We start from the raw sequence: 72,089 nt of genomic DNA on the forward strand, positions 1-72,089 counted from the left end.
AGGATGCCCTCGAGGAGAGGGTGCTCGAGCTGAAGGGATCAGTCTCTGCCCTGACCGAGGGCCGTGAGGCCGCCCTTGCTGATGCTAGGAACCTGGGAGCCAGGAATTTTATGAAAGTCTTTATGAAGAAGGTTCCTGACTTCGATTGGGCGGCTCTGGGTGCGAGCACAGCGAGGCATGCTAAAAAGCTAAAGCTAGAGATGGAGAGGGATGCCCAAATTGCTGAGGAGGCTCGGCTCGCGGCCGAGCAGGCCCGGGTCGCTGGTGATGAAAATCGTGGGGGAGCAGAGGCTGATAACCCTTGATGTAATTTTAATTAGAACTAGACTTTTGACTGGGTAAGCGGGCACCCCTCTCACCTCGCGCTTGTATTTGAAATATTCTGCCTCAGGGCCTAACTTATTTAACTTTTGTTTGTATAAAATGTCAAGTCTTTTGTGCCCGCGTATGTCTTTATGGTGCTAGCTGGCTTTCTTTATTTTTGTGTTTTCTTATCACGCCTCTACTGACCAAAAGTTATCATAACTCTGGCCGCGTATGGCGAGTGTTACATTTTCACAGCGAGCCCAGCTAAACAGCTTGCACCTTTTATTCAACCGATCAAAATTTGTCAAAAAATGCTAACTGGAACAGGCTCGCACTAATTCATAAGTTTTGCACACGTTGTCGTATGGGCTCGCATGATGCGACCTTGACCATGTTTGGTGGAGGGCTGGGCCTCCTAGGTCGCATTTTGGGAGCCTGTGAGCCAGGGTATGGGCTCGCATCGCGTGCCCACCCCTCTTTTAAGCTTCATCTTTTATTTGCTTTATGCTCATATCTTTCAAGGCGGGTCGTGGCCCAGCTCGTTTCATGTTCTTGGCGTCAAGCGGGCCGGGGCCCAGCCTGATTTATGATTTTAACTTGTTAATAAAATAACTGTTCTGTCCTCGCATGGGTTTCCAAGGATGGGCTCCCCTGCTGGGTATTTAATCTATTAACAGAAGTTAAAATATCAAGTGCACAAATAGAGATCAATCGTTTATTTATAGATAATGGGAAGTGAAAGGAGTACATGCTTGTGGTCTCAGGGAGGCACCTATATGGCACTACCCCCCGAGACTTAGGAATATTTTAAGATAATACTAAGTCTGAAAAGAATAATATTACTGATAATACTTGCGAAGGTGTTCCGCGTTTCAGGCTCTTGGGATCAACTTGTCTTGCATATCATTGAGGTGGTAGGTTCCCTCCCAGAGCACCGACTTATCTTATAAGGGCCTTCCCAATTCGCTCCAAAGACTCCGTGACTCACCACCTTGGTGTTTGGCATGACCCGGCGCAGAACCAAATCTCCCATCTTGAAAGTTCGGGCTCGAACCTTACTGTTGTAATGCCTAGCTGTCCTCTGCTGATATGCCGCTATCCTGATCTGAGCATCTTCTCGAGTTACTTCGATCATATCCCAGTAGAGCCGATGATTGACCTCGTTTACCTCTGAGTCATAGTTGTCCCTTCGAAAAGATCCTGCTCCCACTTCAACGGGCACCATAGCTTCACACCCATACACCAGAGATAAAGGAGTCTCTCCACTTATGGTTCGGGGTGTATTGTTGTAAGACCATAGGACCTGGGCGAGCTCCTCTGGCCATGCTCCTTTCTTCTCTTCAAGCTTTGCCTTTAAGGTATGCTTAATGATTTTATTAACAGCCTCTGTCTGACCGTTACACTGGGGGTGGCAGACTGCGCTAAAGCTCTTCTGAATCCCCAGCTGCTCACAAAACTCTCGCATTTCCTTGCTATCAAATTGTTTCCCATTGTCAGATATCAGCTTATAAGGGATGCCATAACTAACATACAATAGCCCTGTATACAAACTCCCTGAGCTTTTTCGCTGTGATGGTGGCTAGGGGCTCGGCCTCTGCCCACTTAGTGAAATAGTCTACCACAACCACCGCATACTTGACGCCTCCCCTGGCCTTTGGGAGTTCCCCAATCAGATCAATTCCCCAGATGGAGAAGGGCCAGGGGCTCATGAGGGATGTGAGAGAGGCCACGGGGCTGTTGTAATAATTGGCATATCGCTGACACTTATCACAAGCTCGGGAGAATTCAAAGGCATCTTTTTTCAGCGTTGGCCAGTAGTAGCCTTGACGGAGGATTTTCTGAGCTAGAGAGCTACCCCCCCGAGTGATTACCACAAATGCCCTCGTGTACTTCCCTTAGGATGTAGTTGCATTCATCTCCATCTATGCATTTGAGGAGAGGCACACTGAACCCTCTTCTGTATAGAATCCCGTCGTATATCACATAGCGGCCTGCTTTGTATTTTATCCTCCTTGCCTCATTCTTTTCGTCCGGAAGTGAACCTTCTTTTATGTATGCTAGAATAGGTGTCATCCACGTGGGGCCGAGCTCATTACTGAGGCTGCCCACCTCGTGCTCGGGCACACTAGGTTGCCTCTGTATATCAAGGGGCACGGTCCCTAGCGAAGTGCTCTCGCGGCGTGAGCCGAGCTTAGCCAGCTCGTCTGCGCCTTCATTCTGCCCACGCGGGATTAGTTCCAGCCTCACCTCGTTGAACCTCGTGATTATCCTCTGTGCGCACTTTAGGTAAAGCTCTGTTCTCGGCCCTTTAGCTTGATACCCCTCGTTTATCTGATAGACCACAATCATGGAGTCACTAAACACATTCAAATTCTCGACCTTCATTTCCAAAGCTAGCTTGAGACCATTGATCAGGGCCTAATACTTGGCATCATTGTTGGTTGCATGAAAGGCCAGATGGGTCGCACGTCTGATCTTGTGCGCCTCTGGGCTGATTAGCTCAATTCCAGCTCCTGCTCCATCACCGTTAGAGGCTCCATCCACAAATAGGCTCCACCATGGGGCACTATTTTGTCTCTCTAGTCCAACTTTTTATGTGCTAGGTATAACAACAAGGGCTCCCGACTCCACTTCTTGATGTGGAGGAAATTCTAGCACAAAATCGGCCAGGGCTTGGCCTTTGATCGCAGTCCTTGGCTTATAATCCACCTCGAATTGGCCGAGCTCAACCGTCCACTTCAACATTCGACCAGAAGACTCTGGTTTATACATCACTTATCTGAGGGGGTAGGAGGTTCGCACTTCTATCTTGTGTGCCTGAAAATAGGGCCTGAGTTTTCGGGAGGCCGGGATCAGAGCATATGCTAGCTTTTCGAGGCTTGTGTATCGAGTCTCGGCATCGGCTAGCCTTTTACTCACATAATATACCGGGAGCTGGACACCATCCTCCTCTCGGGCTAATACCGCACTTATTTCAAAGTCGGAGACAGCCAAGTATAGGATCAAAGTTTCTCCTGCCTTTGGGTTGGACAACATTGGAGGGCTACTGAGATGCTTCTTTATGTTCTGAAAGGCTTCCTCACATTCTTCGGTCCACTTAAAATTCCTCCCCGCTCCTTTAATTGCTTTGAAGAACTCTTGGCATTTATCGGAGGATTTTGAGACGAAGCGGTTCAAGGCAGCCACTCATCCCGTTAAGCTTTGAACATCCTTCACCCGTCGAGGGGATCTCATCTCGAGTAGGGCTTGTATCTTGGCTGGGTTGGCCTCAATGCCTCTATGGTTGACAATAAATCCCAAAAACTTCCCCGATTCAGCCCCAAACACACATTTCTAGGGGTTGAGCTTCATTCTGTACTCCCTTAGGATCTGGAACATTTCTGTCAGGTGGCGGACATGATCCCTCGCTTCTTTCGACTTCACCAGCATGTCATCTATATAGGCCTCCATAGTCTTCCCCAATTGATGTTTGAACATCTTATTCACCAGCCTCTGATAGGTTGCCCCTGCATTAAGGAGCCCGAAGGGCATCCCGATGTAACAGTAAAGGCCCCGATCAGTAATAAAGGAGGTGTGCTCCTGATCTGGCTCATACATGGGGATTTGGTTATATCCTGAATAAGCATCCATAAAGTTAAGCAATGCGTGCCCAGCCGTGGAATCAACCAGCTGGTCGATTCGGGGTAGAGGAAAGCTGTCCTTCGGGCAAGCTTTATTCAGGTCGGTGAAGTCTACACATGTCCTCCACTTGCCATTGGGCTTCTTGACAAGCACGGGGTTGGCCAGCCACATGGGGTAGAAGGCTTCTCTCATAAGTCATGCCTCCATTAATCTATCCACTTCTTCTCTGAGGGCCTCTGCCCTCTCTCCACTAATCAGCCATCTCTTCTGCCTAACCCCCTTCTTTTTCGGGTCCAAGTTGAGTCGGTGGCACATGACATTTGGGTCAATCCCTATCATATCAAAGTGTGACCATGCAAAGACATCCAAATTCTCCCTTAGGAAGCGGGCTAGATCCTCTCTCAAATCGGGACTTAGGTTAGAGCATATTCTGAGTACCTTGGAGGGATCATTTGGGTCTACCAAGATCGGGATTGTGTCCTCTGCGGCCCCAGCCCTCTCGACCATTGGGGGCATTCTCGGGTCTAAATCTGCTCGAGCCTCGCTAGGTTTTCCCATTTCCGTGATTGTTAAACCTTCCGTATCCTTGAGCTCGGGCTGGTGACCTCGGGCCGGATTTATCAAGCATCAGAGGTTGCAGTTACAGTGCGAGTGATTCCGTTGGGCAGGTCCATAGTGATTGTTGTTTCTTCGCGTGCCCACTTCCCTCTCCTAAGTCTTGCAGCAATTTGTTCTGGGCTCTCTTCTTCATCACTTGCTTCCTCCACAATCCCCTCTTGTATCAACATGATGGGCTGAGAGGCTTCCATTAGCAAGGCCCCTGGGCGTGGTTCCACCTGAATTCCCATGTGCTCGAAGTAGTTATCGGGCAACTCCTCAATTGAAATCAAATTACAAGTCTCGTGGCCCTCGAGACGTATCCTTTTCCTGCCTTCTGCCTCTTCCATGGGGACGTCACACTCACCTGCTTCAGTTATCTCCCTTGAGACATTTCTTGACTCGGCCGCCTTGAGTGCCTGGTTGTAGCAGACCCTGGATTCGTATTGACAGCTCTTCAAGATGCCTACCCCCATGGGGGTTGGGAACTTTATTGTCATATGATGGATCGAGGTCACCATCCTCATCGCCCTCATAAGGGGTCTGCCCACTATAACATTGTAGGCACAAGGCTGGTCTACAACTGTAAACATAGCGATCTGGGTGGCCACATGAGGCTCATCTCCTATGGTCACCGGGAGCCGAATTGTCCCTTTCACTCCGATCGAGTTTCCCGTGAACCCGTACAGGTGCCCACCTGTTGAGGTCAATTCTCTATCCAATAATCCCAGTTTTTTGTAGGCATCATAAGTCAGAACATCAGCCGAGCTTCCGGTGTTCACCATTGCTCGGTGAACATTCACCGTCCCAATCTTCATTTTTATAACTAGGGCATCGGTATGAGGGTAATGAACCCATTTTGCATCGTTCTCCTTAAACACGATATCATCGGCCTCCCTTTCAAAGAGCTCTGGGGGCCTTTGGCTTAGATGGTTGACATTGGTGAGGGGCTTATCCTTTGCTTCCCGGGCATATATGTCCATTGCTTTCCGGCTGTCTCCACCAATGTGAGACTTGCCTAGAATAATATGAATACTACCAGCCCAAGGGACCCTTTCTTTGTCTCTGGGGGTGGAGGAGGGACAGTATGATAATCAGTCCTGTGCTTTCGAACCTCCTTGACAACCCACTCCGTAAGCTTCCCTTGTCTAATCAAAGTCTCGATCTCATCCTTTAGTTGTCTACAATCAGCTGTATCGTGTCCGGTGGCCTCATGGTATGCACAATACTTCGAAGTGTCTCTTTTATTGTAGTCTGTGAAAGGGGTTGCCTTCTTGAATACCCTAGTCTACCATAGGAGTGTGTGTCTACCATTTGCTTGTATAAGGCCTTCCCGAATCTTTGGCGGTCTCTTTGCCCCGGGTAAACTTTTTTGGGCTCGAACTGCGCCGATATGTCTTCCTCCTCTCGTCAGGGCTTGAGGATTGGTCCCTCTTGTCTCGATAGCTCTCGCTGATTTTCAGCTCTCTCATCGATTTCTCTACCCTCTTGAAGGGTTCAACTTGCTCATAGAACTCGACCAAGGGTCTCGGCTCACTCGCTTGGAGGCTCTTCCAAAATTTCGATCCTTCTTTCAACCCTGCTATCAAGAAATTTTTGATGGTTTCCTCACTGGCTCCTCTCACCTTGGGGACTTCGGCGTTGAACCGACGACAGTATTCTACCAGGGGGTCGCTGCCCGTTCTCTTCGAGCCTCTCTGATCCACGGGCTCTTTCTCTTCTCTCTCCTTCTTACAATTCTCCAATTTGAGCCTGAGGTCATGCTCGCTTAGTTTTTTACCCACTCGGTCTAGCACGCTAGTCGACCTTGCCTCAGATGAAGCTGGCTCCTGCCCCAATCTCATAGAGATCTGGCTGCCCCGCTCATCATGGCCTCGGGGTATATCTTTCTTTTCGTGCGATGTTTCTTTCTTCTGCTTGGTCTCGGTTGCCACGTCATCAAAATCGTGGATCAGCTTCTTCTGAGGGCCTTTGCCCTTCCAGCTACGCTGAGAGACCTTGAAGCGGCGCGCCTTACGCTTGGCGTTCCGGATCGAGCTTCTTTCTACCCTTGACATTCGGGCGTTGATCTGATTCATCTGATCGGCCAGCCCTTCGAGATACGTCATTACAGCTTGCCCGTCCACAGTTGCAGTTGGTGGAGGTGGCGCCTGATTCTCTGGGGGCGTGTGTTCGACCTCATTAGGGTTCTTCTTCTTGCCTCCGCTCCCTGGTGTCGCTGCTTACTTGCTTTCGTTGGTTATCTTTCTCCCTAAGATGAATCGCCCTCCTTCTAGCGCCAATTGTTATAGGGAGAATCTCGTATAACAGTGTTGTGGAGGTAAATGGGTGGAACAAAGATCAAGGACGGTGTTTAAGGGCGGAGGAAGGTTGTTTGGTGGTGGCTGAGCTTGTATGTTGACTCCTCAAGAAAGAATAGGGTTTGTTATTCTCTATCAAGTGTCGACTCATGTCTCATACAAGTGCCTACGTACCCTATTTATAGGGATCAAGCCTAACGTAGTTCTTGGGGAACAAGTCACGTAGGCTAGGGTTAGGACTCTTTAGCCCGTGCAGCCCAAGCCCACGATAAAGTCAGGCCTTCAGCCAATTAGTCACGTAAATCTCGACCGGCTCCACACGCTTCCTATAATCTCACGGCATCTCCGTATCTCTTCCCATGATTATAGGAATAACCCGTGTCGGCCCCGAAATTTACGAGCAACTCAGTCATCTATGAGTCACTTTCCATGTCGAACACAGAGTCCTCTAATGCGAGCCAGCCTGGTCACCTCGGTCGGCACTGCCTTCCTTTTCACTTAATAAATACAATGTTACCTTTGATTTCATATTGATATGGGCTCATGAGCCCGGCCCGCGTGTGGGCATCTGAGCCCGGCCCGCATGTGGGCACCTGAGCCCAGCTCGCTTGAAGGTACTTGAGCCCACCTCGCGTGGGCATCACCGAGCCCAGCTCGCATATAAGAGCATAGATGACAAATGGGAGCCCACCTTATATATGTGAGCCCAGCTCGCGTATGTGGTCACATGAGTCCAGCTCATACACCATGAGCCCAACTTACCTGTCACGAGCCCGGCTCGCATGTCATGAGCCCAAGTCACATTGGTCCACAATTCTAGCCCACATATGATAGTCCAACCATTCAATGCACCTAAGGGGACCTGTTTAGGGCCCATGACCGAAAGCGGGCATAACAGATAGAGATGATGCTTTTTATGTTAGGGATGAAGTGCTAAAAATTAATGAATCTCTAAAAACTGAGTTAGAAAAGGAAAGAGAGATTATCAGGACTTGGACTAACTCTGGCAGAATAACTCAAAATTTGCTAAGTAGTGAAAATTGGAAAGAGGGCTTAGGTTATGGAGAGGATAAGAATGATAAAGGAACTGTAGAAATTAAGCCTGTTGTTAAGCAAAAGCCAAAGTTAAAACCTGTTAAGTTTGTAACTGTAAAGTCTGATAATGAGAAATCAGAAGTTAAAGAGGGATTAACTACTGACAAACTTAAACAGGAAAAGACAGCAGAAGTAAACATAGGTTTAATGACTAAGAAGCAGCTTAAGCATAAGCTGAAAGGTGTTAAGAATGCAAATAAACTAAAATCACCTACGAAAAATAGGAATGAAAAGGAAGGTGTTAATAAAAGCAATGATTATAAGCCTGTTCCTAAAGCTCCTAAGAAAACGTGTCATAACTATGGAAGTTCTAACCATCTGACCTCTTTTTGCAGGAAGAATAAGAACATAAACTCCTTACCTTCAAAGTCAGGAGTTAAGAGTCGGTCTGTTAGATATAAGCCACAGAATCCTTGTTTTCATTGTGGTAGTTTATGGCATTCCATTTATACTTGTAAGGAATATCATAGTTTGTACTATGATTATTATCAAATAAAACCTTCTTTAAAGAAAGTTTATATTGTTCTTTCTAGTGTAAATTCTGATTCAAAGTCTGATAGTGTAAGTTCTGATAAGAAAAATGTTAACATAAACTCTGATGCTAAATCCGCTGCAAATGTTAACAAACTTGATAAGGCCAAAGGATCCAAGCAAGTTTGAGTCCTTAAAACTAATCATTAGTGGTCTTTGTGATTGCAGGGCAACAAGAAAAATATCCTAGTTTTGGACAGTGGATGTTCAGGACATATGATTGGAAATAAAGCCCTGCTATCAGACTTTGTAGAGAAAGCTGGCCCAAGTGTTTTTTATGGAGATGGCAACATTGGAAAAATATTGGGATATGACAATATCAATCTTGGGAATGTCATCATTAAAGAAGTAGCTCTGGTCTCAGGACTTAAACACAATCTGCTAAGTATAAGTCAAATCTGTGACAGAGGTTATCATGTTGATTTCTTTGAAGAACACTGTGAAGTTGTGAGTAAATCTAAAGGCAAAGTTGTTCTGAAAGGATACAGGCGTGGTAACATTTATGAAGCTAAGCTTTCAACAAGTACTGATGGTTCTGCAATCTGTCTGTTGAGTAGAGCATCAATTGAAGAAAGCTGGAATTGGCACAAGAAACTCTCTCATTTAAATTTCTACAATATAAATGAGTTGGTCAAGAAAGATCTTGTGAGAGGACTGCCAAAGTCAGTATTTGCTCCTGATGGCCTCTGTGATTCCTATCAGAAGGCCAAACAAAGAAAATCCTCATTCAAAAGCAAGACTGAATCATCAATTCTTGAGCCTTATCACCTTCTACATGTTGATCTATTTGGTCCAGTAAATGTCATGTCTATTGCAAAGAAGAAATATGCTATGGTCATAGTGGATGAGTTCACCAGATACACATGGGTATATTTCTTGCACACAAAAAGTGAAACTGCATCTATCTTGATTGATCATGTCAAACAACTGGATAAATTGGTCAAAGATTCTGTGAAAACCATAAGGAGTGATAATGGCACTGAGTTCAAGAATTTGATAAAAGAGTTCTGCAAAAACCATGAAATTAAACAGGAATTCTCTGCTCCTGGAACTCCACAGCAAAATGGAGTTGTTGAAAGGAAGAACTTGGAATCAGATCAGCAATTAGAGGATGCTGCTGAAGCCTCCATTGCTACTCATACTGTTGTTTTATCAGAAGATACTGATTCTGTAAGTTCTGATGCTGCAAATGCTGGAGATACTGGTGATGCTGCTCCAAATGCAGATGCTAATGAAGAGGTCCTTTAGGACATGCCCCTCAACAAACTGTTCTTAAATCTGAACTTGTTAAGAAGTTTGTTACAAGAGAAGCACCAGTGCCTTGGAGTGAAACTCCTGCAGGACAGGAGTGGACTAAGGAATGGAACTCAGTTACCTGTGCTCCTACTGCACAGCATCTGGCTGAGCACTTGACTAAAGCTGATGAAATGTTAAATACTGATGATTTCAAAACACAGCTTAGAGTCACTGCATTGAGTACTAAACATTTACAAGGTCTTCATTCAACTACTCATGCAGAGTTACATCACTTAAGGGAAGAACTAATGAAGCAAGAACAAGTTCAAAAGATTGATAAGAAAAAATTCTTCCAACCTACCTGTGACAGAGTTGCTTATATTGAGAAGACTCAAGAGAATCAACAAGCTCAAATTGATGATATTCTGAAAAATTAAGCTTCTCAGCAATCTCAACTTAATGAAATCCAAGCCTCAGTGGAATTGCTTGTCTCTCTTCTATTACCTGCTGATGCCAAAAAGGGGGAGAAAGTAATTAAGTCCAAATGCAAAACTGATAAGACACTGAAGGGGAAGGATGATGATAAGGATGACCAAGGAAACTCTGGAATGGGTAGAGGTTATAGTCAAGGTAGAGGTTTCTCATCAAGAAAAGCTGAAATCACAAGTCACAGGACAAGTTCTGATACTGGAAAAAGAATTAGTTCTGCTACTGGTAAAAGGATAAGTTCTGATGAACTTTTAGATCTTGATGAAGAAATGTCAAGACGGTTATTTCTTCAGGAAAATCCAGGAATGGACTTGGAGAGTTTAATGGAAGAAGAAGCCATACTTAAATCAGAAAAAGTCACATCTAAATCTGAAGCTTCTGGTAAAAAGACACTTCCAAAACTCAAAGGCATTGTGATAAAAGAAAGGACAAATACTGAAGCAACATTGGCTAAATCACAACCGCAGATAGATCCAAGATCCAAGGGTAAAGAAAAAGTTGGTGAACCTATCAAGGTTTATGTGCCTCCTGAGAATGAAGAAATTACTGATAAAGATGATGATCTTGCTCTGACTTCAAGAAAAGTTTTTAAGACAACCTCTGACATGGCTCAAGTTGTTCAGAGTCAAGAGACAGTAAGTTCTGATATTTCGAAGAAGCAAGTAACCTCTGACATAGCTCAAGTTAACTTGATATCAGAAGATAAATCAAAGACACACCTACCAGGATTCGCTAAAGCAAAACAGACTCAACCTTTGAAGACTGCTGCAAGTGGTTTTGAAGCAAGAGTAGTTACTGGAAAGGAAGCAAGAGATAAAACTGGATTGGGAAGTGCTGATGAAAGAAGAATACAGAACACTACCAATGATCCAACTTCCTTGAGTGAACCAGGTATTGGAGCAACTCCTAAGAGATTGAATCAAATGAAATCTGTACAAATGGTTTACCATACCTACTTGAAAGAACACATCTTGTTGTACTTCATGACATATGGTAGGGTTTATCATATAAGGCAAAATGCCATTCCATTGAAGTATTTTGAAGAATTGGAGCATGTACTATTCTTACTTCAAGTGAATGACAGATTGACAGGAAGTGCTGCAAACTATTTGAAGGATCAGATTCAGAGACAGAAAAGGCTTTATTCTATTAAGTCTGACAGCACATATGTTCCAAAGTACAGAGATCACAAGGGTGATATAGTTGAAATGAAGCCCAACACTGCTAAGATTATAACTACCTTTTTGGGTTACAGGGCTGTGGAATTCAATCTTGAGTCTGATAAGGCATATTTGATTAGACTGGATCAGGATATAAGAAAAGCAAAGATTAATGATCTCAGAGCTGCAATCTTTCAAATTGGTGAAGATACTGCAGAGCTTAAAGATATTAAAAGGAGGATGATTGATGAACTCAGATATGTCGAGAGATGTTTATTGAAGAACTATCTCAGAACAACTCCTGACATCAGAGAGATCAGAAGATGAAGCCAAGTCAAGATCTACAACTGATTAAATTCTGATATTTGTACAGACTTAAGCTATTATCAGAAGTTAAAGATTGGTAAAGCTTTAAGGACTGTAAGTTGTAGTTATCTAGTCTAATTCTCATGCATTTGTACTTAATATTTTTGACATTATCAAATTTCTGTTAAACTTGTATATTATGCTAATTTACAAGTTAGGGGAGATTGTTAGATATATTTGATTGTTAGATATATTTGATAATGTCATGGATAATATGATTTATGTTTAGTTTACAGATCTTACTTAAACAGGATAAATCAGTACTTACTGGAAGTCAGGACTTAAGGATATCAGTACTTATATTATCAGGAGATAATCATCAGAAGATGGATATCAGAACTTAAGTACTGAAGGACGATTAGATAAGGTCAGCAGCTGGTTAAAGGAAAGAAGATCGAGATAAACATAAGAAGAGATATGCATAAGAAGGAATTCTATGAAGAATAGAATACTTGGAAGAAAAGATATCTGATTGATATATTTTAGGAAGCAGAATTATATTCCATATCAATTAGCAATTATCTTGTAACTGTGTAGTATATAAACATAGACATAGGGTTTACACTAAAAGTGTTATCATATTCGAGAAGATTATTCATTGTAACCCTAGCAGCTCTCATGATATTTGTTCATCACTGAGAGGTAACAGTTCCATACTGTAACAGAGTTTATTGTTTTAATAAAGTTTGTTTTCTGTTACTTGAGATATTAAAGTTCGATTTGATTGTACTTTACACTGTATTCACCCCCTCTACAGTGTGTGTGTGACCTAACACAAAGGGAACCGAAAGAAGAGAGTAGTATTCATAAACTTTAAATTCTCTCCCTTCTCTTCATCAAAATGTTTGTTGATATGTTTTAAATCGAAGATTTCAGTGTCAGACCTCATTTGCCATTGTTAACTTTAACAATACTAACTTAAAACTCATGTGATGCACAGATCACACATGTTTTTTAATATCATATAGGTTTTTTAAGTCCAGATGTATAAGATAATTTTGTTTTAATTCGCATAATTATTATATATTATTTCTTTAGTTAGTCAAATTGTATTTTAATTTTAATTTTGTGTGTGCTTTGATCAATTGTATAATATATTTTTTCTGGAAGAATAATATATATTATTTTGTTTATCCTAGTTCGATAGCATAATTTCATAGCCGTATCAGTAGTATTTATTATTACGTTTTAGCCCGAGGCCCATTATATCAACCAAAGCCACTTAATTATATTTAGTTTGCTTAAATTGATTTTAACCAGAATTATCAATTAGAATAATATAAAACTCGATATAATAAATTTAAAATTGGTAGAAAAAATTAATCTCTTCTATATATAATAGGAGAACAAGGGTATAATTTCATGAGATTAAAAAGTCTCATTGAAAAGACTAAATTACCCCTGTTTTTAATATTTATATAAAAGATGTGGTTTATGGAAATCGAACTCAAGTTATTTCATCAACTATACAACCTATTACCACTACACTATATCGTCATATGTGCCTTTTATCATACACATAATATATAAGTGTTATTCCCGGTGAATTAACAATGAGATTTACAGAAGGGGGGGTTGAATGTAAATCTCAAAACTTTTTCAAGTTTTGAGCAATTTGTAAGACTAAGTGTTTGAGTGATCAAATGTGTGTGAATTGCTTGGAGCTGATGCAGACAAATATATATTCAAACACAAATGTAATGAACACAAAGAACTTAAAAACTTTTCTGGTGGATTTGTTGTTCCACCAGAGATGTGTTATTTCAGAAAATCTGTGATTCAAAATTAAATCACAGCTGCTTCCTAGTACAAACTAGATGATTTTCTCTCTTGATATTTCTAAACAACTCAGGGAAAATTCACATCTAATTACTAGCTACTACTTGGTTTATATAACACCAAGTTTACAAGTGAAGACAAAGATAAAGTACAATAAGACAATAGTTCTCCACTTGTTTCTGTTCCATTTTTATCTAGTGTAATATGGAATTATCTGTTGACTTTCCATTATGAACCAGACTAAAAACGGCTGCTTTTTCTGCTGTCCTGAAATAGGCTACCACATCTCTGTCAATCCATGTGCCTCTGTCAGCTTTGTTAACTGTCACTATCAACTGCTATGAGACTGAGCATCCGTTGAAGCTTTTATCCGTTGATGGCTTTATCCGTTGATGCTCTAGCAGTGCATCCGTTGAAGCTTTCATCCGTTGATGGCTTTATCCGTTGATGCTCTAGCAGTTGAAGCTTTATCCGTTGAAGCACTTATCCGTTGAAGCGTTAGAGACATCCGTTGAAGCTTAGTATCTTATCCGTTGAGGGTCTTTAATATCCGTTGACACTTCTTCACTTATACAAAATTACAAGGCATGAAATATTTACAATTAGCCCTCTTACTTGTACATCCATTAGTAGTCAACATGACTGATTATCTCCTAACAACATCTAAGAATTACAGCTTGAAACCAGAGAGTGAGATGTGCTACAATACCAAACTTATTGCTAAGTAAGGCTACTCCTTCAACGGATAGCCAAGATGGTCTTATCCGTTGAGGCTACAAACACTAGATTTCTACTAAAGTGTTTTGCTGAACTTATCATCAAACTAATACACATATTCCTAACAATCTCCCCCTATTTATGTCTACTAGAACTGTAGGCATAAATTTGGGTTTAGCTTGATGATAACAAAATACTTAACAAATATATAAACTGTAACAAAGCAGAAATTCAAAAGTGTTGCAAAAGTGTATATGCTGAGATGAAATTGAAGAAATACATTGTTTCCAATGGTGCTCCTTTAGCCTGAGCAAATTACTTTCTTTTCCTTTGATCCCTGGTTTTCTTTCCTAGCCTCCTGTCATTCTCCTCTATTTGAAGTTGAAGTTGTCTGTAGAATTCAGCTTCATCTTCTTCATTGATATCTAACTTAGATTGCATATCCTTGAGAGTTTCATTACTGGCAATCTTTAGCTGATCTTCAATTCTGAAAAATCTTCTGACTCCTTTGTTGTCTCTGAACTCCATCAACCAATGAGGTGATTTGTGAATTGTAATACCTCTCTCTGGAATGAGTAAAGTTCTAGGCAAAGCATTGGGCTCCCTCCAAGTTTTCCTTATGTTGGCAATCTTGTTGAGAATCTCAGTCCTGGCAGTTCTGGTAAAGCCAGAATCCTTATGTATGGCTGAGTAGACTGTAATTAAGGTAGTGTAGCCTTCATTCAGAATTCTGTGAAGAGGCCATGTTCTTTCCCCAGCTCCTTTGTATTTGAACACTAGTCTTTCTGGTAGCTGTCTGTAGGCAGCTATTCCCCTTACATCCTCCAGCTCATCCAGATAGAGTTCAATGTCTGAAAATTCTTTTATGTCACAGATGTGAACATAATCATCTTTAGAGTTTTGAGGTTTGGACTTAGGCTTCTGTGTGAATTTGATTGAGGCTTTAGAGGGTGTTGATTTGATTCTTCTTTTCTGCTTCTTTGATGGTGGAGAAGAGGTTAGGAAGGTGGGCAATTTGATGGTGTCCCAATCAATTGGTTCCTCCTTGGGAATGATTGTTTCACCATGAATGTTCATGAAGGGGTCAGGTACAATGGGTTCAGGAATAGAGGGTAGTGGTTTGGATATTGATTGGGTTTCTTCAGTCTTATCTACCTTCTTTCTCTTTGCATTGACCTTCTTTCTTTTCCCTTTCTGTCATTCTTCCTTACTTCTTTCCTCCATCTCAGTACCAACCATGTCCCCCATAGCTTCATCTTCACCTTTGTCTTCAATTTCTTTCTGATCTTCAGCCTGACTTGACTCTAGCTGTTTTTCAAGCTTTGCTTGTGCTCTTTTGTCAGCCTTTAGCTGTTTGGCTTCTTCCTTCAACCTTTTGGTTTCTTCCTTCTTGGCTATTGAGAATTTGGGATGTCCTTGCATCACACATATGCTCTTTCCCTCTCTGAAAATAATAGCCATGTTTCTCCTTACAGCCTCATCCATGGTCTCTTTGAGATATGCAATACTTCTTCCTAAAAGCTTGTCCTCATCTGCTTTTGGAAGAGGAAAATCCACCTCTTTTAGAGGATTCTTTGTAGAGTCCTTATTGGATCTGTTGTTGGGCTTGAGAACCATAGGTTGCAGATCTTTGGAAGAAGTTTCTCCATCCTTATGCCTCCCTACTGGCTTGAGTTCCATAATAATTGATTCCACTTTTGTGCTATGCTTCACAGATTGTGATTGAGAAGTTGTAGAACCAAATATTAGTTGCATCTTTTCATCAATCTTCTTCCTTTGCTCTTTGACTTGTAATTCAGCTGCTGCTATCTGGATTAGATCAATTCCATCTAGCTTTCCTTTGACTTGAATTGGTGGAGAAGTTGTGATGACAGGAACTAGCACTTGAGAAATCTGAACTGTTGTAGATGGCTCTCCTTCCCCTTCCCCTTTATTCTCCCCCTTTTTGTTATAATCAAGGGTAGGGGTCAAGCCTTGTGCTTGTGCCAGCTGCATGAGTAGATTTGTTTGAGTTTGTTGATTCTGAAGAATGGTGAGCATAGAGTCTTCAATGATTTGAACCCTATCTTCCAATCTAGCCAGCCTCTTGTCAGCATCAGAGGCCTTCCTTAGTCTCCCCAACAAATCTTGCATAGTACCATAGGGTATAACTGAATCCAATTTCTCAGCATTGTAGGATTTCAGATCAGCAATGTCCAGCTTGAGCTCATCCACACTTAGATTTTGCTGGTAATGCTGCAACTGCAAGAGATGCAGAGATTCCAGATGAGCTTGAAGATTTGCCTTGGTACCAGCATCCTGAGTCTCCTGAATGGCCTGCTGAATTGTCATGACTTGTTTGACCAAAGTGACACCAAACTCTCCTGGTGTTGATGGTTTTACCCATGCCCATGCAGGAAGATTAGGAACAGAACTTGGGCCTGCTACTCCCCCTAAGTTCATGCTCTCATTCAAAGAATTAGAGTCATCATCATTAGAATTTACTCCAAATTCTTCAGATGGCTCACCAGCTTGAGAAGGCAGCCTGTTGACAGCAGCTTTGTCTCTGAGAAGAGATTCTGAAGTGTGTACAATGTGTAGTGTTTGTTCTGCCTCCACATTGCCCTGTGCAGCCAATAATTGATAGGCTGTAACAGGGTGAGTAAAAGTGTCAGCATCCAAGGAAATGTTATCAATGACAGCTTTGTAGTGTTGCTGAAATTGTCTTCCCTTATCTGCATCATCCACTTTCATTAACTCACTAGCAATGACTGGATCCACCCTTATAGCTTCTGTACCTGCCTTTCTCTCAATTTCTCTCTTTTCTTGCATCAGAGGCTCCCCCTGGCTCACACACACCCTCACCTTCACCTTCTAAGGTGGCACTCCTCTCACTTACTTTTGCCATGCTGGAAGAAATAGCATGCATTTGGTGACTCTCAACCTCTCCTTTTGCCTGGGAGCAACCCAGCCTCTCACTCAAAAAATCACTCCCTTCCCTCAAGCCTAAAAGTGATTGTACAGTTGCCATGTCCTCTACAGTTGGAGTTGTTTCTGTTAAGTGTGTAGAGGCCATCAACGGATAGGGAGTATCCGTTGAAGTGGAAACTGATGGTATCAACGGATAACTGCTGTTAAGCTTATCCGTTGAAGAACAACCACTTGTCAACGGATGAGAGATATCCGTTGAAGAAGGAAATGATGTAGAGATAGAAAGTGATATAATTGTTGAATCTGTGTGGATTGATTTTAAGTGAGATGACACAGATTCTGCAACTACATCTGAAAGAATTGGCTGATGATCCAACAAATCATCTAAAAGATGATGATCACCAGGTTTTGAGTGGGGCTCCTCCCTGAGTTTTAATGAGGGAGAATCAGGAATTGATGTGAATATCATATCCACATCCAGAGAGGGTGTAGGAGAGTTTGAGGAATGGTGTGTGTCTATATTGAGAGAATGGGGCTGTGATTCCACATTTGCTGGAATCACATCAAGCTGAATTTGAGAAGGCACAGATACTGGTGGGTGTATCAGTGCTGTGTGTGTCCCTTGTGTGGAAACTAGGGTTTTGGCCTTCTTCTTCCTTGAAAAGGCTTGAATTAGTGAATGTTTAGCTTCAGTGTCCCTCCCTCTTTTGTTCTGTGTCCCTGGATGGGGACTATTTTCAATAGTTACATCCTTTTGGGAGGATGCAACTAGGGATGTGCTGGACTCCTTTTGAACCACTACAGTCTTTTGAGAGACTGTGGCTTGGCTGGTTTGGGTACCACTCACCTCTCCCACCTTATCCTGGGGGGCTTTTTGATGTTCACCCCTCCCCTCACCACTCACACCCTGTTCACTCCCTTCAGGGTTTATGATAGTTGTTATAACTGTTGTCTTTTGAGAAACAACAGAGGTAGGTTTCTTTGACTTGACTTTGGAGATTTTAGATTTGGTGGCTTTGGTAGGAGCCTGTTTGGACAATGACACAGGTTCCATAGCCACACTAGAAGGCAAGGAAACATTGGGGTTGGAAATAGTAGGAGTTATAGAAACATTTACCTCACTTACCTGTGGTGCATTCATGATTGGCAAGTATACCAATGGCACCTGGCTGTTGAGGTTCATTCTCAAAAGGTCTGCAAGGACCCTTTTCTCTTGTGCCCAGCATTTGAGTTTATTATTCTCATTGGATATAACCAAACCTTCAGCAACATGGTTAGCCAATAACATAAAGAATCTAGCAAAGTAGATGTTATGTGGTCTATTAGCTTTGTTACCTAATCTGGAACCTAATTCTAGCATAACACAGTTGCTAAAATTAAAGTACCTATCAGAAACTAGCATATAGAGCATATTAACAAGAGATGAAGTGATAGCTTCAAAATTGCTAATCTTCCCAGAGAAAACCTTAATAAAGGCATCTCCAAGAAAACTCCATTCTTTCCTAAGGCCTTTCCTTCTAATACTACCTAAACTAGCAGAATCAAAAGCATAGCCTATGGAATCTAGCATAGCAGAGACATCTTTATCAGTGTGTGGTGTCATGGCATTATTTTCAGGCAACTTAAAGCAAGATTGTAAATCATCACAATTAATGCAATAGTCCTTACCTTTGAGAGAGAAGGCAATAGTCATATCTGTGGAGTTGAACTCTGCAGTTGTCCAAATCTCCTCAATCACTTTACAGTAGATGGTTGGGGCTTCCAGCATTGTATAGCTCAGTTTGCAGTTCTTGATGAAGTCCATCATCGTGTGATAATCAGAATGGGCTTCCTTCTTTTCAACCAAGACTATGAAATTATTCTTTTCATAAACAAATCCTGTTTGAGACATAATTTTGACTACTGGTGCCATTGTTGTGAGTAGAAGTTGCAGAGAAGAACTTGAGAATTGAGAGAGAAAGAGAATGATAATTGCAAGAAAGCGTAAAGTGAAAATAAGAATTCAATTGGGCTTTTATACTTTCTTGAATTAAAACACAAATTAAAATAATTAAATGATACTTTTAAGTAAGTGAAAGTCGTTCAGGAATAAATGAAACTGTAGAAATTCTGAAAACTACCGTAAATACAAATACATACAACACTATATATCTGTATCAACGGTTGAGAAAAAGAATCAACGGCTGTGACTCACTAACGTGACACATCAACGGATAAGGTAAATAGTTATCCGTTGATGAACAACACTATTTTATCCGTTGAAGGATAAAATTACCGGAAATGTATTTGTCTTTCAACGGATAATGAATATCCGTTGATAGAACAATTTTGGCTTTCAACGGATAGGGAATATCCATTGATAGGATAAGTCTTGATTAAAGCCAACTTTGTTCTTGCAGCAAATTCATTTCAGGCTACTAGACAGATTACATAGATGACATAGATTATGAATAGTTAAGCATACCTAACTCACTTACTAATCTTGAGAATGTTGATTCATCAAGTGGCTTGGTAAATATGTCTGCAATCTGCTTTTCACTTGGAACAAAATGAAGTTCCACTGTACTTTCATCACATGTTCCCTAATGAAGTGGTACTTGATATCAATGTTCTTGGTTCTTGAGTGCTGCACTGGATTTTCAGTAATGGCAATGGCACTTGTGTTGTCACAAAATATTGGAATTTTGTCAAAAGTTATACCATAGTCAAATAACTGATTCCTCATCCACAGTATTTGTGCACAGCAACTACCAGCTGCAATGTATTCAGCTTCAGCTGTTGATGTGGAAACAGAATTCTGCTTCTTGCTGAACCATGATACAAGTTTGTTTCCTAGAAATTGACAGGTGCCTGTTGTGCTTTTCCTGTCTAATTTACAACCTGCATAATCTGCATCTGAGTAGCCAATTAGATCAAAACCAGACTCTCTAGGGTACCAAATTCCTAGATTTGGAGTCCCTTTGAGATATCTGAAAATTCTTTTAATAGCCACTAAGTGAGATTCTTTAGGGTCAGCTTGAAATCTAGCACAGAGACATGTAGAAAACATAATATCAGGTCTACTGGCAGTTAAATATAAAAGTGAGCCAACCATGCCTCTATAACTTGTAATATCCACAGACTTTTTAGCCTTGTTTAAATCAAGCTTGGTGGCAGTGGCCATGGGAGTTTTTGCAGGTGAACAATCCATTAAGTCAAACTTCTTTAAAAGATCATAAATATATTTGGTTTGACTAATGAAAATTCCACCACTAACTTGTTTAACTTGTAAACCAAGAAAGTAAGTTAGCTCTCCCATCATGCTCATTTCATATTTACTTTGCATTAATTTAGCAAACTTTTTACAAAGTTTATCATCTGTAGATCCAAATATAATATCATCTACATAAATTTGTACAAGTATCTTAGAGCCATTAACATTTCTAAAGAAGAGAGTTTTGTCAACAGTACCTCTTGTGAAGTGATTATCTAGAAGGAACTTTGATAAAGTCTCATACCAGGCTCTAGGTGCTTGCTTTAGTCCATAGAGTGCTTTCAACAAATAATACACATTGTCTGGAAAATTTGGATCTTCAAAACCTGGAGGTTGGCTTACATAAACTTCTTCCTCCAATTCCCCATTTAGAAATGCACTCTTGACATCCATCTGATAGACTTTGAAATTGGCATTAGCTGCATAGGCTAGAAAGATTCTGATGGCTTCAAGTCTTGCAACTGGAGCAAATATTTCATCAAAATCTATTCCCTCTTGTTGAGAATAGCCTTTGGCAACCAATCTGGCTTTATTCCTTATGACAATGCCATTTTCATCTATCTTGTTTCTGAATACCCATTTTATGTCAATAGAACTCTTGTTCTTTGGCTTGGGTACCAGCTTCCACACTTTGTTTCTCTCAAATTGGTTTAGCTCCTCTTGCATAGCTAAAATCCAATCTGGATCCAAAAGAGCTTCTTCCACTCGCTTAGGTTCCTCCTGTGATAGAAAGCTACTATACAAACATTCATCTTGAGTAGCCCTTCTAGTTTGTACTTTAGATGTAGCATCACCAATGATCAGTTCAAAAGGGTGATTCTTGGTCCATTTCCTTTGAGGTGGTAGATTAGCCCTTGATGAGGTTGCCTCGGTATTGTCATGATGTGAGATAGAATGTTGATTTGTTGAAACTCCCCCTGAGTTGCTGATCCTTTGAAAGGAATTGGGAGTTCTATCAACTAATGAGGTGAAGTGATTATCCGTTGACAGACTGTGATCAACGGATGCTTCGTTATGAACTTCAACGGATGATGCACTTTGTCTTTCAACGGATGCTGCATTGCTTCTTTCAACGGAAGCTGAATTTTGACTTTCAACGGATGCAGCATTATGTGCATTATCCAAAGGCAGACTCTGGTTTCTTCTTGAGATGCCTTCTTCATCATTCTCATCTTCACTATCATCACAATATATCTCAATATTGTCAAATTTGAGTCCTTCATGATGTCCCTCATCTGTTAGTCCATCAATCTTTTTATCATCAAACACAACATGTACAGATTCCATGACAATGTTGGTTCTTAGATTGTAGACCCTATATGATTTTCCAGCAGAATAACCAACAAATATTCCTTCATCAGCCTTTGCATCAAACTTTCCTTTGTGATCAGATTGATTCCTTAAGATGTAACATTTGCAACCAAAGACATGTAGAAAGTTTAAAGTTGGTTTTCTTCTCTTGAATAATTGATAGGGAGTCATGCATTTTGCTTGATTGATTAGAGAAATATTTTGAGTGTAACATGCACAGTTAACAGCCTCAGCCCAAAAATAAGTTGGGAGCTTTGACTCCTCAAGCATTGTCCTTGCAGCTTCAATTAGTGATCTGTTCTTCCTTTCCACCATACCATTTTGTTATGGAGTTCTTGGAGCTGAGAACTCATGCATGATCCCATTTACTCCACAGAACATCTTCATGGTTGAATTCTTGAACTCAGTTCCATTGTCACTCCTAATATTCCTTACTTTGAAATCAGGATGATTGTTGACTTGCTTGATATGATTGATGATGATTTCACTAGCTTCATCCTTTGATCCAAGAAAATAAACCCATGAAAACTTTGAGAAATCATCTACAATCACTAGGCAGTATCTTTTCTTTGAAATTGACAATACATTGACTGGTCCAAAAAGATCCATGTGTAGAAGTTGCAGTGGTTCATCAATTGCAGATTCAAGCTTCTTACTGAATGGTACTTTCTTTTGCTTTCCTTTCTGACAAGCATCACACAGTCCATCCCTTGTGAATTCCACTAGAGGCATTCCTCTAACTAAGTCCTTTTTGACTAAATCATTCATTGTCTTGAAATTCAAATGGGACAGCTTCTTGTGCCATAGCCAACTTTCAACTGGACTTGCTTTGCTGAGAAGACAAGTAATGGATTCTGCATCTGTAGAGTTGAAATCAGCTAAGTACACATTTCCTTTTCTAACTCCAGTTAGAACCACTTTATTGTCCTTTTTATTTGTGACAATACAGGCTTCAGAATTGAAGGAAATAGTATTCCCTCTGTCACATAGTTGACTGATGCTCAATAAATTGTGTTTGAGACCATCAACCAATGCAACTTCATCAATGATGACATTTTCTTTTGAAATCAAGCCATATCCCATAGTGAATCCATTGCTGTCATCTCCAAAGGTTATGCTAGGGCCAGCTCTCTCCTTAAATTCTGTGAGCAGGGTGAAATCTCCTGTCATGTGTCTTGAATAACCACTGTCCAAGTACCATAGATTCCTTCTTTGTCCCTGCACACAACAAAATCAATCAAGTTGATTTTGGTACCCAAGTTTCCTTGGGTCCAGCCTTGTTAGTCTTTTTTCTAGACTTCATTCCTCCTGCATCTTTTGACTTAGGTAACTTTGGGTCAACCTTGGTCTCAGAAGTGGTTGGTTGAAGTGTAGGGTTAGTCACAGAATCATTTAACACATTTGATTGAATTTGATAAGGCATAGGTTGTGCAAACATGTTATTCCATATAGGCATATTGTATGGCATTTGAGGCATACTAAATGCAGTAAAGTAAGGATTGTTAATGTATAGCATGTTTGCAAAATGTGCATGAGGATTCTGGTGAGACATAACAGGCATAGCATGCAGAGGTGACATAGACATGTTAGGCATGGAGGGATTTGAAGGCATGGGAGCATTTTTAACAGATTTGCAATTATCAGATAGGTGATTAACACTTTTACAATGTACATAGCTTTTTCTAGGAGCATACCTATCAGGTGTGTAATTGTTATATTTATTAATCCCTACCTTCCCATTTCTTTTAGATTTTCTTTTAATTTCCTTCTTATCCTCAACCAACTTAAGCCTATCTTTCAACTGATCTAAAGTCATGTGTCCTATATTCACCTTACTGACATCTCTGGATGTGCTAGCTCCTTCTTTGACAAAGTTCTTGAGAGTTGAATCATTCTTTTTATTTTTAAATGAACTTGCCTGTTTTAATTGATGAGTCTTCAACGGATGCTCCTTTTCTTCCTTCAACGGATAATTTTCATCATCCGTTGATTCAACATCCGTTGACAATCCATCAATTAATTCTAACTTCTTTTTGTTTTTCTTCCAGGCATCCTCACAGAATGATTCAATTCCCTGAACCTTGGCAATTTGAACACCAACATCCCTAGATATTTTCCAGGCCTTGATTACCTCTTGCTCACTTTCTAACTGTTTAGAAAGAATTTCTACTTTCTTAACAGCTTCTTCTAGTTCACTCTCGACAGTCAAGCATTTAAGTTTAATCTTTTCAAGCTCAATTACATGACTCTCTAACACAGCATTCCTATCACTTAAAAACACATTATTTTCTTTGATCCTAGTGTTTTCTTTAGCTAGTGATTTAAGAGAAACACGCAAATGATATAATTCATTGGACATATCATTTATGGCTTCATTGCATTCATGTTTAGAAAGCTGAGAGAGATCAGTAGTAATTACCTGGTTGCTTGATGAACTAGTTTCATTTTCATCAGAATTAGCCATCAGGGCTAGGTTGACATATTCCACATCATCATCTTCATTTACCCCATCTGCTGCCCAATCATCTTGAGTGAGAAAGGCTCTTTCCTTTTGTTTGAGCAAATCAAAATACTTCCTTTTGTAATCAACTTGCTCAAATTTCTTTTTCTCAGAATTTGGCTTCCTACACTCACTTGCAAAGTGTCCACTAATGCCACAGTTGTAACATTTGAACTTTGATTTGTCCACCATGTTTTTGTTTGGCTTAGTGAACTTTGTGTTTTTTCTGAACTTCATCTTTGCAAACCTCCTGGACAGAAAGGCCAGATGTTCATCAATATCATCAGATTCATCCTGACTGGAATTGTCTTCATCCTCAGCAACTTGCTCTTTACCCTTGCTTGATTCTGATTTGCTTGTGCCAATTTTGAGACTTGGCATTATCTTTTCCTCATTTCTGGCTTCAACCTTTTCACTGTCAGCTACAAGTGCAACTGATCCTCCTTTTCTCTTTCCCTTTTCCAACAGCTCATCTTGCTCCATCTCAAGTTCATAGGTCTTCAAATTTCCATATAATCTTTCAAGTGTGAAGTCCTTATAATCTTGAGAATTTCTTAGAGAAACAGTCATAGGCTTCCATTCCTTTGGTAGAGACCTTAGAAATTTTAGATTGGAGTCCTTGACTTGGTACACTCTCCCATACAGCTTTAATCCATTCAATAGTTTCTGAAATCTGTTGAATGTATCATTCAATGATTCTCCTTCTTCAAAGTGGAAATATTCATATTGTTGAATGAGAAGCTGCATTTTATTTTCTCTAACTTGCTCAGTGCCTTCACAGATAAGCTGCACAGTATCCCAAATTTCCTTAGCAGTTTGGCTATTGATGACATTGTCAAACATATCTTGATCCAGGCCATTAAACAAAATGTTCATGGCTTTCTTATCCTTGTGGACCTCTTCAATATCTTCAACAATCCATTCTGCCTTTGGCTTGGGAATAGACTGTCCAACAGCAACTGTAGCAGTAGCAGCTGTGGCCACCTTGTGTGGGATGTGAGGACCATTCTCAATGCAGTTGATGTAGCTTTCATCTTGAGAGAGAAGATGTAAATGCATCTTCACCTTCCAGTGATGATAGTTATCTCTTTCCAGGATTGGAATCTTTACACCAATATCCTTCTTACTCATGCTGTTAGCAGAATAGATCTTTAAACTCTTTGTATGTTAAGAGATTGCTCTAATACCAATTGTTATTCCCAGTGAATTAATAATGAGATTTACAGAAGGGGGGTTGAATGTAAATCTCAAAACTTTTTCAAGTTTTAAGCAATTTGTAAGACTAAGTGTTTGAGTGATCAAATGTGTGTGAATTGCTTGGAGCTGATGCAGACAGATATATATTCAAACACAAATGTAATGAACACAAAGAACTTAAAAACTTTTCTGGTGGATTTGTTGTTCCACCAGAGATGTGTTATTTCAGAAAATCTGTGATTCAAAATTAAATCACAGCTGCTTCCTAGTACAAACTAGATGATTTTCTCTCTTGATATTTCTAAACAGCTCAGGGAAAATTCACATCTAATTACTAGCTACTACTTGGTTTATATAACACCAAGTTTACAAGTGAAGACAAAGATAAAGTACAATAAGACAATAGTTCTCCACTTGTTTCTGTTCCATTTTTATCCAGTGTAATATGGAATTATCTGTTGACTTTCCATTATGAACCAGACTAAAAACGGATGCTTTTTCTGCTGTCCTGAAATAGGCTACCACATCTCTGTCAATCCATGTGCCTCTGTCAGCTTTGTTAACTGTCACTATCAACTGCTATGAGACTGAGCATCCGTTGAAGCTTTCATCCGTTGATGGCTTTATCCGTTGATGCTCTAGCAGTGCATCCGTTGAAGCTTTCATCCGTTGATGGCTTTATCCGTTGATGCTCTAGCAGTTGAAGCTTTATCCGTTGAAGCACTTATCCGTTGAAGCGTTAGAGACATCCGTTGAAGCTTAGTATCTTATCCGTTGAGGGTCTTTAATATCCGTTGACACTTCTTCACTTATACAAAATTACAAGGCATGAAATATTTACAATTAGCCCTCTTACTTGTACATCCATTAGTAGTCAACATGACTGATTATCTCCTAACAACATCTAAGAATTACAGCTTGAAACCAGAGAGTGAGATGTGCTACAATACCAAACTTATTGCTAAGTAAGGCTACTCCTTCAACGGATAGCCAAGATGGTCTTATCCGTTGAGGCTACAAACACTTAGATTTCTACTAAAGTGTTTTGCTGAACTTATCATCAAACTAATACACATATTCCTAACAATAAGTGTGCTAAATGAATATTTTATTTAAGTTTAAAGATATCTACTTGAATTCCGCAAAAAAAACATAGTTAGTTGAATATTTGTACAGTTAATTTTAAAGAATTGAATTCCAGATATAAAATTATGCATAGTACATAAATGGATTATTATCTTATTTATTAATTCATTTTTTAGTTTAAAAATATATCTCATATATTTTTAACATATTTTTTATTATAAAAAGTAATTAAACTGTACATATATAATTTTTAAAAAAAATATTAAAAATAGAATCGCTTACATATAAATAATTTATATTGGTATTACATATTTTGATAAGTTCGAATTATAATGAGTCAATGCATTTTAGAACTTGGTCCATTGTTCAAAAAATATTCGAAATTTGACTACATGACCCGGTCGAAAAACATCGTCACATTCTATGTTTAGTAAATTTAAATTACAAGCTAGGCGAGAATATCTTACCAATAATGTGAATTTTTTTAATATTTTATGTTAATATAAATTAATGTGTTTGAGGTCTTTATAGGATCAAGTCAATTGATTATTTATATTAAAATTACTAATTTCACTGGTAACGTATTATTATTTTTGAAATTTGTCCCGATTTTAAGAATATTTGAAATTTGAAATGAGATCTCAAGAGATTTGTTAAAACTACGATGATATATTAAATGGATTTATTTTTCATTTTTCACTTTAAAAAAACTAGCTTTTTATAAATAATTCTTTTAGATAGTAATATTCATTGATCGAGATAATATTTTATAAATATTTTGAATTATTTTAATATTTTGAATTATTCAAATAAAAGTTATATCTATACTATATTGTAGCATTTGATTCAATGTATTTTATATTATTTAAGGAAAAATATATATATATTGTTCAATAATTTGAAGGAATTAACAAGGTCAACTGATATTTATAAAACTTTATCGAGCTAAAATTTTTTAATTTTTGGAGAATAGTATAAAATGTTATCAAATTATTATATGAAGAAATATTAAAATCGTAATGAAAAAACTTAAAAACGATTTAAATAACGATATAATTACAACTTTTCTTTCGAATTCTTGATAAAAATCATGAATACCAATAATAAATCTAAAAAAGAAATAATTCATTTTTAAGTTACAACCATGATTGATACTCGGTTGCGTAAAAAATAGATATGGATTTTTTGACAGTGATAATGTGAATAACATATATAAATTATAGCAATTTATTTATTACATAATTTTAATTTTTGAATAATTATAAATGCATGTTATTTAAGTAATCAATTGTCTCACTATATGTTAATAATGATTATACATGTACATGAATTAGATATTTAGCATATAAATAATTAAAATCATCATAATTTACTAAGAGATGTAACATACAATAATTTACATGCTAACACACACATACATATAACTTAATTTTGCTTTGTTCATAATAATGTAAATAAAAAACTAACATTTTCCCATACATACATACGTTGAATTTCAAAAACTAATATATTTTATTAAAATCAACTTTAATATTAACAATAATGTAAATTTTATATTATTGTATATTATGATTGCAAGTCGGTTATGAATTTTTTATCTTTTTAAATTGAGTAACTTAATTGTAAGTTAGTAGTGAACTCAGTAATAATATAGAGCAGTACATAAAGTTTATTTAAATAAAATTTAATATTTTGGTCAACTCTGTATTCAACATATATGTTAATGTTTAGATTTTTTATTTGTAAATATACTAACGGCATTCTACAGATTAAGTTTGATCATTTCGTTTTAAACGTACACTTACTACCCTGTTTATTTTCATTTATTAAATATAAAATAACATGTAAGAAAAATATAATATAATAATAGTTGATGAGATATTCACTCCTAAAAGTGAGGAAGCATTCGAAACTCCTACCGTTATGGAGGGGACATAGAGCTTGTTGGAGAAATTTTGTATCTCAATTTCTTCAAAATTTGACTCAAGAACCTATATATGGTTATTGTTGGAGTTGCTCTAAAAACATTATAATTGCATGATGCATAAAAAAACTCTAGAAAATGACCCGTGCCTCGCACGGGTTATTATGCTAGTTTAAATTGGTAGAAGAAGTTGACTTTAATATCAATTATAGTAATATAGAGTTAAATATAAAATAAAATTTAAATTGGTGGAGGAAGCCGACTTTAATATTAATTAAAATTAGAATTGACTCACCAACATCAATTAAAATTAAAATAAATAGGTAAGGGTAAATAAGTAATTTCAGCAAGTACTAACCGACTGACTACCAAATTTTTAATATTTCGTCTATTATAATATAAGTATAGATAAGTATAGATAAGTATAGATAAATATTAAATATCAATGATATTTTAACCTCAAATTTATATTTATAATTTAGAATTGAATTTAAATACCTTGATAGTTTATTTTAAAAAAATAAAAATACGTTGAAGTAAGTACTAAACTATTGGTGCTCGTTTGAGAAATTTTAAAATAAATAAATTATGACTTAAAACTAGTTTTATAAAAAGCGGGAAGCGGACTTAATCGGGGTGACACCGTCTAGGAATTAACCAAATATTCGGAGATTAATCGAGTCATTAATCAGAACTAATTTAATATTATTTTTATTTATAGATAATATATATAATTATTTTATAATAGTGACTATAAATATATAACTATTATATATATTTATATAAATAAATTTAAATATGTAATATTATTAAAGTAAATATAATTCGTAAGATCTAACATATCAATTAAGTTCAATTTGAGATGAAAAAATAAAAAAAATTATTATATAACCATTCAAAATAGTAATTATGTATATGATAATATTATTTTTCTTAATTTTTTTATAAATTAATAGTTTTTTATTTTTCTTTTATATTTTAAATTTTTTTAATGAGGCTGATTTTTGACCGATTAACCCGATTTTTGACCGATTAATCCAATTTTTTCATTTTTGATCGATTTTTGCAAAAACCGATTTTGACCCGATTTTTGTCTAATCAGTTCGATTTGCTCCCGAACAACGATTAAGCACCTATTAATCGCCGACTTTTAAAATACGGCTTAAAATACATAAGTAACTTATAAGTGACAAGTAAATGAAAATATTTATAAGTTATATAGGTGTTTGGATAATTTTATTTATAAATTTAATTTTTTTTCACTTAAATAAAAAAAAACAAAAAAAAACTTTAATACAATCATTTTTATTTGTGAATTTTAAATTTAAGTACAAACATATATGTTAAAACTAAAGTTAATTGAAAAATAAAAAATCAAAATAAGCGGAGAAAACTACGTCATTAATAATATTTAATTTATCAATTTATAAATTATAAATTCTATTTTATTTATTATAAATAAAATCTTTAAATACTTATCAAAAAATATTTACGAACTTAGAAGTTAATTAGCGAGACAAGGGATCGTCAAACGGGCCCTCGTCACCTCTTGTAGTTCCTCATTTTTCTTCTCGCTCTCTTTTATTTTCTTAAGTACGAATTACGATAAGAAAAATATAAGGCGCCAATTTATTGGGCCGAATAGGGAATGAAGAAACAAAAGCCCAAATTGGGGGATGCAAGGGCTGTTGCCTGTAAGTGAATAGGAGAGAAACACTCTTTTTAAATTAAAAAAAAGGATTTTTTATAAATACCTAAATTACAGAAAATATTTGACAAAATACGGATCAACCTCGTATGCGACACATATGTAACCGTTTCAACCTCATATGCAACCCGTGTCGGTATTTTTGCAAATATTTATTTTTGCTAAATTCTTTAAAAGAAATGGTAAAACTAATCGTCACTTATAAATATCAAATTTAATATCATCAATATTATTTATATCCATGATTATAAAAGTCGGTCGATTTTTCATAAATTTTCGATAAATCACTCAAAAATTGGTCACAAAAATCGATTTGATCGATTTTCGATAATTTATCGATAAATTATCTGATTTTTTAAAAATTACCTAATAAATTATAAATCGATATCTCAATCAAATACTTCTGATTTCCGAAATCTACGATCATGCCAACGCCCGCGGCCAGCCCAGTAAAGAACGGGAAAGAAACACAGTAACTACGTATCCTAAAACTCGCCAACTTTTTTTGGAAAACGAAAATTACCTGCTCCATTAAAATTGTGTTAAAACTATACACACAAATCATACATTCAGTTGTATTTTATTATGAAAAAAATTAGTGGGGCCACCCAATCCAACTGCGGGGTCTTGTACAAAGGATGAAAATCAATGTAAACTGAGGAGGAGCACAATTGACCTTGCTTGTGGGCCACGAACTATGTATAATCGAGAGACTGGGGTTCCTAGACCCAATACACTGAATATTGACAACTACCACCAATCAGATGGGCATGAACCTAAATCAAATGGGGCTCCATTCGTTTTGAATTTTCAATGTCCGCTTTCTTATTTTAAGGATCACAACAAAAATATGTTTTTATTTTTAATTTTTTAATTATATGCAGTGTTTTAAAAATCCCGATTTAACCATTTAATCCCCGATTAATTTCCTACAAAGTATTAGACCGATTCGGTTTTTGAAATCTAATTAATTCTTACGATTTTTTTTATTGGAGTATATTTAATTATTTATTAAAACCAAATACTATATTAACTTAAATATAAATATGTATAGAAATTATGATATAATAAATATATATTTGTTAATAAATAACTAATATAATGATAATAATATATTAAATATGATTTAATATTGTAATACATCAAATTTTTACTCCGATTAATCCCCTATTTTCAGTTAATCTTAAATCAGTATCTCGATCGATCTTTCCCGATTACCGATTTTTACAACACTGGTTATATGTATGTAGCAGTGTTGTAGAAATCAGAAATCGTACATGATCGGTAGAGTTACGGATTTAGAATTATCGAGGATTAATCGGAAAGATTAATCTCATTAAAAATTGGATGTGTTATAATATTAAATTATAATAAATTATAATTATAATTATATTAGTTATTTATTAATTAATATATATTTATTATTTTATAATTTTAATAATTATTCATATTTAAATGAATATAGTATTTTAATTTTAATAAATAATTATATATACTCCAATAATGAAAATTTTGTAAAGATTAATGGAATTTCAAAAATTAAATCAACTAGGTACCTTATACAACCTCATACCACTACATCATATTGTCACATTGTCACATGTGCTTTTTATCATACACATAATATATAAGTGTGCTAAATGAAATAACTCGAGTTCGATTCCCACAAAGCACATCTTTTATATAAATATTAAAAAACAGAGGTAGTTTAGTTTTTTCGATGAGAACTCGATTTCCACAAACCACATCTTTTATATAAATATTAAAAAACAGGGGTAATTTAGTCTTTTCAATGAGACATTTTAATCTCATAAATATTATCCCCTTATTTTTCTATTATATATAAACTAGCATAATAACTCGTGCGAGACTCAGGTCATTTTCTAGATTTTTTTAATGCGTCATACAATTATAATGTTCTTAGTTGTTTTCTTATTTGTAAATATTGTACAGTGTCTAACATATATTAAATATAAGTTGATTTTTTATCAACATGTATTATTTCCATACAATACATTACCAAATTACACAACGTTTTTAATATAGCTCATTAAGCAAAACATATATATTCTTGTTTGTGCTGTACAATTTGTATTTAATAAATGAATATAAACAAGATAGTCGATGTACGTTTAAAATGAAATGATTAAACTTACTCTGTAGAATGTCGTCACTATATTTACAAAAAAGGCTAAAAATTAACATATATGTTCAATATAAAGTAGACCAAAAATTTTAAATTTTATTTCAATAAACTATATGTACTGCTAAGTTCACGACTAACTTACAATTAATTTACGCAATTTTAAAAGATAAAAAATGCATAACTGAAGTTAGAATGACTTGCAATCATAATATACAATAATGTAAAATTTACAATACTTTCAATATAAAAGTTGATTTTAATGAAAAATGTTACTTTTTGAAATTCAACGTATGTATGTATGAAATAATGTTTTTTTTTATTTATATTACTGTTAAAAAGGTTAGATTAAGTTATATGTGTATGTGTCAGCATGTAAATTATCATATGTTACATTTCATAATTTATGATGGTTTCAATTATTTATATGCTAAATATATGATTTATGTACATTTATATTCATTAATAATATTTACTAAGATAATTGATTACTTAAATAACATGCATTTATAATTATTCAAAAATTAAAATTATGTAATTAATAAATTGCAATAACTTATATATGGTATTCACATTATCGCTTGCAAACAATCCATAACTATTTTTGACCCAATCAAGTACCAGTCATGGTTGTAACATAAAATTAAATTATAAATTGTGAAGATTTATGATTGATATTCATTATTTTTTTCAAGAACTCGAAGGAAAAATTGTAATTATATCGTTATTTAAACTGTTTTTAAGTTTCTTTAATTACGACTCTAATATTTCTTCATATAATAATTTGATAACATTGTATACTATTCTCCTAAAATTATATATTTTCAATTCGATAAAGTTTTATAAGTATTAGTTGAACTGGTTAATTTCTTCAAATTATTGAACAATATATATATATATATTTATATTTTCCCTTTAAATAGTATAAAATATATTGAATAAAAGAATTTTTGCATAAATACCCAAGTTGCAGAAAATATTTGTAAAATACGGATCAACCTCATATGCGACCACATATGCAGCCGTTCAACCTCATATGCATTCAGATATACAACTTGTGTCCGTATTTTTATAAATATTTTCATAAAAAATAGTATTTTGATAAATTCCCTTAAATCAAATGCTACAATATAATATAGATATAACTTTTATTTGTATAATTTAAAATATTAAAATAATTCAAAATATTTGTTTAATATTTTCTTGATCAATGAATATTGTTTATCTAAAAGAATTCTTTTTAAAAGACTAGTTTTTTCAAGTGAAAAATGAAAAAAAAAGTTATATTTAATATATAATCGTAATTTTAATAAATCTCGTGAGATCTTATATCAAATTTCGATATTTTTAAAACCGGGACAACTCCCAAAAACAATTACACTACCAGTGAATTTAGTAATTTTAATACAAATAATCAATTGACTTGATCCTATCAAGACCTCAAATACATTAATTTATATTAAGATAAGATATTAAAATATTTCACATTATTGATAAGGTATTATCTGCGAGTTTGTAATTTAAATTTACTAAACGTAGAATATGACGATGTTTTTCGGCCGGGTCATGTAGTCAAATTTTGAGTATTTTTTTAACAATAAGCCAAGTTTTGATTTCAAATTCGAAATAAACTAAAATGCATTGACTCATTATAATTCGAACTTATCTAAATATGTAATAATAATATAGATTATTTACATATAAGCGATTATATTTTCAATATTTTTTTTAAAAAATTATATATATGTATTTAAATTACTTTTTATAATAAAAAATATGTTAAAATATAAAAGATATATTTTCAAACTAAAATATGATTAATAAATAAGATAATAATTTATTTATGTATTATGCCTAACTTTATATCTGGAATTAAGTTCTTTAAAATTAACTATTCAAATATTCAATTAACGATCCATTTTTTTGAAATTCAAGTAACTACCTTTAAAGTTAAATAAAATATACATTTATCACACTTACATATTATGTGTATGATAAAAAGCACATGTGACAATATGTTGTAGTTTTATGAGGTTGTATATGTGAATGAAATAACTTGGGTTCGATTCTCACAAACCACATATTTTATATAAATATTAAAAATATGGGTGTTTTAGTCTTTTCAATGAGACTTTTTAATCTCATTAAATTGTCCCATTGTTTTCCTATTATTAGTTGAACTGGTTAATTCCTTCAAATTATTGAACAATATATATATATATATATATATTTCCCTTTAAATAGTATAAAATGCATTTAATCAAAGAATTTTTGCATAAATACCCAAGTTGCAGAAAATATTTGCAAAATACAGATTTACCTCATATGCAACCGTTCAAACTCATATGCATTCACATATACAACTTGTGTCCGTATTTTTACAAATATTTTCATAAAAAATAGTATTTTGGTAAATTCCCTTGAATCAAATGCTACAATATAGTAAAGAATATAACTTTTATTTGTATAATTTAAAATATTAAAATAATTCAAAATATTTGTTTAATATTTTCTTGATCAATGAATATTGCTTATCTAAAATAATTCTTTTTAAAAGGCTAGTTTTTTTCAAGTGAAAAATGAAAAAAAGTTATATTTAATATATCATCGTAGTTTTAACAAATCTCGTGAGATCTTACATCAAATTTCGATATTTTTAAAACCGGGACAACTCCCAAAAACAATTACACTACCGGTGAATTTAGTAATTTTAATACAAATAATCAATTAACTTGATCCTATCAAGACATCAAATACATTAATTTATATTAAAATAAGATATTAAAATATTTCACATTATTGATAAGGTATTCTCTGCGAGTTTGTAATTTAAATTTACTAAATATAGAATGTGACGATATTTTTCGGCCGGGTCATGTAGTCAAATTTTGAGTATTTTTTTAACAATAAGCCAAGTTTTGATTTCAAATTCGAAATAAACTAAAATGCATTGACTCATTCTAATTCGAACTTATCTAAATATGTAATAATAATATAGATTATTTACATATAAGCGATTATATTTTCAATATTTTTTTTAAAAAATTATATATGTGTATTTTAATTACTTTTTATAATAAAAAACGTGTTAAAAATATAAAAGATATATTTTCAAACTAAAATATGATTAATAAATAAGATAATACCTAACTTTATATCTGAAATTAAGTTCTTTAAAATTAACTATTGAAATATTCAATTAACGATCCATTTTTTTGGAATTCAAGTAACTATCTTTAAAGTTAAATAAAATATATATTTAGCACACTTATATATTATGTGTATGATAAAAATCACATGTGACAATATGGTGTAGTTGTATGAGGTTGTATATGTGAATGAAATAACTTGGGTTTGATTCTCACAAATAACATATTTTATATAAAAATAGGGGTATTTTAATTTTTTTAATAAGACTTTTTAATCTTATCATCAAATTATCCATTGTTCTGGTAGGTGTTGTATTATTTTGGTGTGTTAGTTATCTTCGCTTATTATTGTTGTTTGCCTAATTTTTTTTAATAGAGAATGATAGTTCATAATTTGACACTGAACCGTCATGATTCATGAATAATCTTTGGTGTTGAGCTTATGAAATTAGTACTACCTTATTTGTATTATATTATTATTAAGGAAAAAAATGTAAAATAATTGGTTTCAACCTAATATACATACACCTTAATAAATATATAATCTTGTCACAAACATTGTTTTCTAGATATTTGTTTTAGAATTAAAAATGAATGAAGGAAAATATTTTAATTCTTTAAAATTACTTTTTGATCATGAATTTTAAAGTAAAGGAGAAGCACTATAAGAAAAAGAGAAAAAAATTATTTGTTCGGAAAATGTTCTTACTACTTTCTGTACCAAAAGTATAGAACCCATATTTTTCTTTATTTTCTATTTAAAATAACTCAAAACATATTCTTTGAATAATAAATAACTTAAATACCTTTTTTTGCTAAATAACTTAAATACCTCTTTACTTTAATTTTACACAGAGTACATACCTAAAGCACGTCATACATTCAAGGTCATATTTTATAGTTGGGAATTAATCAGGAGCCAACGTGGGTTGGGGGGCAGCCAGTCAACCCAAAGCAATAAAACATTGCGGGAGGAAGCAATGTTTCAATGCGGGTATTGACTTCCGCAATGTTTCATTGCGGGATGTCGCCATGCACAGGAAACATTGCGCACTCCGCAATGTTTCATTGTTGGGTAGACTCCCAGTTTTTAATGTCCAAACTGCCTCTCTCTTTAGTTTATTCTAATATTTAACTTATTTATATAAGTATAAAAATAATATTAATGTTCAACATTAATTAATTTTTTAAAATATGTTAACATTAAATATAAGTAGTAGTAATATTTTAAAATATTATCAATTTTAATAATAAATTTATCAATTTTATTTTTTTCTATACTTTTTCTTTAAATTATCGTATGAATAATTTTAGTTTAAAAAATAATATTATTAATTTTATACTTTTTAGTGAATTGAGTTATTTTAGTTTAAAAAATTTATCAACAGTCAAACTTATTTTTTGTGCAAAACTTATTTTATGTGCCAATATTTAATAAGAATTGACTGGTCACACACCGCAATGAAACAATGCGGCAGTTTGGACACCCCGCAATGCTTCATTGCGGCAATTTCAACAGTCAAATATTAATAAGAATTGACTGGTCAACAGAGCAGAAGCTTGACGGACACACCGCAATGAAACAATGCGGCAGTTTGGACACCCCGCAATGCTTCATTGCGGCTATTTCAACAGTCAAATGAATTTTTTCAGCAAAATTTTTTCTGTGCTAAATTTAATTTTGTGAATTTTAAAATTCAGATTTTCACCTATAAATAGTCCTGCCTCATCTCATTTTTTTCAACATTCTCTTCTCTATTTTCATTCTACATTTTCTCTTCAACATTATCTTCTCTAATTTCCGAAAAATGGTTTTCTACTATGATTATGACAATAATAAGGTAATTATCGATGATGTGGCTTATGACGGGCCCGAAGGAGAAGAAGACATGGCAATAGCTCTCCGCCGTATTCAAATGGCGCTTGAGCGCAAGAAAAAAAAATGAAGCTAAAGCGAAGGCGGAAAAGTCGAAGAAAAAGAAAGACGACGATAAGGGTGATAAAGGCGGTTCTTCCAACACCGTTAAAGTTTGATCATTCTCGTCGACATAAAATGTTATTATGTATTTTTTTTTGAAAAAATATTTGAATGTACTCCATTTATGTTTGAATGAAATAAATTATTTAATGTTTTATTTTTCTTGTACTTGTCCAATTTATTTTATCAAGTTTAAATTTTAATAAACAAATATAATGCTAAAATTTGAAAATGTGAAAAACTAAAAAAATGAAAATTTATCGAATTTTCGTTATCTATAAAAAATATAAAAATGGACACTTTACCTGGATTCTTTCGAAATAGAAAAGGACACACATGCTTCTAATTTCTCATGTCCACTAATAATCTCTCAATATCTAATTCTTTGTTTAGATAATTGCATGAGATAATTGATCCGACGTTGATATTATTATTAAGTTACTCTTATAAACATTTATATTTTCAAAATAAAATTTAACATATTAAATGAAATATAATAAGTCTAGAAACTATTTTTTATAATTATTTTTGATTAATTTTCTAATTTTAAAGAAAATAACAAAAATAAACAACCCAACCGCAATGTTTCATTGCGGTGGACACTTCTCCCCGCAATGAAACATTGCTGGGGTACTGTTATGGATTAAAAACTAATATATATAATTGCTGTATTTATTACTAAGATTCGGGAGCTCAAGGCCTTTAATGGCTGCTCTCGTGTTTCGTGGCTTAATCTGCCTTTACGAGATGCCTACGTATCTCTGTGAGTTAGAGAATCAAGCCAAAAAACGTAGTTCTGATTTGTGGGGTGAGACCCCTTATATAGATGTTGGTGGTCCTTGAATTGGACTTGGTATAGGAGACTTGGTGGGCAAGTCTCATAATTAGAATGGACTTTGGAGTCCTAGATAGTAGGAAACTGATTCCTTATCCTTTTAGGTCCCCTTGAGGCTTATCTATAAGGATTTATATCCTTATCAGGACTCTTCTCAACAGCTGATTTTTCCCCTATTAATTAATTACGAATTTAATTAATAATCAGGGCTTTTGGGCCTTTTTTATTCCACCAGGCCTGATCTGGTCCATCAGGCTTAACCTTTCTGGTCTGAATATCATACATCTTCTTATTGGGCCTAGCAGCCCATTAATTATAAAACCAGGACTTATTTATCCCTATCATTTGCCCCCCAACTTTTGGGAAACATTGATTAGGTTTCGCAGAAGTTAAATCTATTCGTTCCCTTACAGGGTTTCGTTTTTGCGTAAAGTGTGGAGCGACCTACACATTTACAACGAATCTTCCTTTTATTCAGAAATTATCTTAATTTCCAGGAATTTTTCCCTAATTTTCTGGGATTTTTCCCTAATTTCTGGGATTTATCCTTAATTTTCTGGATTTTTCCCTTAATTTCTGGGATTTATCCCTAATTTTCTGGATTTTTCCCTTAATTTCTGGGATTTATCCCTTAATTTCTGGGATTTATCCTTAATTTTCTGGATTTTTCCCTTAATTTCTGGGATTTATCCTAATTTTTCTGGATTTATTCCTTATTTCTGAAAATATTAACATTTTTCAGAAAATATTTAAGGAATTTCCTTATTTTTCTGGATTTTTCCCTTAATTTCTGGGATTTATCCTAATTTCTCTGGATTTTTCCCTTATTTCTGAAAATATTAACATTTTTCAGAAAATATTTAAGGAATTTCCTTATTTTTCTGGATTTTTCCCTTAATTTCTGGGATTTATCCTAATTTTTCTGGATTTATTCCTTATTTCTGAAGATATTAACATTTTTCAGAAAATATTTAAGGAATTTCCTTATTTTTTTTATTTTTTTTTTATATAAAATTCGACCAGGAATCCATTCGGCCAGGATCCTGGTCGAATTACCCTTCAGTGTGCCTTGGTCGACTGAATTTCGAGCAGGGTTTATTCGATCAGGAATCCTGGTCGATTTTCGGCCAGGATTTTCACCCTTATTTTTTTTTTTTTTTTTTTTTTTTTTTTTTTTTTTTTTGAGCAGAAAATTTTCGACTAGGAATTTTTCGAGCAGAAATTTTTCGACTAGGAATTTTTGCCTTCTTCGGTCAGGATCTTCGTTTTGACCGAATTAACCCTCGTTTGTTGCCCAGGTCGAAGCAATTTCGGGCAGGATCCATTCGACCAGGATCTTGCCTTGCTTTCTGGTCGAAAGTTCTTCTGTTTTGTTCATTCTCGATCAGAATTCTGACCATTTCGGTCAGGAACTAATATTTTGACCGAATTAACCATCGTTTGATGCCTTGGTCGAAGCAATTTCGGACTCCTGTATTTCGACCAGGATTTCCCCATGATTCCTGGTCGAATTGGGTCATATTTTTTATCCATTTTTTCCTGGATTTTATTTTTGGGCCACCTTCGTTTAGCTGGGCCTTCATTCTTCTGGCCCATTATGACTGGATTTTGTGTTATGGGCTGTTAGACTTAATTATCTGGGCCCTTTTCTGGGCTTTTTAAACATCTGGGCCCTTAGCTGGGCTTTATTTTTTTAGAATTGGGCCTCATTTCCGAGCCCAAATTCCAAACTCTTCTAATATCTTTCTGGATTCTTCCAAAATCTTGAAAAAACTCAAGTTTTTCTTTTGATTTTTTACTAAAATTCTCTTGAATTTTCTAGGAACTTCCAGAACCTTCCAACTTTGGGCCCATATGGGCTTTTTTGAGGCCCAAATCCCCTTCTTCTTGGCTATAAAGAGGTGGGATGAGAGTGTGATTCCTCACACCTCTCATTTCATTTCTTCAATCTTCCAACAAATTTCTTCTCATCCTTCCTCCAAATTTCTAGCCTTTCCTCTCTCAAATCCCTCCTTTAGTTTTCCAACCTCTCCTTCAGGCTTTTTCTAGCTTTCTAATGGCTGACAAGAATTCCGAGAGGGCGGCAAAGATAGCCTCGGCTTCAAAACGAGGTAAGGATATCGATATTCGTTCTTCGTATATGTCTTTGATCGATATGATTAACACTAGGGGGGATGAATATCCTTCCACTGCACATCTCGACTCCTTTAATCACTGTAATACTTGGCATAACATAGATTTCAATAAACTAAATGCTCGTTATAACGTCCCTCCTCCCTTTAGACTAGTTCCAGTCTCTGGTGGTGACCGTACTTGCCACTGGAGGCCTGATACTCTCTTCATCTACACCGACGCCCTTAATGCTGGGCTTAGGTTCCCTTTTCATCCTTTTATCCCTCATCTTTTGGCTGACTTACAAATTAACCCGTGTCAGCTTCCTCCAAACGCCTGGAGGAATATTCTATGTTTTATGGTTTGTTGTCTTAGGGAGGGCTTTCCTCTTTCTGTAGCCGTTTTTAGGAAAGTCTTTCAATGTTACAATAGTTCTTCCAATATTTGTGGCTGGGTTTATGTCAAACAAAGGCCCAAAAGCAAACATATCTTTAACAGCGCCTCTATTCCGGATAATAATCCAAATTGGAGGAATAGTTTCGTCGGGTTACGTTGGGAGAATGGCGATTGGGGCACGCTCTTTCGATCTTCCTTCGGGAAGGTCAGTGATGGTAGCCTCAAATCCATTCACTTAACTCCTGAAGAAACTATCATTTATAATGGGCTCACTCAGGATGATGGCACCACCACCAGCTGGACTCTTTTAGAAGAGTTTTCCTTGATTCATGTGGGACTATCCTCTGTTTCTCAACAGGGTATTTCTCTTCCCTTCTCAATTTTTCTTTATTTCACGCATTATTAACATCACTTATTTTGTCTTTTGCTTTGTTTCAGCTGCTAAGGAGATTAACGAGGACAATGTCCCCTTGGTCGAGGAAACAGCTAGGATGAAGAAAGCTCGGTTAGCAGGCCTAGACACCCGAGGAAAGGCGACAGAGCCTATCTTCTTGAGAAAGCACAAGGAGCCCATGGGGGAGGCTTCAACTGAAGGAGCTGAGGGCCATAATGCTCCTATCACTGCTGCTGCCCCTGCTGCTGCTGCTACAGGCGCCTTTCAGCCTCTCTGGGGATTCCGCCGAGGGGATACCGTGGTAGGTTCCACGAAGCATGCTTGGGATTGGTCCTACCATAGCGTGACTCCAAAGGACTTTACTGATGTGGTGGCCACCCCTGACCTTGAGAGGATTAAGCTCATGGGAGCCCAATCTCTGGCTTCGGTATGCCTTCTCTTTTTTAAACTTATTTCTCGTTCTTGTAGCACTTTCTTGCCTTATACTTTGTTAATTGTTTTGTTTCAGTCTAACGCCTACTTTCAAGGCGCTGTGAGGCAAGCCGAATCATGGAAGCGGGCTTCTGATAAGGCCGATAATGCCCTCAGGAGGCAGCAGAAGAAGTATGCTACCCTGGAGAAGAAGCTCAAGCGCAAGGAGGAAGAACTCGGAGAGTCTAACGCCGAGCTGGTGGTACTTCGGGCGGATAAGGATAAGGCTATAGACAACTATCTGGACTCAGAGGAGTTTGCCCAATCCATGAGGATTAGGGATGATTCAGTCTTTCCCGAGTTTTTTAGGACTGGTTGGGACACGGCCCTTGGGACCGTGAACGAGGCTTGTCCTGATATTAACCCGGCGGACTACATCTGCCCTGACGATGAGGCTTTGCTACAGAGGTTTCGTACCCGAGTAGTTGTCTCGGATCATGTTCCTCAGGATCCACTTCTTCCTCCTCCCGAGTCTTCTTCCAGACCTGCTGAGGATGACAGCTCTTCCTCCTCCGAGACGACGGAGACATCTAGCGAGAGCGGAGAAGACGATGATATGGACGCCGAGGGCACCTCAGCTCCTTAGAGCTTTTTCAGCCTTGCATGGCTTGTCTTATTGTATTGACTTAATTGTATTCAAAACTTATTACCCTTCGGGGCTTATGTTTTATATGTTGTTTTTCTTGCCTCTTTCTGTTTAATATGCATTTGAGCCTTAAACATCCTTGAATTGAAATAATTTCAAACTCTTTAGTATGAAGTCTGGTTTTTTAAAACCTTACATAGCATGGGTTCGACCCTAATCAATAATAACTAGACAATGTGAATTCTACTGAAATATAAAATCCTACGCAAGCAAAGCTTCCAGGTGCTTTTAAACCTACTTGTCACAATGACAAGTGAGAATCGTACTTCGCCTATCTTACACGTAGTAAACCTTCAGGTTTTGTGCGTGCCAGGTCCTCGGGACTTCAAAACCATCCATAGTCTCGAGCTTGTAGGTTCCTCTACCTTGAACGCTCTTGACTCTGTACGGCCCTTCCCAATTTGGGGCAAGCTTCCCTTTTTGTCCAACACCAGATGCTTCTATCTTCCTCAAGACTAGATCGCCTTGTTTAAAAAACCTTTCCTTAACCCTTAGGTTGTAGTAGAATGAAGCTTTTTTCTGATATTCTACTATTTTTGCATGTGCTTTATCTCGCACTTCATCAATTAAATCCAGGGCTAATCTCTGCCCTTCCTCATTTTCTTTCTCATCGAAAGCCTGAATCCTTGGAGAGGAATGTGATATCTCCACGGGAACCACTGCTTCCGCCCCATATGCCAACATGAAAGGAGTTGCATCCGTCGTGACTCTACAGGTAGTCCTATAGGCCCATAATATGGGAAGTATCTCATCTACCCAATTATTTCTCGACTTTTCGATCCTCTTCTTTAGTCCATCCAGGATTATCCGATTTGCTACCTCCGCTTGCCCATTGGCTTGCGGGTGAGCCACAGAGGTGAACCGCAACTCAATTTCATTTTCTTCGCAATACTTCTTGAATTCCTCATTGTTGAATTGTGTTCCATTGTCAGTGACGAGGATACGGGGAATTCCATATCGGCACATAATGTTTTCCCACAGGAATTGTGCAACTTGCTTAGTTGTGATTTTGGCCAAAGGTTTGGCTTCAATCCACTTGGTGAAATAATCAATGGCTACAATCAGAAACTTCCTTTGTGCCGTGGCCATAGGAAAAGGCCCTAGAATATCCATCCCCCACATTGCAAAGGGAATAGGCGAGTTGATAGAGGTCAGCATCTCGGGGGGTTGTCTAACAACTGGTGCATGCTTCTGACAGCGATCACACTTCTTCACATATTCTTTGGCCTCAGCCATCATTTCTGGCCAATAGAAGCCTAAACGGGTTATCTTATGAGCTAAGGCCCTGCCCCCCAAGTGTTGTCCACAAATACCTTCATGCACTTCCTCAAGAGCCAATCGTGCCTCATCGGGCCTGAGACACCTTAAGTAAGGAACCACGAAAGATCTTTTATACAGAATCCCATCTATCAAAGAGTACCTTAGTGCTCGAACAGTTAACCTTCGTGCTTCAGTTGCATCACTCGGCAACCAACCGGTCTGAATGTGAGCCTTGATGGGATCAATCCATGACGTCCCCAAGCCTATGGGAGCCACTAGCTTAACATCTATGCTCCGTGTCTTCAAAACACGGAAGTACACACTTCCTGAACTTTCTTCAATCTCAGACGAAGCGAACTTTGATAGCGCATCCGCCTTAACGTTTTCTTCCCTTGGAATGTGTTCAACATGGCATTCATTAAATTGGGTCATCACAGCCCTTACTAGGCGGACATACTTAGCCATCGTATCATCCCTTGCCTCAAATTCTCCCTTTACCTGGGATATGATCAGCTTCGAGTCTCCACGGACCTTTAAGTTTTTGACTCTAAGTGTCCCAGCTAGACCAAGGCCAGCTATCAGGGCTTCATACTCTGCTTCATTGTTCGTGGTTGGAAAATCTAACTTCATAGCATACTCAATTAAGAACCCATCAGGGCTTTGCAAAACCAATCCTGCTCCACTGGAATTTGTTTTTGATGCTCCATCAAAATAGAGAACCCAATACTCTTTATCATCCTTCTCCTTGCTTTCATTATCAACTCCCTTGTCTTGAGTTATGGTATCTTCCTGCCCCCCGACTTCTTGGTTGGGTATGGTACATTCCACCACGAAGTCAGCTAGTGCCTGGGCTTTTATCGCCGTTCGCGGCTTATACTTGAGATCGAACTCTCCCAGCTCTATTGCCCACTTAATCAATCTCCCACTTGCCTTGGGACTATGAATAATGTTTCTCAGGGGTTGATTCGTTAGCACCTCAATCTGGTGAGCCTGAAAATAAGGACGCAGCTTTCTCGAAGCCATCACCAAGGCTAGAGCGAATTTCTCAATAGTTGAATAATTCAACTCAGCACCATGCAAAATTTTGCTGACATAGTATACGGGTTTCTGGACTTTCAGTTCCTCCTTAACCAACACCGCGCTCAAGGCGCTCTCTGAAACAGCCAAGTACAGAAATAAAACTTCATTCAGAACTGGCTTGGCCAACAACGGGGCCTGGCCCATATACTTCTTTAACTCTTCAAACGCCTTCTGATTTTCCTCACTCCATACAAAGTCTTTGATGTTCTTTAGTGACTTGAAGAATGACAAGCACTTGTCTCCTGACTTGGAGATGAATCGTCCTAGCGCAGCAACTCTTCCTGTGAGTTTCTGAACATCCTTGACAGTTTTTGGGGGTTCCATGTCCAGGATTGCCTTTATTTTATCGGGGTTAGCCTCAATTCCTCTCTTTGAGACCATCAATCCCAAGAATTTTCCAGATCCTACTCCGAAAGCACATTTCGTAGGATTCAACATCATCTTGTGGTACCTTAGGACCTCAAAAGCTTCCCTTAAATGGGCTATATGATCAGTCTTTGCTAGACTCTTGACTAACATGTCATCAACATAGACTTCCATAGTCTTACCAATAAGATCCTTAAAAATTCTATTCACCAACCTTTGATAGGTGGCTCCTGCATTCTTGAGACCAAATGCCATAACAAGATAACAATAAACACCGAAGTCAGTGATAAATGATACCTTTGGAATGTCATCCTTATGCATTTTGATCTGGTTGTATCCGCTAAATCCATCCATGAAACTCAGCATCTCATGTCCAGCGGTGGCATCAATCAAAGTATCAATTCTAGGCAGCGGAAAACAGTCTTTGGGGCATGCATCATTCAGATCGGTGAAGTCTATACACATCCTCCACTTTCCATTAGCCTTCTTCACCATTACAGGGTTTGCTAACCACTCCGGAAATTGAATCTCCTCAATGAAACCAGCCTCTAAGAGCTTTTCCACTTCCTGCTTTATAGCCTCTTGTCTTTCCGGGGCAAAATTTCTCTTCTTTTGTTTCACTGTCTTCCGGCTTGGATCCACGTTTAACTTGTGGGTAATTAACCCCGGGTCTATGCCTGGCATATCAGCTGCTGACCATGCAAACACATCACTATTTTCTTGCAAAAATTTCACTAACTTCCCTCTAAGGGGCTCCTCTAATGTAGCTCCAATGAAAGTCATCCTCTCAGAATTCTTGGGATCTAAAGGAACCGAAACCAATTCTTCTGCTGGCCTTCCTCTATTCTCATCATTTTCTCGAACATCCATATCTTCAATAGGAAGAACCTGCCCCCCGACTCCATCTGCCCTCAAGGAGGCCACATAACAGCTTCTAGCCATTTTTTGATCTCCCCTCTCTTCTCCAATCCCATTTCGGGTGGGGAACTTCATGACTGAATGGTAGGAGGAGGGGACTGCCTTGAAGGCATGTATCCCTGTCCTCCCCATGATAGCATTATAAGTTGAACTAGCCTTTACCACCACAAAATCCAGCATCTGCGTTGCTTGCCTTGGCTCCGTACCTATGGTGGTTGGTAATTTAATTATCCCTTCCACAGGACATTCTACTCCAGCAAATCCATATATCGGCATGTCGGTTGGTGTCAACTGGGAGTCGTTATACCCCATCCTTAGAAAGGTGTCGTGGAGCAAGATATCCACAGAAGCACCATTATCCACAAGGACCCTCTTAACCGGGCTATTTCCAATTATCGGTGTTATGACCAGCGGGTCGTCATGGGGAAACTTCACACCCTCTAGGTCGGAATCATCAAAAGCCAATGTTACTTCTGTCCTGGCCCTCTTCGGGGCTTCTCCAACAATATGCATAACCTCTCTAGTATATGCCTTTCTGGAATTTTTGGACAATCCAGCAGCAGTTGGACCTCCAAAGATTGTGTTTATCACAGGCCCTCGAGGTCTCGGCCCTCCATAAATGGTGTTTATAACTGGTCCTCTAGGTTGGGGATTCCGCCCCTGATCATCTTGGTCCCTCCTACGATCTTCAAAGTTCTTCCTTCCATTATTGTTTCTGTCTCCTCCATCTCCAGTATACTTGTTCAGCCTTCCTTTCCGAATCAAAAACTCAATTTCATCTTTCAACTGTCTACACTCATCGGTGTCATGGCCAACATCTTTGTGAAACCTGCAATACTTGCCCTTATCTAGCTTGGCGGGATCAGCCTTCAAGGGCTTAGGCCAGCGAATATCTCTGTCTTTCTCAATCTCCATCAAAATCTGACTTCTGGGGGCGTTCAGCTTAGCGTATTCAGTGAACTTTTGCCCAGGTCCTCCCTTCTTGGGGGTTGAATCAGGGTTTTGTTCAGTTCTAGGATACTTATCCTTAGCGATATACTCCAAATCAGTTTTTCGTTTCTTGCCTCCAGTGGGCTCATTACTTACTACGGTCTTCCTCATACTCTCTTCAACCTTGATATACTTCCCTGCCCTCTCTTGGAGCTGCAACATGCTCTCAGGGGGTCGTTTGGCCAAAGACATCTTGAAAAACTCATCCCTAGTTCCTTGTTGCAGTGCTATCATGGCTACCTTATCATCAAGGTCTGGGACTTTTAAAGCCTCCTTTGTAAAACGATTTAGGTAATCTCTTAAGGATTCTTTAGCTCCCTGCACAAGACTCATAAGAGATGCTGAACTTTTCTCATGGACTCTTCCACTGATGAATTGCTTAATAAAAGCCTGACTTAATTCTCTGAATGATCCAATAGAATTTGGGGGTAGGCGACTGTACCATCTTTGAGCCATACCCGACAGGGTTTGAGGGAAGGCCCGACATTTTATAGCATCATTCACGGGTTGCAGCAGCAGTGCATTAGAGAATGTCCTAACATGATTAGCGGGGTCTCCCGTGCCATCATAGGCTTTGATAGTGGGCATCTTAAATTTTCTTGAGATATGGGCATTCATTATCTCTTCTGTGAAGGGTGGAGTTGGATCATCAGGATCTCCAAGGGGAAGGAGATTGCTTGGATCAGTTCTTGGGACAGCAGCCCTTCTTCTTACCGGACCATCCAGGTCTATGATAGGAGGAGGATTTCTCCCCCTAGGAGGTATGTGGGGTCTGGTGGCTTGGTGAGCCTCCAAATCACGCCTCAGCCTTTGGATTTCAGCCTCATGAGCCCTGATCTTTTCCTGCACTTCTTGGGGATTCGCCCCTGGGGTGCTTTGGGGGCGTTGCCTTCCATCGGCCATTGGCTCTTTTCCAGGACGCCTCCTTCTCGGGGCCACTTCATCATCCGAAGATTCGGAGTCTCTCTCAGTGTATGGACCAGAAAATTCCCGATCCTCAGGGATAGGATCCAAACCTCGTATATAGGGGGGCGACCGCCCTCGTGCTTCGCTTCGCCCAGCATATCCACTTCCTCCAACCTCAGGGTGAAGGGGCATCCCATAAGGGGGGTTAGTAGTAACAATAGTTGAGTATTCATACCCGACGGGTCGAGAATTCACAGGTATATGTATTTGTTGAACTTGAGGATTCGTACCTTGAATAGTCGGGGGAGTTGTCCCTTGTGGCTGAGGATGAGTTGCCCCCGTCTGGGCTTCCCCCTGAGTAGATGCATAAGTTGAATGGGGAGGAATCTCCACGGTGGATGAAATCACCTGAGTTGTCCCGGATGGTGTTCCTTCCTCCAGAGCTCTAATTGTTCTCCGTGTTCTTGCCATGGTTGTTGTTGTGCTTTCCCACAGACGGCGCCAAATGTTATGGATTAAAAACTAATATATATAATTGCTGTATTTATTACTAAGATTCGGGAGCTCAAGGCCTTTAATGGCTGCTCTCGTGTTTCGTGGCTTAATCTGCCTTTACGAGATGCCTACGTATCTCTGTGAGTTAGAGAATCAAGCCAAAAAACGTAGTTCTGATTTGTGGGGTGAGACCCCTTATATAGATGTTGGTGGTCCTTGAATTGGACTTGGTATAGGAGACTTGGTGGGCAAGTCTCATAATTAGAATGGACTTTGGAGTCCTAGATAGTAGGAAACTGATTCCTTATCCTTTTAGGTCCCCTTGAGGCTTATCTATAAGGATTTATATCCTTATCAGGACTCTTCTCAACAGCTGATTTTTCCCCTATTAATTAATTACGAATTTAATTAATAATCAGGGCTTTTGGGCCTTTTTTATTCCACCAGGCCTGATCTGGTCCATCAGGCTTAACCTTTCTGGTCTGAATATCATACATCTTCTTATTGGGCCTAGCAGCCCATTAATTATAAAACCAGGACTTATTTATCCCTATCAGGTACGTTGTAAAGTTTTTTTAAACTGCAAATATTTACAGTTGTTGGCTTGGGGGTTTGTACAGTGCCGCAATGTTTCATTGCGGCCATCGCAATGAAACATTGCGGCCGTGCATTTAATGCACACACCTACCTTAAAATGTCTGTATTTTTGAAAAATTGTTGTTTTTACTGCTTCTTAACATTCTGCTCAAATTTATTCTTCTGAAAAAAAAGGTTAGTATTCAATATCCATGGCTTCTTATTTATTTGATTATTCAAGTCCATCTAGTGATCATAACGATTTTAATTATGTTACCCCCCACACAAAAAAGAGGGTTTATCGTAAAATCTTTAATGATGATGAAGTAATAGATGTTGATAGTATTGAAGATAAAGTTAATGATCCGGGGAAGCGAAAAACACATAGTGATGATGATGTTGGTTTCGGTTGGAAGAATCACGATGTTCACGGTGATTCCGATGATAGTAATGATTCTTTTAATGGCGATGATGATGAAAAAATTAATGATGAAAATTTTATTGGAAATATGAATGATGTAGTTCCTTGTGTTGGTATGATGTTTGATTCGTTGGATGAAGCGGGAAGTTTTTATCGAGGTTATGGTCGAAGTATAGGGTTCAAGGTAATTATTCGAAGTAGTCATAAGCATTCATGAAATTGTGGTATATCGTCACGTTTGTATATATGTCGAAAGGGTGGAAGATTGGGCCCAAAACCCTTGGAAGTCGAAGATAGGGCTAAAGGGAAACGACCTCGAGATGTTATTCCTCGAACTTGTTGTCGTGCTCGTATGTGTGTTGCTCACAAAGTAAGCTCAAACAAATGGGAAGTAACCAAGGTCAACCTAGAGCACAATCATGCTATGGTTACATCGGATAAGGTAAATTTCATGCAAAGATCACGCAACATAGATCCGTTTACCCGATCTTTGATTGAGTTATTCAACAAATCGGGTATCGAGACCCCGAAAGTGATGAATTTACTTAGTGAGACGTGTGATGGTATTGAAAAAATTGGTTTTTCCGCTCAAGACGTACGAAATGTAATACGTGACATTCGAAGACGGGTTTTGATTCCGGTGATGCGGAGCGTGGATTGGTTTTGTTACGAGACTTGCAAAAACAAAGTGATGGCAATTTTTTCTACCGAGTGGATGTGGATGAGGAGAATCGGGTTAGGGGTTTGGTGTGGGTTGATCCTCGTTCGCTTAACGCGTACAAGAATTTTGGAGATGTGGTGACTTTCGACTCGACATATCGGACTAATAGGTATGACATGCCTTTTATTCCAATTACGGGAGTGAATCACCACTACCAAAATATTTTGTTTGGATTTGCACTTATAAGGGACGAGAAAGAGACTACTTATAGATGGGTTTTGAAGACTTGGTTGGAAGCGGTCGATAACAAGTCACCTATTACCATTATTACGGATCAAGACATCGCTTTAAGTAATGCCATTTCCGAGGTTATGCCTAACACCAACCATACATATTGTACGTGACATATTAGTAGCAAGTTTCCCGAGAAACTATCTACTTTGTATACTCAATACTCGGAGTTCAAGACGGATTTTAATGCATGTATCTACAAGTCATTGTCACCAACGGAATTTGAAGGTAGGTGGGAGGACTTGAAAGAGAAATATGATCTTGAAAATCATAATTGGCTAAATGATATGTATGCAATTAGACGGCAATGGGTTTTTGCTTTCACGAAATAACATTTTGCCTCCGGTATGACTACCACCTCAAGGAGCGAGTCTATGAATTCATTTTTTGATGAGTATGTGAAAGCGTCGACCGGGTTGAAAGAATTCATTGAGAATTCATAAAAAGCTTTGGACTCACAATATTTACGGGAGGTTCAAGCCGATTTTGACACCGAGTACAAGGAAAGGAGACTATTCTCTAACTCATCAATGGAGATACATGCCTCCAAGATATACACAAAAGAGATGTTTAAGCGATTTCAAAAAGAGCTTCAAAAAAGTCAATCTTTTGTTGTGAAAAGCATGAAAGGTTGTGGAGATTATCTTTCAAAGATGTATTTGGTAGAAAAGTCCACCTTGCCGGAGATTAATAGAAGGAAATTTTTCTTGAAGGTTTCCATCGACGGGAGTTATTCTTGTACATGTAAAAAATTTGAACATTCCGGGATGATTTGTAGACACATGATCCGTTACCTTAATAAGAAACAAAAGACGATGATACCGCCAGATCTTGTAACAATGAGGTGGACAATAAACAGAAACAAAGTTGCGGGACCTCTACCGTGTACCCCTCGGATGCTTGGTAATGTTGTAGAATCTCAAACGGCAAGATATAGTGGATTGTGTAAAGCTTTCCAAGGTTTGTCCGTTGTTGGTAGTTGCTCCGTTCCGCGGTACAATTACTTGATGAGCGTGATCAAGAGAGAAAAGGAGTATGTGATTAAGTCTTTTCCGGGAGAAAAGAGAGAGAAAAAAATAAATGAGGACTATGAAAGTGATGAAGAAGATGATCCGTTATTAGATCCCCCAAGGTCACAAACAAAAGGACGTCCAAAAGCGGGTAGATTCAAAAGTGGTATCGAGACGTCAAGTTCAAATAAACAATTTTGAAAGTGCAGTTTTTGTGGGGCGAGGGAAGAAGGCCATGATAGAAGAAATTGTCCCTCGAGATTATTAGGAAAAAAAGGAAAAAATTGATTGTAATTTCATATCATGTACTTTGAAATATTAATGAATTTTAATCAAATATTTTCAATGTTGTTAATGTTAGTACTTGTTGCCATTATTAATAATCCCAAAAAAAGAAGTGACTCCAAAAAAAATTTTGAAAAAAAAGTTATTTTTGAAGATTTTTTTTTCCAAAATTGGGCAGAAAGTTTTCTGTAAAACAGAAAAAGTATTATATAAAAAATAAATCATTTGCAAGTGCAATGACCAATCTGCAAATTTATGCAAAACCCAGATTACCCCTGCAATGAAACATTGTTGCATTCGCAGTGAAACATTGCGGCATCCGCAATGAAACATTGCGGGCCTAAACTGGGCTTTGTCGAATTTTGCATATTGGTCACTGCACTTGCAAATGATTTATTTTTTATATAAAACTTTTTCTGTATATGCAAGTATCTGTGTCTGAGTTTCTGTGTCTGTGTGTAAGGGAAAACGACTACCGCAATGAAACATAGCGGGGCCGCAATGAAACATTGCGGAGGTATAATATTTGTGTTTATTTGACATTATTAATGTTTAACATTATTAATATTTTCAAATATTCAAATATTTTCATTTATTATTAAAAATATTGAATAATTAAAATATTTAAATATCAAAAATATTTTCCTTTATTATTTTAATATATATTATTAAATATTAAAATATATTAATTTCATTTTAATGTTTCAATACTTTTAAAATATTGAATATTAAATATTAAATATAATATTTAATATTATTATAAAATATTTTATAATATTTTTTAAATATTATATTTTTAATCAGAAATATTAAGAATAATATCTTATTAAATTAATATTTATGTAGTTAAAAAAGCATTGATAAATGAATTAACATAGGAAAATGGTAAAAAGGGGAATGGAGTATGTGGGCCACTCCCGCAATGTTTCATTGCGCCCTCGCAATGAAACATAGCGGCAATAGCGGATCCTAGCCATTCGTTTTTTACTTCAATGGTCCTGATTTGTTGGTTGGATAGGGTCCCTATCCAACTATGGCTGTGGATAGGGACCCTTTATAGTTTACCATGTTACGTACCAAACACTATGCATACTGATATACTATTTTTATGCATTTTTTACATACCATATCAATTAAAAAAATCTTTTAGTCAATTAGTCAAGATAATATAATAAATAATTATGTCACAAAACTATAAAGTGCATTTCCACCTAAACATTAGAATAAAGGCATAGTGTTTAAAACCGACTATTCACTTATTTAATGACTACGTTATTGTTTAATACTTCCTCCGTTCCTCCCAAATATTATCGTTTCTAAGAGAATATCGACACACATTTTAAGGTGAATAAAAAGTAGAGTTTTATAATTTTTTTTAAAAATTTTATTTCTCTGAATAAAAAGTTTAAACATTCTATTTTTATTCAGAATTTTTTTTAAAAAAAATAATTAAAACAATACTTTATATTCTTTTTTTTAAAGGCAAGCAGGAAACATTAATCATTTAAAGTGAAGTACAATCTTGGATAGGTTAATGAAAACAAGCCAAGCATCAACCCTAACAAAAGATCAACTAAAGTCTACACCCTAAACTTAGAACAAACCATTACTTAATTCAAGCAATTGGAAAATGCTAAATGAAAATCTTACAAAGTACTAATAAAGTGATAACTTAAAAGACCACAAAAACTCTTTCCTAACCACCACGAAGATGGGGATGACAAAATAATCCGATCTAACGGATACCTGACCTGACGGATACCCGATTCGAAACCCGAAATTTTGAATTTATCGAACCCGATTTTTTGGATTTGGATTTGGATATGGATTTAATTTTTAAACCCGAAATTTTTGGATTTGGATTTGGATATTAGGTATACCGATCCGAAATCCGAAACTCTATCCGAACCCGAAATCCGAAAAACCCCAAATTATTATTATTATATATATTAATTATATATATAATATTAGAATTTTATATATTACACATTATAATATTATTATATATATATATTTATTAATAATATACATTATACATATTATTATATAATTTTTAGAACATATATTTTTATATTTATATTAAAAATTAACTAATTATAAAGTTTAATTAAATATAATTATTCAATCATTTAAAAGGTTGATAAAGTTTAGAAGGTTAACAAAACATCTTTTAGTAATAAATCTTAAAAACTGGGTATCAATTGAGTTGATTTTTTAAATATTAGTTATACATATAATAACACAATTAATGATGTGGTGTAGTGGTTGAAGATGACACGTTAAAACTCTTTCTCTACAAGTCGCGTGTTCGATCCCAAGCACTTGAAATATCAAAAATTATACAAATTTTCAGATTTCCGATTCGTGTTCGGGTTTCGGGTTCGGGTATGAATATCCAATTCAAAAAAATTCGGGTTTCGGGTATACCCGAATCCGATCCGAAATCCGATGGATCGGGTTCGGGTATTCATTTTCGGGTTCGGATTTGGATATGGATTCTGCAATACCCGATCTGATCCGACCCGATTGCCATCCCTACACGAAGATCATCAGTTCACTCAGAGTTCTGCCAATCGAAAATACTCAATCCACCATCCCATTAGGCTCAACCAAATGTTGCACCGCCTGAAGACCAATGACTACCTCCTAACCTACCAAATCCACCCCCAACGCCTCTCCATTTCCCTGATTATCACCTTCATTAACATCATCTACACCTACCACAACGTTCTCAACTACATCAGGATTAACCGCTTCATCCACCAACATAGCAGGGACTACCTCTTCCTGAAACACAGCCCTAAATATGGGACCAAAGTGTCCTAACCCCATATCATAATGCCAAAATTTCTCGACTCGACCAAAAGGCTCCTTAATGATTACCATATCTTTCCAATGATTGGCACCATATTCCGCCAAGTAAGCTGCCAACATATTAGCTTCAGCATCAGCGAGCCTGACTTCTAACAAAAAACTCCTATTTGCACGCCTTTGATTAAGCTGTTGGAGTATAAACTCATACTGAGGCGCCCCCCACCACAGAGGAGTTCATCCAATTCAAAAAAAATCCACATAGTCAGTTTCCAAAATGATATTGGTATAGTCCTTATAGAAAGCTTCCTTGAGACCTTCCATGAATGCATTGTACTCGTTTTCTGGTTGATCTTCAAAACCCAATGAGCCTGCAGACATATGTAAAATAGTACCCCTACTATTCCTGAAAACAGCACCAATACCTGAAATATTACCATTCGGGAGAGCTTTCACCGAGAAAAATGCATGAACATTACATTTAATCAGTCCCTTCTTCGGCATTCTCCATCTTACATTCACATCTACATTTTCTAACTCCATAGTAGAAGAATCCTCTCAAAAGATCAGATAGATGACATATGAGTTTACCCTAAGTCCGAGAGGTAAATATGCACTCAACAATTTATATAGCCCTTAACCCCTACTAAAAATAAAAAAACACTCAATAATAATATCCTTTTTTATTCCCCAAGCAGATTTCACATTTCCTAGGTATTTAGACCTTTCCAAACTTCTACTAGATATAAACTCTTAATAAGATGACTCTTGGTATACCCCTAAACTAAACCGAATCCTCCAATTTCTATTACTAACATTACTAATTATCCCACCTTTGGTCTTGGGATTTAAATAAGCCTAATCTGCCCAAAGCCCAGTAAAGATTTCCCCAAACTAAACTCTTAGACAACCCAACTCAACATGAAAATGGACCTCCCGAAGTCCACTGGATCAAAAATCTTTCAAGTTTGCTCCTTTTTTTGCCAAATTATCTGCCTTCATATTATAATTTCTATTTATGTGCCTAACCACAATATTTTTCTTGGACAAATTATATCCCACTAATAAGGCTTCATTCACCCCTTAAAACCCTACAAGGCTGCTATTGGCTGTGAATATTAAGATTCTACATTTATCCCAGCTATTTTATACCAAAGTTCAATCACTTTTACAATGGATTTGACCTCAGTCTCCCTAGCATTGCCCGCTAACACTGAACCTGCAAATTCCAGGATCTTTGAACCATCGATACCCATAATGAGACCACCTATACTACTAATTATCTTACCTTCCCTATTTTTCCAACAACCATCCACAAAGTCAATTAAATGACAGTTCTCACTCTTGATCAATTGCTTCAATTTCGAATTTGTACTAGTAGTAACAGTCCCTATAGAGTTAATATCCCACCAATAAATTTTCTCATGACTTATCAAACCCAAAGCCTCACTCCAAATATGAGTTATGGATTTTGTAAGATGCAAAGCTTTATCAGTGGAAATCTTCATGCCCTCAAAGTTACCTTTATTTCTCTCTAACCAAATTGTCCAGAAAGTGGCAGCCAAAACCATTTCCCAAACAGATTTAATCACTAGATCTTTAAAAATCTTTACTGACCTTCTCAATGAACTAAGATCTTCAATATATATATGAGAAGCGATTCCCTACCAACCTAACACCTTAACCCGTATCTTTCTTGAAAACTCACATTTCCAAAACAAATGCTCTTGTGCTTCTGCAGATTCAAAATTACACAATGAACACATAGTTGAGCCAAAAGGATCGCCAATTCTTGATCTAAAAAAAGCTTTAGTTGGCAAGATACCTTTATAGATTTTCTAGATAAAGATCTTCACTTTTGGAGGGACCTTAGAATCCCAGATGGATCCTCAACTCCCAGAAGGATTAAGATTTTGTTGCTGCCAAAAAGATGTACCAGCACTAACTGAATAACCATCACTAGATGGGACCCAAATTAACTTATCTTCATAGTCTTTCAATTTGAAATTAAGTATTATTTCTTTCACTGATATTAGCTCGTCTAGTTCCCAAGACCTTAATTTTCTTGTCCAGAAAACTTCCCCAAAATGATCATAAAACTCCCATAGATCTAAAAAAACTCTAACTAGGGAGTTCTGCCACACCGAGATCTCATAAAGCCTTTTAAAAACTTCTGATAGTGAATTTTCCATAAACCAGATGACTTCCCAAAAGAGAATACTCTCCCCATTACCCAGCCTCCATTTCATGCAATTAAAATGAACTTGACTTCCTAACCAGGATGAGTCTATCACCCGCACTATGTCACTCAATATGGGGGAAGCATTCATGTCATACAAACCTTCTGGTAGCTTATTACTCAATGAGCACCATACTTCCACCTAGTACAGATATTTCTCCTTTTGTCCCTTTCATAATACCACTTATATGCCCACTTACAAAGCAATGCTACATTTCTGCGTTGAAATGACACCAAACCCACTCCTCCATTATATTTTGATTGGCATACTTGTTCCCAGACAAGTAAGTGCATTTTCCTCTTTAATGTTATCTAAACCCCTGAATAACTTCCCCAGAAAAAATATCTTCTGATCTTTTCTAACTGTTCATACACACCCTTTGAAACTTGATGCAAACTGAACCAGTATACATGCAAGGAATTTATTGTAGATTATATCAAACTTAATCGACCTGCTTGATTTAAAGTTTCTTCCTTCCAGGCTGCTAATTTAGCTCTAAAAATCTCCACCAGGGGTTTCCAAAACACTTTCCTCCTGCTAGAGATCCCAATTTGGCTACCAAAATATTTAAGAGGCCAGTTGCCAAATTGACACCCCAGAACCTTAGCAAATTTATACAACTCATCCTTCTCCTTAAAGCAAGAGTACAAACTACTCTTACTGAAGTTTATTATCAATCCTAATAGAAGCTGGAAGCATTGCAACACTCTCTTAACACCTATGATAGTATTCATGTCACCATCCAAAAAAAGAATACTCTCATCAGCATATTGAGAATGAGTTATCTCCCTACCACCCCGTCCAAGATGAATACCCTTTATCATTCCTAATTCCCTTGCTCTTTTAATCATTATACTCAATACTTCACCGGATATATAGGCAACCCATTTACTAAAACAGATATCCTTACAGACTCAAAAAAGACTTAATCCAACTAACCCACTTATCACCAAAACCCATACACTCCATTGTTTGAAAAAGAAAATTCAATTTGACAGAGTGAAACGCCTTCTTAAAATCCAATTTTAGAATCAGCCCCCTGGATTTACCTTTATTTAAGGTATGAAAGACTTCATTAACAATCAGAATACCATCAGCAGCTTGTCGACCTCTGGTAAACCCAAATTGATTGACTCCAATTACTTTTTCTATAGCCTTTCCCAACCTATTTTCAAGTATTTTTGTCAATAATTTAGTTGAATTGTTGATCAAACTAATAGGTCGATAATCATTCACACCAATAGGTATTTTAACTTTTGGAACTAAAGCAAGAAAGGAGGAGTTCAGACCTCTAGGTTGTCTTCCAGTTAAGCTGAAAATCTTAAAGTCTTCCAAGATGTTATCCTTTAAATGACTTCATAGAAACTTGAAGTAACAAATATTGAATCCATCATGCTCAGGGGCTTTATCAGGATTAAGGGAATCAAGGGCCCATTCCAACTCTGACATAGAGAAATCCTTCACAAGGGACAATCTCTCTGCATAATCCAATCTACTATCTATAACCTTTCCAAATGTCAGAACATCATCATGTCGTTTATTAAAAATTCATTTGAAATGACTAAAGAAAGCAAGCCTCATCTTTCTAGGTCTACTAACAACTTGACCATGCCACAAAACTTTGGTAATCTTGTTTCTAACCCTTCTCTTCTGGATGAACTGATTAAAAAACTTTGAATTCCTATCACTATGTAACAACCGGTTGATTCTAGATTTTTGCTTAAGCATAGACTCCCTATTTTGATAACAATCCTCAAGTTCTAGCCTGCAACCAATCACATCTTGCCCCCACAAATTGTTCTTATCAAAGTAATCCAGCTGACCTTGAAGATACTTTATTCTTGCCTCCAACCCCCCTTGGATTTACTACCCCAATCTCGTAATGCTCTTTTAACCAATTTAAGAACATCTTGTGTGCTACAGGAAGCCATACTAATATCCTGAGATAATTAAACAATTCCCCAATTTTAGCCTCATGTTGTCATCCTTCAACCATCAATTAGATACCTTAAAAGGCTTGGGGGCCAGGACAAAGAGCTACATTTAATAAAATGGGTTTATGATCAGAGTTCTTCGTACACAAAAAAAGTTACTGACCAATCTCCAATTTCCAACCATTTATCATTTACTAGGAACCTATCCAACCTGCTTCTCTTCCTAAGAGTGCCAAACCAAGTGAAATACACATTTTCTAATGAATTGATTAAAGCCCCTCACATTACCCTTACTATACTCACAATTAAAACTTTCACCAGGATCCTTAACACTGTTGAAATCCCCCACCATACAAAGCTTCTCATCCTTTACTACATTTATCATTACACCGATCGCCTCTCAGATTAGCTCTTTTTCTTTTAATAATAAAGGACTATACACATTTATCACATGGAAAACAACCTTACTCACTTCCTCAACTAACTGCACCCAAATCCAGTTCTTATCTTGTGCCAGACTTACACAACTAAATAAATCTCTATCCCAAGAAATGGTCAAGCCCCCTGACAAACCTTCAGAATTTTGTATAGACCAACAATGATTCCCAACTAGAGATGCACAAAAAGCCCGGCCCGAAAATCTGGCTCGGCCCGATCCGGTCAAAGCCCGGTCAAGCACAGCCCGGTCAAAGCCCGGCCCGGTCCCGGCCCGGGATTCGGGGCCTCGACGGGCCCTATATTTTTAGGCAAAGCCCGGCCCGGCCCGGTTAAAAGTTCGGGCTTCGACCCGGCCCGACCCGATTAAAAGCCCGAAAAAGCCCGGTTATAATCTGATTATTCTAATATATTTTCTTATATATTTATAAATTCACATTTACTATAAATATAAATAATACTTTAAACACATATATATTTACATATTTGTGATTAATAATATTATTTATATACTTCGTTGCATAAATAATGAAAGAAGATATAATAAGTACACTATATATATTTGGATATCATTGTTATCATAACAATGATAAAACATATTATTCTATAAACATGTTTATTTTTAGCCGAACTTAAATGTTTTCAACAAAGTAATGTTTTCATAAAATATTACATGTAAACTAATATATTTTTACGATAATTTAGTTGTTAACATATGTATTCTTCGGAATCTCTAATAATACTCGATCCGATTTAAATTAGAAAAAAGCCCGGCCCGAAAAAAAGCCCGGTTAGGCCCGCCTCGAGGGCCCAAATGGGCTCTGACATTTTCGGAAAGCCCAGCCCGACCCGGTCAAAGTTAAAGCCCGAAAAGCCCAGCCCGGTCAAAGCCCGGGCTTTTTAAGGCCCGGTTAAAACCCGGTTCGGTGGGCCTTTTATGCATCTCTATTCCCAACAGGCCAAGCGCTATCTTCATAGTAGCATCTCCACACTTCACATTTGGTTTCTTGCAGACACAAGATGTTAGCTTGCGTTTCACTTAAAAGATCCTTCACATTTCTCCTGATTACTCTATCATTTAACTCCCTGTTGTTCCAAGAGAGAATTCTAATATTTTTTAATGACATGATAAACTTTTATGTCCAACAGAAAGATAGATGCTACTTACAAATTCTCTTGTCGCAACTGCACATATATTAACTCAGTCGCGTCATCACTCCATTTTGCAACCTGCAACCCCAACATATCTGCACATTCCAAGATTTTCCTTGATTGCTCCTCTATGCTACAATTTATGTAGCTATCAAAGACCTCTCGACGACTATCTTCATCTTTATTTGATCTGTGATCTCTTAATAATTCTTTCTTTAGAAAACTGTTCTTCCTAATTCCTTTTTTAATACCACAACTACCAATATCAAAAGGGTTCATAAAAACTCTCATTTGTTTCCTAGGCCTATCTCCCAATCCCTTCATTTTTAATTTGCCAAACTTCATGCGAACTGAATCATGAGAATTAGATTCTCCCAACACTAGTTCTACTTCCCCCTTTTTTTTATCTTGACCCCCCCTAGAATGCTCCGAAGATATTGTTACACTATCTGAGTCACTATTATTTCTAAACTCCAAATTATCTAATGCTTCCTGGAGAATAAGGCGTTTTTGATAATTCACACCCACTTCAGATTCCTTACTCTCTCCAGCCTGCACTCCAGCCACTAAAAATTCCATCAATTCCTTCCTAGCTATATCTATATCTTTGAAATCCTGAACTACATCCATATCTATCTTTGCCCCAACTATATCAATTGTATCCTTATTAGTAGTGAAAGGACATCTTCGATTAATTATTTATTTTGGTATTTGCATAATTTAACATAAAATTTAAAACACGTATATCCTCTCCAACTAGGCATGAATTTAATTGACATAATCAAAAGTGAAAAGCCATATCTAGCAAAATGTTTTCAAAAATGTTTTTTAAAATGTATTTATATTTTAAATATAAATACAAGAGATATTCTAATTTGCTGAAAATCAAAATACATATATTTTAAAGGAATATACTCCAAAGCAATGAGATCATAAAAGAACTATCGGAAGTATGATTTTTCTTAGGCTCTCTTGCAATATTAATATGGCAACAAGTTTGAAAAAGGAATATCAGAACTTGGATATTCTTTAGAAGGCTCGTGTTAAATTTATTTCAAAAACAAATGTTTTTAAAATGGGATAAAATATATATCTTTCACTCCATAAATATTTATAAATCCAAAGATATATTTTTACTCTCTTAGAAATTAATATTTGATAAAGGAATATTAATATCTCATTTTATCCCCATCCTCATATTTTTTAAAGTAATTTTCTCTTGTATCTCAAATATATTATTTATCGGAGAAAATACTTTTAAATAATTAAAAATATTTCCCACACTCTCAAAATATTTTATATTTAAGGAAATATATTCTAAGTATTTATTTTATCCCATACTGAGCCAACAAGGTATATCTGCTTTTATAAAAGATCATTCATATTTTATTTGGAACCGAACCCTGATTTAATCGTTTTAAATCCAAATAAAATACTTTCACTTGCTATAAAATCTTTAAACTTAAGATTTGTCACTTAAATGTTATTTTCTATGCATGGTTGAAGTTTCGTAATTTTTGAGAAATTTTGTCCGGGCGTGATTTTTCTGGGTGTTGACCAAGACTTTGACCGAGCATTTGACCAAGTTACCTTTGACTAAAATTGACCAAAACTTTTAGATCATCATTTTATGATATTTAAGTAATTATCATATTTTTGGTTGTATTTTTTGAAGGGTTTTCAAAGTCGTTATATTTAATGGTGCTAATTACTTAATTAACTAAGTAATTAATGATTAATTGAAAAAGCTAAAATCTATTATTATATAATTAATAGTTGCTGGGATTTTTCTTGTTTGTCCTATATTCAAGTGCAAACTAACACACCTATATTCATTTTAACTCAATCTCAACCACTTTCTTCAACTAACTCATCTGATAAATAAACACCCACCCCCGCCATTTTTTACACAAGTTAAGAGCTAAATAATTGCTGAGAATTTTCAAGAAGTATTCTCTCTACACACTCTCTAATATCCAAACCCAAATACTTCATCTCAAAAACCTCTCTCTTACAAATATATACCATATTTTCAAGGTTTTTGATCTTCAAGCTTAGTTCCACTAACCAAGCTCTATCGTCCAAAGCAAAACTCATCCATACCACTTTCTTGCCTCCCGAAGGGCTGCCCAAGTTCGACCAACAAGCCAAAATCCGGCCGAACCTCCGGCGAATTTTTCCGGCGAACTTTTTCGTTCATCTCTTAAAAGTGATAAACCTCTTAGCTTTCATCCGAGTCTTAACCGACCAATCCTAATATTCATATAAGAAGCTTAGTAACACCTTCTCTTCATCTCTACAAACTCTTATATAGAATAACTTAAAGAAAAAACAAATCCGTACAAGGATTGTTTTCTACAAATTATACATTTCTAAGCACGAAGTGATAATTTCATACAACGCTTGGTTTATATTCCTAACTAGCACTTTTCGTGTTTCGTGAGAATTAAATTACAAAGCTAGCCTTTTATTCTTTAAACTTAAACGCACTTATTTTGGCCATATATTGATATATTTGTTATAATTGTTTAACAAGACTTAAGCGACTTCCCTTACTAACACCTTTAGTGTTCCGTGGGAAAAACTTAAGGCTTATATATATCTTTATATACATATTTATTATATTTAGTGAAAAGATTTAAGTGAATTCCCTTACCAGCACCTCTAGTGTTTCGTGGGAAAATCTTAAAACTTTTAAGTAAATATAAGTATATATATAATTGTATAAGAATTAAGCGACTTCCCTTTCTAGCACCTTTAGTGTTTCGTGGGAAAAACTTAAAGCTTATATTGTATTATATATATACACATATAAACTGTGCTAATATAATTTAAACTCTGCTCTTATATTGTTTTGATATATTGTGTTTAAATTACGCACCTTTTATTTTCTCGGCCAAATATTTTATAAGTGCAAATAGTTAAAGAATAAGTGTAACGCTCTTGATTTATAAAAGTCTACACACAACTATATTAAACGAGACATTATTTTATCAAAGATCCGAAAGCTATAATGCTTCACCAAGGACTTGATATATTTATTACTTCGGAAATAAGATATATTATTCAAAATGAAGTAATACCAAGTATACTTCAACATTCACTTAATCTAAAGAAAAGTATACACTAATAGTCATTTAGGAATATTTGTAAGTCATCCGGTCTAGTTAAGTGTATTACTAGTCCAAACTCTTTTTATCTATAATGGGTATTGTTTTGTAGATATTGTCTTCTTCGTTTTGCAGTGAGGTGAAGTATAGTGAGGTGATTCTCGTTCTAAGACCCAAGTCCTAGACGTACTAACGGGGAGTTAGTAGTCTTTGCACCGTGAGGAAGAGGAAAGATCCAAGACCAACTACTGAGATCCAAGACCGGCAAAAGCTTGGAAGGACAAAGACTACACCAAGGGTTCTACATCAACTTTGAAGAAATAACATGGTGTTATTGTCTAAGATAGGTTGTGTAGGTTTGCACATTTATTTTGAGGTGGTAACCCGGAGTAACGCACCAAGACAGATATTTGTGGGGTTATAAAGGTTTCTCCGCCTACGTAAGGAGTAAGGTTATTTTGAGGGAAAACTCGGGTCCTGGAGAGGAGCTCGGGGACTGGACGTAGGGGTGAGCGAATCTATTAGAGGTTGCGCCATCGCGAACCAGGATAAATCTCTCGTGTGATATTTTCTTCCTTGTCTTTTATTTCCGCATACATAATCTGCATCGATAAAATATTTAAAACGAGATAAATATTCTTAAAACGCCATAATAATTTTTAAATTGGCAATTAAGCTATTCAACCCCCCTTCCAGCTTAGAATAGCCTTTTTACGGGACCTAACAAGTAGCCTCAACCAACTGCTCCCCCAGTCACCTGTTCCCCCTGTTTATGATCCACTCCACTAATTTTACTGGATTCCTCTTTATTTCCAATCACTATTCGATCTTCATATGTATTATCCCCTGAGATGAAACTACCTCTTGATTCCATCATATCCGGAGTTTTACCCTTCAAAGCTTCCAGATTTACAATTTCCATAATTTGAACTTCATAGTTGACTCCTTTAACTAAAATTTTCATTTTTTTCTTTAATCTTTGACATCACTGTTAGGGCGGAAACACGCGCTAATAATACACGCAAGTATACGCGTTCGCAAGTAATATAGAATACTTTTTAGTTCGTTCCCACAAAGACTCAGACTAATTATGTTCAATTAACACTCACTCACCAATGTATAATTACTTCTCAATGTTAAGATAATAACACTTAGATTTGATTAACTAATTATTAACTACAATTAACTACGAGAATTAAGCACTTAATTGACACTTGAATTAACAATATTAAAACACACATGAGATCACAACTTCATTACTACTTCCTTCAATAGTCATTGTCATTAACTTTAGCATGTAACAATGATGATATTAATCGAACAACACGAAACTGATAAAAGCCAACTTTCATTGTACTAATACCATTCTACCAAGCATCCACAATTAAGATAGACGTTGAATAGGCATCAATAATGTTGAGACCCTATATGCCTACAGAATTTGACAACATAACGATTTAAGCACAAGTTATTCCTTATGATTACACAGGGCAAGTAAAACGGTTAGAGTTACCCACTAATCATGCATACACATACATGAACCTATGCTAGCATGGCAAGTTCTAAACCCCAAGATCCACCGTCGCTTCACAAGAGATTAACACCCTATCTTATATGTTCGCGACGCACATAAGACGAATAAGCACAACCAATTCTAGATATCATACAATCATCACACACTAAGGTATTAAACATTAACTAAAGAATTCCATAGTAAATCCGTTACGACCCCATGATCACGATTAGCCCATGATAGAACTCATCGTCATCATGGGTTCATATGAAAACATGATAATAACACACGAGAATAATTAAAACTACTTTTATTAAACCAGAGTACGTCACAAAAGTAAATAGGTTCAAAGTAAAGAAAACTAGCATCCAACGTTACAACGGAATTAAGAATAACAAGAAAATATGCTTCCTCTTCGTTGTGGTGTGCTAAAACGGTCTTCTTCCTTATCTCCTCGCTCCTCGATTAATACTACGATCCAACACTATGTGAAATATCTCTGAAAACTACTTATATAGGAATCCCATAAAACCCAGCTAACTCAGAAGTTGGAAGCTTAACAGAATCAACAATCTAAAATAATTATTCTAAAATTCCGTCCCTGAGCGGCCGCTCAGCATTCCTGAGCGGGCGCTCAGTATTCCTGAGCGGGCGCTCAGCATTCCTGAGCGGGCGCTCAGCTTCCTGAGCGGTCGCTCAGCAGAGCTGAGCGGGCGCTCAAACCCTTCTGGAAAATGCTCTGTTTTTGCTCCCGTTTCTTGCTGCATTCTGCTCCTATCTTCCCACGCGCAATGCCAAACACATGCCAAGACTTATTCTTGATGAAATCTCTCCAGAATTGCAATTAATACCCTGTAATGCACAAACACTAGAAAAATGCATCATTACACAAAATACTTGATTCCAAGACATCAATTCAAGCCATTATAAGACGTTCTAAGTGGTATAAAATGCCACTTATCACACCCCCAAACTTAAATCGATGCTTGTCCTCAAGCGTCACAGACTCAAAAACAAAATAAAAACATGCATGAATGCAATCTATATGAAATGCAGTGATCCCCCTTACTACGACCAAACCAACCAACTTACAACATCTCAACAAATGCAATTAGGCGAATAAAGATCAATTAAATCATGCAAACTAACATACAGTCGGAAACGTGGTGTGTGCGGATATTTACCAGATATGCTTCGAAACTAGATCAATTATCATAACTCGACTATCCTCAAGGTAATCACATGATTATACGAAGAATAATATTTTAGGCACAAAATGACTTATAACACTTCAAGATTACTGGAGCTTATTACGGAATCATGCTTTTTATTTAACATAACACATAAATGCTTATTTGACCGTGCAATGAGTGAGGTCCACAAAATACTTATACAATGGCATCCACGTAGCGAGCGTTAGGTTAGCGGATCTCAGACTATAAAAGCCTTAGGTCACTAGGCACAAAGTCCCCTAAGAACTTAATAACTCGAATACCAAAGAGCCCACCCGTGATCAATTATGCATTAACTCTCTATTTTTTCTTTTATTTTATTCTCTCTTTTTTTTATTTTTTTTTCTATATTCAATTTTTTTTCAAAATTTCTGAGCAAGTGCGTTTCGCTCCATCTTGCTCAACTCTAGACTACTCGCATAAAAATATGAACCGGCTACTAGCCATTTGACGCCTAACCACAATTAGCAATGAATTCCACTTTTTACTCCAATTTTTCTTTTCATGCCTTTTATCACTAAGAACCTATTATAAATTCTAAGCATAATCAATAGATTAACCTTGAAAACCATCAAACCATAACAACAATCTAGTCCTTAAATATTCTCTAAGACTTAGTGAAATTACAAGTGTTTCTAGCATGCACGTCAACCTGCAAGATTCAACATCACTTTAACGCTATCACTACACTTGCATCAACATCACAAATCAATTGGTAAAGCAACGCAAAAGGGATCATGGTATATGCATGAGCTACATGACATGATAAATAAAGCTATAAAATAAAATAATAAAAAAACTATATGGTAAAAGTGCGTTTATATGAACTAAACTATCATGAATATGCAACTATATGACACACACACAAAATATTCCTTAACTACCACCCCCAAACTTAAAATCTTCACTGTCCCCAATGAAGGTAGTAGAAAGGAACACAGGGTATACCTACTCGGAGAGATCATCATCATCATCACCCTCAGAGGGTGGAGTATCAGGAGGCGGATATGTAGAGTCTTCACCAAAAACTGGCCATTGGATGTCAGCTCCAAGGCCTCTAAAAGCAGTCCCAAGCGCAAGGCTGAGCTCCTGAGCAAACCTGCTCTGCGTCTCATACATAGCATCCATCCTCCTCGACAGCCTCCTATACTGGGCATCAGCCATCCCAGCACCCTCCTGAGCTCTTGAAGAACCTGCCTCGTCACGCCCTGGCCTCGCCATGGTAGCATCACGTGCTGGACGCCCTCCTGGAAGACGATAACCCAGCCCATGCTCATCGGGCTCTCCACCAGTCCACTCCTGCATCGCATTCAGAGTCCCGGAATCAATAGGAGCGGCCGGCAGCTGCAACTGCTCGTGAGACGGCCACTGAACTCCCACTGCTTGGCAAAGCTTCGTAACCGTGGATGCATAAGGGATGTTCATGTGCTTAGCTCCCCTCAAAAACTTCAGAATTCCTTGGTAGATGAACTCACCAAGGTCCACATAGTACTCCTCATTCAAAATACCCCATAACAACTGTGCTCGCTCAACTGTAACCTCATGTACATGTGAAGTAGGCAGAATATTAGCGCAAATAAAGGCCTTCCATGCACGGGCATACCTATTCATCGCAATCGCCGGAAAATGGCGATACTCGTTAGTCCCAGTCTTGAAAGTCCAAACTGTGCCCGACCTACAGAGAGTAGCACAAATCAAATCCAAGTCAAAATCTTCAGCAGTCTTCTCATTCTAATTCTCCTCCATGGGCTTCCTCTATCGCTGCCCAATCACACGGTGAATCGCCTCAGGGTGATAATCCACCGTCATCCCCCGCACAACAGAAAACCCATTCTTTTCAGCCTTCGTGTTCGCATAGAACTCGCGAACAACGATCATCGGAACTGCCTCTGGTGACTCACAAAAAGCAATCCAACCCTTCTCAGCAATCATTGGAAACAACTCACCATCCCTCCTCGATGGTAAGAATCCCCTCTCCTTCAAAATCGGCTTACCCAGAAGCCTAGTATACTCCTCCTCAGCAGCCCTATCTAACAAATAAGGCCTCGCAGCAGTACCCCTCGAAGAATCAGCATTAGAAACAGTGTTGCTGCTATCAATAGTCCTGGATCTCTTGGGTGTCATCGAAAATGAGAAAAAGTGTTTAAGATTTGTGTTTTTGAATATGGGAGAGAGTTTAAGGTTTGAAAGTGTATGGGGGAGTATATGGAATAGTTGTATGTATATATAGGGTAGAGATTAGGGTAAAATTTGATTAGGAGTGGGTTTGAGGGTTAAAAACGTGGGTAATGGGAAGATAATTCGTGGGTAGTGGGGCTGTGTTTTGATTTTTGATTTTTCAGATTTTTTTGGATTTTTATAAGGCTTAAAAAAAATTCTGCCAGTCAGGCCCTGAGCGACCGCTCAGCAAGCTGAGCGCCCAGCAGAGCTGAGTGGGCGCTCAGGGGTCTTCTGGAATTTTTTTTTCTTGCCCTTTTTTTCTGATTTTTTTGTGGTTTTGGATAGGTTATTAACTTTTAAGGGTTCCTGTAACAACAAATCATGGGTTGCCTCCCAAGAAGCGCTTCTTTTTCGTTATTAGCTTGACGTAGCGTACCTTAATCAAGTTGACAATAAAACGGTACTAACCACTTCCCGGTTTGCCGTGTCCCCATAGTAATGCTTCAAACGCTGACCATTAATCTTGAATGCTTGGTCCGGATCATTCTCAAAAATCTCCACCGCTCCATGTGGAAACACAGTTTTGACAATAAAAGGTCCAGACCACCTTGATTTCAACTTTCCAGGAAAAAGTCGGAGACGAGAGTTGAATAAAAGAACTTGCTGCCCCGACACAAATGACTTAGGATATAGCTTCCTGTCGTGCCACCTTTTCACTTTTTCCTTGTACATTTTGTTGTTCCCGTACGCTTGGAGTCGAAATTCATCAAGTTCATTTAGCTGAAGCATTCGCTTCTTTCCAGCTGCATCTAGATCCAGGTTCAACTTCTTCAACGCCCAATAGGCCTAATGCTCAAGCTCCGCAGGTAAATGACATCCCTTACCATACACAAGTTAAAACGGGGACATCCCAAGTGGAGTCTTGTATGCTGTTCTGTAAGCCCAAACAGCTTCATCGAGCTTTAAAGAGTAATCCTTCCTTGACGGACAAACAACGTTCTCTCGAATGCGCTTGATCTCTCTATTAGACACTTCCGCTTGACCATTCGTTTGCGGATGATAGGCAGTAGCAACACGATGATTCACATTGTAGTGCTGCATCATAGAAGTGAACTTACGGTTGCAGAAATGCGACCCTTCATCACTTATGATTACTCGTGGCGTTCCAAACCTTGTGAAAATCTGCTTATGAAGAAAATTCAGCACTACCTTTGCATCAGTTGTCGGCAGAGCTTTGACTTCTACCCATTTTGAGACATAATCGACTGCCAGCAAGATGTACTGATTATTGCAGGACGAGACAAATGGCCCCATGAAATCGATTCCCCAAACATCAAAGACCTCGACTTCAAGAATCACATTTAACGGCATCTCATCCTTCCTCGTAAGATTCCCCACTCTTTGGCAACGATCACACCTTAAAACGAACTGATGAGCATCCTTAAATAAAGTAGGCCAGAAAAAACCTGCTTGCAGAATACGAGCTGTCGTCTTCTCACCACCATAATGTCCACCATAAACGGTGGAGTGGCAGTCTCGTAATTTCCCCTCCGTCTCACAGAATGGGATACATCTCCTGATGATCTGGTCAACTCCCTGTCTAAACAAATACGGTTCATCCCACATATACCACTTCACCTCATGCAGAAATTTCTTCTTTTGAGCTGTATTCATATTAGGAGGCATTATATTACTGACAAGATAGTTCACAATATCTGCGAACTATGGCTCTTTCTCCTGAACTGCGAACAACTGCTCATCCGGAAAAGATTCGTTGATCAATGTCTTATCATGTGAAGTAGACTCGGGATTCTCCAATCTAGAGAGATGTTCAGCTACTTGATTCTCAGTGCCTTTTCGATCCTTGATCTCTAACTCAAATTCCTGTAGCAAGAGCACCCAACGAATGAGTCTAGGCTTCGAATCCTTCTTGGAACCCAAGCAAATAAGATCGAAATTTTTCGAAACCAAAGACTATAGCCAAGAGCTCCTTCTCAGTAGTGGTGTAGTTCATTTAAGCTCCATTTAAAGTCTTACTAGCGTAGTAGACCACATGAAAAAGATTATTCTTGCGTTGCCCAAGAACTGCGCCCACCGCATAATCACTCGCATCACACATCATCTCAAAAGGCTTTGTCCAATCAGGTGCCGTAATAACTGGTGCAGTTATCAAACTCTTCTTGAGCGTCTCGAATGCCGTCAAACATTCATCATCAAATTTCAGAGGCACATCCTTCTCAAGCAAGTTGCACAACGGCTTAGATATCTTCGAAAAGTCCTTGATGAAACGCCGATAAAAACCCGCATGACCAAGAAAACTACGGATTCCTTTCACAGAAATAGATGGTGGAAGATTTTCAATGACTCCCACCTTGACTTTGTCCACCTCAAGACCCTTGCTAGAGACCTTATGCCCAAGAATAATGCCTTTACGCACCATAAAGTGACATTTTTCCCAATTGAGCACCAAATTAGTTTCCATACACCTTTTGAGCACCGCACGAAGATTATTCAAACATTCATCATACGAATGTCCAAAGACGGAGAAGTCATCCATGAACACCTCGATATTATTTCCAATCATATAAGAGAATATAGCCATCATACATCTCTGAAAAGTGGTCAGTGCGCCACATAAGCCAAATGAAACTCTGCGAAAAGCAAATATGCCAAATGGACAAGTGAAGGTAGTCTTTTCTTGATCCTCTGGTGCAATACATATCTGATTATACCCCGAATAACCATCCAGAAGACAATAATACTCATGACCGGCCAACCTGTCAAGCATCTGATCAATAAATGGAAGAGGGAAATGATCCTTCCTTGTGGCCTTGTTCAACTTTCTGTAGTCCATGCATACCCTCCATCCTGTGACTGTTCGTGTGGGGATGAGCTCGTTCTTCTCATTTGCTACCACAGTAATACCTCCTTTCTTAGGTACACATTGCACGGGGCTCGCCCAAGAACTTTCAGAAATAGGATAAATGATTCATGCATCCAGCCACTTCAGAATTTCTTTCTTCACCACTTCTTTCATGATAGGATTAAGTATTCGCTATTGCTCAATAGTCGGCTTACTACCTTCCTCTGGCAGAATTTTATGCATGCAGTACGAAGGGCTGATCCCTTTGATGTCTGCTATAGTCCATCCGATAACCGATTTGAATTCTCACAAGATCCTCAAGAGCTCGTCCTCCTCACTACCTGAAAGGTCAGATGCAATAATAACAGGTAAAGTAGATGCATCACCTAAAAAAGCATACCTCAAGTGTTCAGGTTGTTTAAGCTCCAAGGTAAGTGCTTCCTCAATAGATGGTTTGAGCTTTCCTTCAGCATTTTTGAGGTCAGAAGTACCAAGAGATTCAAATGGCATTTCTAGCTTTCGCCTCCAAGGAGAAGCATTTAGATATTGTAGTTGCTCATTGCCATCCTCATCCTCACTGTCAAAATCCCCCACTAAGGCTTTCTCTAATGCATCAGACATTAACATATGATCAAGTTCTGAAGTAACCGCAGAATCAATCAAATCCACCTTTAAGCACTCCTCATCTTCTATAGGGAATTTCATCACTTTGAATACATTGAATGTCACATCCTGATCCTGCACCCTCATAGTAAGTTCACCTTTCTGCACATCTATCAAGGTACGGCCTGTAGCCAAGAAAGGTCTCCCCAAGATTATGAGAATCTTCTTATCTTCCTCGAAATCCAGAATAACAAAGTCTACAGGAAAGTAGAGCTTATCCACCTTTACTAGCACATCCTCCACTATGCCTCGTGGGTATGTAATAGAATGATCAGCCAATTGTAGAGACATGTAGGTGGGCTTTGGATCAGGCAAATTCAACTTTTTAAAGATCGACAACGACATCAGATTGATGCTTGCTCCCAAATCACACAGGCACTTGTCAAAAGACAACTTGCCAATGGTGCAAGGAATGGTGAAGCTACCTGGATCTTTAAGCTTTGGAGGTAACTTTTGTTGTAGCACATCACTGCATTCTTCCGTTAGAGCAACGGTCTCAAGGTCATC

The 72,089-nt window shown here is 37.1% G+C and overlaps 3 protein-coding genes across 3 annotated transcripts; 1 reads left to right on the plus strand and 2 right to left on the minus strand.

The window, feature by feature from the left end:
• Positions 1-1,192: 1,192 nt before the first annotated feature.
• Positions 1,193-2,015, minus strand: LOC141661005 (uncharacterized). Its single transcript, XM_074467986.1, has 2 exons — positions 1,839-2,015; positions 1,193-1,651 (listed from the first exon to the last, which is right to left on the minus strand). Exons 1-2 carry the CDS (start codon positions 2,013-2,015, stop codon positions 1,193-1,195), a joined length of 636 nt encoding a protein of 211 aa, XP_074324087.1.
• Positions 2,016-2,157: 142 nt separating this feature from the next.
• Positions 2,158-2,691, minus strand: LOC141661006 (uncharacterized). Its single transcript, XM_074467987.1, has one exon. The coding sequence runs from the start codon at positions 2,689-2,691 to the stop codon at positions 2,158-2,160; it is 534 nt and encodes a 177-aa protein (XP_074324088.1).
• Positions 2,692-39,479: 36,788 nt separating this feature from the next.
• Positions 39,480-42,271, plus strand: LOC141661808 (uncharacterized). Its single transcript, XM_074468817.1, has 2 exons — positions 39,480-40,302; positions 41,138-42,271. Exons 1-2 carry the CDS (start codon positions 40,248-40,250, stop codon positions 42,148-42,150), a joined length of 1,068 nt encoding a protein of 355 aa, XP_074324918.1. The 5' UTR covers positions 39,480-40,247; the 3' UTR covers positions 42,151-42,271.
• Positions 42,272-72,089: the final 29,818 nt, after the last annotated feature.

The sequence above is a fragment of the Apium graveolens genome, chromosome 5 (genome assembly GCF_009905375.1).
Source record: "Apium graveolens cultivar Ventura chromosome 5, ASM990537v1, whole genome shotgun sequence".
NCBI classification, from domain to species: domain Eukaryota; kingdom Viridiplantae; phylum Streptophyta; class Magnoliopsida; order Apiales; family Apiaceae; genus Apium; species Apium graveolens.

Bases quoted from the DNA above. Each gene is read 5' to 3' on its own strand.
- LOC141661005 (XM_074467986.1), bottom strand. From the start codon at position 2,015: ATGAGCCCCTGGCCCTTCTCCATCTGGGGAATTGATCTGATTGGGGAA. The intron at 1,652-1,838 runs GTATGTTAGTTA...TTAAAGGCAAAG, and splicing joins AGTTTGTATACAGGGCTATT to CTTGAAGAGAAGAAAGGAGC.
- LOC141661006 (XM_074467987.1), bottom strand. From the start codon at position 2,691: ATGAAGGTCGAGAATTTGAATGTGTTTAGTGACTCCATGATTGTGGTC.
- LOC141661808 (XM_074468817.1), top strand. From the start codon at position 40,248: ATGGCTGACAAGAATTCCGAGAGGGCGGCAAAGATAGCCTCGGCTTCA. The intron at 40,303-41,137 runs GTAAGGATATCG...GCTTTGTTTCAG, and splicing joins AGCCTCGGCTTCAAAACGAG to CTGCTAAGGAGATTAACGAG.